The sequence below is a fragment of the Procambarus clarkii genome, chromosome 43, assembly GCF_040958095.1.
Source record: "Procambarus clarkii isolate CNS0578487 chromosome 43, FALCON_Pclarkii_2.0, whole genome shotgun sequence".
NCBI classification, from domain to species: Eukaryota; Metazoa; Arthropoda; class Malacostraca; order Decapoda; family Cambaridae; genus Procambarus; species Procambarus clarkii.
Window position 1 is genome coordinate 10,377,352 of NC_091192.1, and position 72,089 is coordinate 10,449,440.

A 72,089-nucleotide genomic window follows, 5' to 3' on the forward strand; every position below is an offset into this window, starting at 1 on the left:
ACAGCACTCCACGGGGCCTAACAGCAACCTCCTCTAACACAGCACTCCACGGGTCCTAACATCAACCTCTAACACAACACTCCACGGGTCCTAACATCATCCTCTAACACAGCACTCCACGGGTCCTAACATCAACCTCTAACACAACACTCCACGGGTCCTAACATCACCCTCTAACACAACACTCCACGGGTCCTAACATCACCCTCTAACACAGCACTCCACGGGGCCTAACAGCAACCTCCTCTAACACAACACTCCACGGGGCCTAACATCACCCTCTAACACAACACTCCACGGGTCCTAACATCACCCTCTAACACAGCACTCCACGGGGCCTAACATCACCCTCTAACACAACACTCCACGGGTCCTAACATCACCCTCTAACACAACACTCCACTGGTCCTAACATCACCCTCTAACACAGCACTCCACGGGGCCTAACAGCAACCTCCTCTAACACAACACTCCACGGGGCCTAACATCACCCTCTAACACAACACTCCACGGGTCCTAACATCACCCTCTAACACAGCACTCCACGGGGCCTAACAGCAACCTCCTCTAACACAACACTCCACGGGGCCTAACATCACCCTCTAACACAACACTCCACGGGTCCTAACATCACCCTCTAACACAACACTCCACTGGTCCTAACATCACCCTCTAACACAGCACTCCACGGGGCCTAACAGCAACCTCCTCTAACACAACACTCCACGGGGCCTAACATCACCTTCTAACACAACACTCCACGGGGCCTAACATCACCTTCTAACACAACACTCCACGGGGCCTAACATCACCTTCTAACACAGCACTCCACGGGGCCTAACATCACCCTCTAACACAACACTCCACGGGGCCTAACATCACCTTCTAACACAGCACTCCACGGGGCCTAACATCACCTTCTAACACAGCACTCCACGGGGCCTAACATCACCCTCTAACACAACACTCCACGGGGCCTAACATCACCTTCTAACACAGCACTCCACGGGGCCTAACATCACCTTCTAACACCACACTCCACGGGGCCTAACATCACCTTCTAACACAGCACTCCACGGGGCCTAACATCACCTTCTAACACCACACTCCACGGGGCCTAACATCACCTTCTAACACAACACTCCACGGGTCCTAACATCACCCTCTAACACAACACTCCACGGGTCCTAACATCACCTTCTAACACAACACTCCACGGGTCCTAACAGCAACCTCCTCTAACACAACACTCCACGGGTCCTAACATCACCTTCTAACACAACACTCCACGGGTCCTAACAGCAACCTCCTCTAACACAACACTCCACGGGTCCTAACATCACCTTCTAACACAACACTCCACGGGTCCTAACAGCAACCTCCTTTAACACAACACTCCACGGGTCCTAACATCACCTTCTAACACAGCACTCCACGGGGCCTAACATCACCCTCTAACACAACACTCCACGGGTCCTAACATCACCCTCTAACACAACACTCCACGGGTCCTAACATCACCCTCTAACACAGCACTCCACGGGTCCTAACATCACCCTCTAACACAACACTCCACGGGTCCTAACATCACCCTCTAACACAACACTCCACGGGTCCTAACATCACCCTCTAACACAGCACTCCACGGGTCCTAACATCACCCTCTAACACAACACTCCACGGGGCCTAACATCACCCTCTAACACAACACTCCACGGGGCCTAACATCACCCTCTAACACAGCACTCCACGGGTCCTAACATCACCCTCTAACACAACACTCCACGGGTCCTATCATCACCCTCTAACACAACACTCCACGGGGCCTAACATCACCCTCTAACACAACACTCCACGGGTCCTAACATCACCCTCTAACACAACACTCCACGGGTCCTAACATCACCCTCTAACACAACACTCCACGGGTCCTAACATCACCCTCTAACACAACACTCCACGGGTCCTAACATCACCCTCTAACACAACACTCCACGGGTCCTAACATCACCCTCTAACACAACACTCCACTGTTAAACCTTCACAACATCCCCAAGAGACGAGAACTTGGAATCCTCGTGAACTGTGATACAAGTCCAGGAGTGAGAACTGAACTTCATGGTGCTTAAAAAATAGAACCAGTGGAGACATAGTCACAACATACCAGATAATGTGAGAAGACCACAGTGGACAAGGACAGACTAGCTTATCACAGGTGGGAAGAGAACAAGAGGAATGGTGACCATTTAGAAAAGAGAAGAGCTAGAGAGATAAGGGAGTAGTGTGTGAGTACACTGTAGTGTGGAGCAGGAGGTATGTGGAGACAGTTACTGGAGGACATACTGCCCTCCACACCTGAACATACTCACATGTTAGACCAGGTTCCCTAGTGTAGGGCTGGAGGCCGCTCCCAACTATAGCCACTCACTCACTCATCACATACACTTTATCTTAGCTAAATGTATATCAAAATGTTCAATAAAACTTCGCCACTCTACTAGAAATGATGTTGGGAAGTATACAGAGGGAAAGGTACATATGTTAAGTTACCGGGGATGACTTTACCGTCTTAGCTCTAGCTCCGGTTCTATCAGTGCCTGTACACTATTGACCTCTTCCGTCCTGTCTTATGCGTCGTGTTCTGCCTCTTACAGGTGACTGATCATGTCTTGTCAATATTTCGTAATTAATCTGTGTGGAAATGCCCAGTCTTTGAGTGGATAATATATTTATTATGGACTAAAAGTAGAGTTTAGAATTAAATTTGGTATCAGCAGTTGGTGGGCGGAAAGTTATTAATATTTGATTTGATATTAATTATGTTTCATGTTATCTTTGAGGATTGTGTGAGGTCAGTCTTCCAATATTAACCTCAGGTTCTTCTCTTTTGTATACAAGTGATATAAAATATATATATATATAATATATATATATATATATATATATATATATATATATATATATATATATATATATATATATATATATATGTCGTACCTAGTAGCCAGAACGCACTTCTCAGCCTACTATGCAAGGCCCGATTTGCCTAATAAGCCAAGTTTTCCTGAATTAATATATTTTCTCTAATTTTTTTCTTATGAAATGATAAAGCTACCCATTTCATTATGTATGAGGTCAATATTTTTTTATTGGAGTTAAAAATAACGTAGATATATGACCGAACCTTACCAACCCTACCTAACCTATCTTTATAGGTTAGGTTAGGTTAGGTAGCCGAAAAAGTTAGGTTAGGTTAGGTTAGGTAGGTTAGGTAGTCGAAATGCAATTAATTCATTAAAACTTGGCTTTTTAGGCAAATCGGGCCTTGAATAGTAGGCTGAGAAGTGAGTTCTGGCTACTAGGTACGACATATATATATATATATATATATATATATATATATATATATATATATATATATATATATATATATATATATATATATCAGCTGGTGTTGCTGCAGTGGACTTGGTCATTGTGAAAAATATAATGAAATACAATGAATACAGATCAAACAAAGAGAATATTATAGCCATGAGTGGGTGTTGCCACACTGAGGTGTGAACACAGCCCGGGGGGGTCCCAGTAGGCCCGAGGGGTCCCAGTAGGCCCGGGGGGTCCCAGCAGGCCCGGGGGGGTCCCAGCAGGCCCGGGGGGGGGGTCCTAGCAGGCCCGGGGGGTCGGTCCTAGCAGGCCCGGGGGGTCGGTCCCAGCAGGCCCGGGGGGTCCCAGCAGGCCCCGGGGGGGGGGTCCCAGCAGGCCCGGGGGGGGTCCCAGCAGGCCCGGGGGGGGGTCCCAGCAGGCCCGGGGGGGGGGGGTCCCAGCAGGCCCGGGGGGGGGGTCCCAGCAGGCCCGGGGGGGGTCCCAACAGGCCCGGGGGGGGGTCCCAGCAGGCCCGGGGGGGGTCCCAACAGGCCCGGGGGGGTCCCAGCAGGCCCGGGGGGGGTCCCAGCAGGCCCGGGGGGGGTCCCAACAGGCCCGGGGGGGTCCCAGCAGGCCCGGGGGGGGTCCCAACAGGCCCGGGGGGGTCCCTGCAGGCCCGGGGGGGGGGTCCCAACAGGCCCGGGGGAGGGAGGTCCCAGCAGGCCCGGGAGGGGGGTCCCAGCAGGCCCGGGAGGGGGTCCCAGCAGGCCCGGGGGGGGTCCCAGCAGGCCCGGGGGGGGGTCCCAGCAGGCCCGGGGGGGGTCCCAACAGGCCCGGGGGGGGGTCCCAACAGGCCCGGGGGGGGTCCCAACAGGCCCGGGGGGGGTCCCAACAGGCCCGGGGGGGGTCCCAACAGGCCCGGGGGGGTCCCAGCAGGCCCGGGGGGGGTCCCAGCAGGCCCGGGGGGGGTCCCAGCAGGCCCGGGGGGGGTCCCAGCAGGCCCGGGGGGGGGTCCCAGCAGGCCCGGGGGGGGGTCCCAGCAGGCCCGGGGGGGTCCCAACTGGCCCGGGGGGGGTCCCAACAGGCCCGGGGGGTCGGTCCCAGCAGGCCCGGGGGGGGGTCCCAGCAGGCCCGGGGGGGGGTCCCAGCAGGCCCGGGGGGGGTCCCAGCAGGCCCGGGGGGGGGTCCCAGCAGGCCCGGGGGGGGGTCCCAGCAGGCCCGGGGGGGTCCCAACAGGCCCGGGGGGGGTCCCAACAGGCCCGGGGGGTCGGTCCCAGCAGGCCCGGGGGGTCCCAGCAGGCCCGGGGGGGGGTCCCAGCAGGCCCGGGGGGGTCCCAGCAGGCCCGGGGGGGGGGTCCCAGCAGGCCCGGGGGGGGGGGTCCCAGCAGGCCCGGGGGGGATCCCAGCAGGCCAAGATGGGGTCCTGGGGAGCGTGATGGGTATCATTAACAAGTAATAATCACCACGAAAGTTGGCTGCTCCGGTAAGGTTACTAAATATGATACTAATATTGTATATTCATAATATATTAAGATGGTTGGTGAGTAGTGGTTATTGAGGGGGAGAGTGGCATCACCGGAGCCCGGTACCATTGTCCTGGTTCTGGCACACCTCTCCTGTTGCTCCTGTTGCTCCTGTTGCATCACTGCACGCTGCAGTCGTGTGTGTGGAGGTGGAAGGCCTCTAGCCTGTGTCTCCATGGCTACGCCTTCTACCGGCAGTGTGTAGCATGTTCTCCCTATCACGCTACCGTTGCCTGCAGATATAACTACCAGAATTCACTCCATTTGTCTCTACTGTATATCAGTTCCCATATATCAGGTCATCCTCCTGTTGTGGTAGTACTTATAGTACCGATGAGGATCATAGTATATATTCCCACCTACAACGAAATTAGCACGTAGAAATCTGAACTATTGAGTTGGACAAACCGGAAAACTAGTTTTTACTTGTGTTGCTTTGACAAACTGAACTAACCTAACCTAACCTAACCTCCCTTCACGTTTCGTATTGTTTTCATCTTGTAGAGGGCAGTACCCGAACCTCTTTGTTAGCCTAGAATAGTTCCTATACTAAATCAGGCCTAAGATTGCGTATGTTAGGCCTAGGATTGCTTATTCTGTCCTAGGTGAGGCTGGGGTTAGGTTTATGATCGGTTTTCACTGTTATGCCTTTTGTCTGTACATTGTGTACAGTGTGCACAGTCCATTCACAGTAGGGACAGGTTGTCATACTTGCAGGCTGGGTTGGGAGTACTTGGTTACATGGTGCAAACTTTAGGTGTAGACTACGCACACTACTAAACTTGTTGCTTTTAAACACCAATTATAGGTCTATTATACACCTTTGTGTTTCACGTTTGGTGTTGTAGATCAGTCGAGGACTTTCACTGTGGCGGACAGTGTCTGGGAGCCCCGCACCTCACTTGTCTTCACTGTGGCGGACAGTGTCTGGGAGCCCCGCACCTCACTTGTCTTCACTGTGGCGGACAGTGTCTGGGAGCCCCGCACCTCACTTGTCTTCACTGTGGCGGACAGTGTCTGGGAGCCCCGCACCTCACTTGTCTTCACTGTGGCGGACAGTGTCTGGGAGCCCCGCACCTCACTTGTCTTCACTGTGGCGGACAGTGTCTGGGAGCCCCGCACCTCACTTGTCTTCACTGTGGCGGACAGTGTCTGGGAGCCCCGCACCTCACTTGTCTTCACTGTGGCGGACAGTGTCTGGGAGCCCCGCACCTCACTTGTCTTCACTGTGGCGGACAGTGTCTGGGAGCCCCGCACCTCACTTGTCTTCACTGTGGCGGACAGTGTCTGGGAGCCCCGCACCTCACTTGTCTTCACTGTGGCGGACAGTGTCTGGGAGCCCCGCACCTCACTTGTCTTCACTGTGGCGGACAGTGTCTGGGAGCCCCGCACCTCACTTGTCTTCACTGTGGCGGACAGTGTCTGGGAGCCCCGCACCTCACTTGTCTTCACTGTGGCGGACAGTGTCTGGGAGCCCCGCACCTCACTTGTCTTCTTCCTAATTGTTGTTTTCTTGTACTTATATTTTGTTAAACGTGTAAATGTTACCAGATATCCGGTTATATTACCTGAATTATGGAAAGAGAAAGTCACACTAACGAGACTGAAAAGTACAACCCGACTCATACATGTGAAAATCAAGGAATACTTTAATACTTGAGCTTATTCCCATACTTCTACCATATCCTATAATTCTTACTTTACTCCTATTCTTCAACTTATTGACCTATCCTCTCATCTCTCACCTTATATATTGACTTTCCCGTCCACTCTATTTCACATTACATGACCTGATGATAATCTACGGAGTAAAACGCTGCGAATTCCTTTATTTTCAGTTATCTGGGATGATTGTCTAAGTAACTGAGGGCCACCATTCTCTTTCTAGTACAGTACAAATAATAGTGTGTGAAGTTTGTTGACAGTTATGAAGTTATGTTATAAAGTGGTAGAGTACTGTGTAAGAGTACTAATGACTTGTGTGTTTATGCAGGATCACATCCAGGAGGTGCTGATGAAGTGGGAGCAGATAGATGACGAGATCTGGTCTAAAGTCATCGTCTTGGAGAGGAACCGACGTGTCGCTAAAGCCTACGCCAGGGCCCCTGTCTTGACCGTCAACGGCTCCGACGATGGCTTCGACGGCTACAGGTCAGTACAGGTCTACAGGTCATACAGGTCTACAGGTCTACAAGTCATACAGGTCTACAGGTCAGTACAGGTCATACAGGTCAGTACAGGTCTACAGGTCTACAGGTCTACAAGTCATACAGGTCTACAGGTCAGTACAGGTCATACAGGTCAGTACAGGTCATACGCTGGAGCCTGGTAGAGACCATTGGTGGAGTAAGTGAGCAAGTAACTAAGGTGAGTGGAGAAGTGTGAGAGGCATGACACGGTGCCAGTAAGCCGGATGTGTGGTGTACTGGTTACGGAATCTGGAGTGCACGTGCAGCGGCCGGTACAGCCCGGCGGTTACAGCAGTGTGTGTAATCCCTCAACCCGTTCTCACAAATTTAATAAGTCAATATTGACTTATTTAATAAGTGCATAGGTGACATACTTAACATAATAGTTTCCCTTGAAAAGCTTCATAGAAAACACCGACCTTACCTAACCTACTTAGTATGTTAAGATAAGCATCTTATTGCTTCGTAATTACAATTATTACCTAACCTATAATAGGTATAGGTTAAGTAATAATTGTAATTACGAAGCAATAAGATGCTTATCTTAAGATACTAACAAGGTTAGGTAAGGTGGGTGTTTTCTATGAATCTTTTTAAGGGTATCTATTATGTTTAGTATATCACCTATGCACGTAGTTAATAAGTCAATATTGACTTTACGATTTTGCGAGAACGGGTTGAATCCCTCCACCAAATGGGAGCCCAAGTTTATTTACTGCACTAACTGTACAGGTGGACTAGTTAGTGCGAGGTCACTCATCTCCCACTTACACCAACCCAACTGTGCACCCTGGCCCACCACTTGCGGCACTTTGTAATTGTGGATTAAATATTTGGACATTCTTTGTCCAAATATTTTTGGACATGACACCTAGTGTTGACACCTTTGACATTAGCTGAGATCTTCGTCAGCAGCTGGTTCAAACCACCTGAGATATTTAGAACAAAGAACTTTCGCAACACAAACATCGTAATCTCGATCTATTTTGGGTGAAGTTGTATAGCAGTAAAGGATATTATACTGGAGTGAGAGGTGAAGCAAGTGAGCCTGATTGTGAAAGGTTCAGTACTCATGCTGGATGAATATTGTTACTCGTCTACCACCATTGGGAAAGACTCTTGAGACTACAAATATTGCACGTAAGCCACCTAGATAAAGCAGTAATGACCATGGCCAGGTGAGGGACCTTGCTGACTGCTCACTTGATGGCCACGTGAGAGATACAAGCAGGATCACAGTGGTCGAGAACAATGATCTGATCAGCAAGAAGTGTAAAGAAACAATAAGAAAGACAGAGAGATGGGAGATTACGATAACTAGGGAATCCAAGTCACATTCTAAAAAGATTGGTTCTGTTTCATCAAACTAAATTTCGAGGGGAAAAACGGAAAATTAAAATAAATTCAAGTTTGATAACAAAGAACTCGGCAATATTGTGACTTCTTCATATAAGTCTACACCTGAGAAGACTCTACAACCGCACAGTTTACGTCGAGTATACCTCATTTGTAATACAGATGTAGAAAATATATTGTGCAAGTTCAAAAACCTAAGATTAGCAAACAAATACAAAATTAAACGCAAATAATTTGTGCCATTATCAGATATTTGCTGAGATCTTAAAGGAATGTGAGGAAGAGCTGTGCAGTTTGTAAATCTCCATGATATATCTATTGTTCAGCTGTGAGGGCAGCATCACTGAGGGTTGCTAATGTAGTGACAATTCTTGTGAGACACATCTCTGCACTCTAACTATCGTCAAATTAGTCTATTATCACTTAATGAGAAGTCACTTAATATATTTAGGAAATTAAATTCATATTCATCTTGAATGAATAACATGTAGTGACTCATAGCCCCTGGCCTACTTGGAGGCATTTATATTTAATATATTTACTTTCGTTCTCACGAGATTGGAGAATTTTGGAAGCTGTGGGTGTTAGTAAGAATAGTGATATTCTATCTTGTTCTTAGTGTGTCTCAAGAACATAGCATCTGAGGCCAAATACCAAAATGGTTAAGAGCACGGACAACACTAGAGAGACCATAGTAGGTACAAATGGTCGGCAGCCAGAAAGTGGAACAGTAACCCATCCTCTTTAAATGATAATACTTACAGTAACTATTGGATCCAAAGTATCAATAAGTAGTCTTGGACCACCAAAAACTTCATATTTTGTATTAATGAATAAGCCCAAATGGTATTCTCGTAAAAACGAAATGAAATGAAAGAACCTAATCTAACATGTCCCAGGAATCCTAGGCTTATTTATTACATGCTATCTTAGGCCTAATATAGCACATATATGTGCTATAGGAATGTTAAAGTTTGTTTTCAACTTGTTCTTAGACCCTATAACATTACAAGTACGAAACATTAACGTTTTGGTAGTCCAACCCTACATAATGGTACTTTTGTCCAAATACTTACCAATAGCTTACAGTTTCTATTGAAAATGAGTTTACAATTTGTTGCTGAAGACGACCACTCCCAGTCAGTTTGATAAGATTTACTGACAATTTAAAAAAATACATTTCAACTTAATTGCTTATATTCACGGTATTGGGAAAATTTGTTGATGATAAAAAATATATGAAACTGGATTGAAATTGCAATGCCTTAAAACATTCTTAGGCTCGTCGTTACAGCAGGCAGAACTCACTTGTGTCACCTTATTCTGATGGGCTAAACTCTTCAGAGTTTTTAAGATCTATAATGTCAATTTAATTTTCAAAAACAATAATACAATGAAATCCACTTTAACAAAGAACTCGCCTAATGGTTCAACAAGATGTATGTATTCGATCCCTTGTAAAGATTGTAATTTTAATACATTGGACAGACTGGCACACACCTCAACACCCGTATCACTCAGCATCATTATTCGATAAGAACTTTGCAACAATCGAGTACAATATTCTTTCTTTTGGCCTCGCCAATAATAACATTGATTGGAATGCCTCAAACGACATAGTCCATTGCAGTAGCTTTGTCAATGGTCTTTACTTCACCTTCATTCAAGCACTATAACATTGTAGTAAGTTTCTCCATTGCATGAATGTTCAAGTTTGCATAACCTTCCCTGTGGCCTGTACACTGTGGCATAACCTTCCCTGTGGCCTGTACACTGTGGCATAACCTTCCCTATGGCCTGTACACTGTGGCATAACCTTCCCTGTGTCCTGTACACTGTGGCATAACCTTCCCTATGGCCTGTACACTGTGGCATAACCTTCCCTGTGGCCTGTACACTGTGGCATAACCTTCCCTGTGGCCTGTACACTGTGGCATAACCTTCCCTATGGCCTGTACACTGTGGCATAACCTTCCCTGTGGCATGTACACTGTGGCACAACCTTCCCTGTGGCCTGTACACTGTGGCATAACCTTCCCTATGGCCTGTACACTGTGGCATAACCTTCCCTGTGGCCTGTACACTGTGGCATAACCTTCCCTATGGCCTGTACACTGTGGCATAACCTTCCCTGTGGCCTGTACACTGTGGCATAACCTTCCCTGTGGCCTGTACACTGTGGCATAACCTTCCCTATGGCCTGTACACTGTGGCATAACCTTCCCTGTGGCCTGTACACTGGCATAACCTTCCCTGTGGCCTGTACACTGTGGCATAACCTTCCCTGTGGCCTGTACACTGTGGGATAACCTTCCCTGTACACTGTGGCATAACCTTCCCTATGGCCTGTACACTGTGGCATAACCTTCCCTGTGGCCTGTACACTGTGGCATAACCTTCCCTGTACACTGTGGCATAACCTTCCCTATGGCCTGTACACTGTGGCATAACCTTCCCTGTGGCCTGTACACTGTGGCATAACCTTCCCTGTACACTGTGGCATAACCTTCCCTATGGCCTGTACACTGTGGCATAACCTTCCCTGTGGCCTGTACACTGTGGCATAACCTTCCCTATGCCCTGTACACTGTGGCATAACCTTCCCTGTGGCCTGTACACTGTGGGATAACCTTCCCTGTACACTGTGGCATAACCTTCCCTATGGCCTGTACACTGTGGCATAACCTTCCCTGTGACCTGTACACTGTGGCATAACCTTCCCTATGGCCTGTACACTGTGGCATAACCTTCCCTGTGGCCTGTACACTGTGGCATAACCTTCCCTATGGCCTGTACACCTGTGGCATAACCTTCCCTGTGGCCTGTACACTGTGGCATAACCTTCCCTATGGCCTGTACACTGTGGCATAACCTTCCCTGTGGCCTGTACACTGTGGCATAACCTTCCCTGAGGCCTGTACACTGTGGCATAACCTTCCCTGTGGCCTGTACACTGTGGGATAACCTTCCCTGTACACTGTGGCATAACCTTCCCTATGCCCTGTACACTGTGGCATAACCTTCCCTGTGGCATAACCTTCCCTATGCCCTGTACACTGTGGCATAACCTTCCCTGTGGCCTGTACACTGTGGGATAACCTTCCCTGTACACTGTGGCATAACCTTCCCTATGGCCTGTACACTGTGGCATAACCTTCCCTGTGGCCTGTACACTGTGGCATAACCTTCCCTGTACACTGTGGCATAACCTTCCCTATGGCCTGTACACTGTGGCATAACCTTCCCTGTGGCCTGTACACTGTGGCATAACCTTCCCTATGCCCTGTACACTGTGGCATAACCTTCCCTGTGGCCTGTACACTGTGGGATAACCTTCCCTGTACACTGTGGCATAACCTTCCCTATGGCCTGTACACTGTGGCATAACCTTCCCTGTGACCTGTACACTGTGGCATAACCTTCCCTATGGCCTGTACACTGTGGCATAACCTTCCCTGTGGCCTGTACACTGTGGCATAACCTTCCCTATGCCCTGTACACTGTGGCATAACCTTCCCTATGGCCTGTACACTGTGGCATAACCTTCCCGGTACACTGGCATAACCTTCCCTGTACACTGTGGCATAACCTTCCCTATGGCCTGTACACTGTGGCATAATCTTCCCTGTGGCCTGTACACTGTGGCATAACCTTCCCTATGGCCTGTACACTGTGGCATAACCTTCCCTGTGGCCTGTACACTGTGGCATAACCTTCCCTATGCCCTGTACACTGTGGCATAACCTTCCCTATGCCCTGTACACTGTGGCATAACCTTCCCTATGGCCTGTACACTGTGGCATAACCTTCCCTGTACACTGTGGCATAACCTTCCCTATGGCCTGTACACTGTGGCATAACCTTCCCTGTGGCCTGTACACTGTGGCATAACCTTCCCTATGCCCTGTACACTGTGGCATAACCTTCCCTATGGCCTGTACACTGTGGCATAACCTTCCCTATGGCCTGTACACTGTGGCATAACCTTCCCTGTACACTGTGGCATAACCTTCCCTGTACACTGTGGCATAACCTTCCCTGTACACTGTGGCATAACCTTCCCTGTACACTGTGGCATAACCTTCCCTGTACACTGTGGCATAACCTTCCCTGTACACTGTGGCATAACCTTCCCTGTACACTGTGGCATAACCTTCCCTGTACACTGTGGCATAACCTTCCCTGTACACAGTGGCATAACCTTCCCTGTACACTGTGGCATAACCTTCCCTGTACACTGTGGCATAACCTTCCCTGTACACTGTGGCATAACCTTCCCTGTACACTGTGGCATAACCTTCCCTGTACACTGTGGCATAACCTTCCCTGTACACTGTGGCATAACCTTCCCTGTACACTGTGGCATAACCTTCCCTGTACACTGTGGCATAAACTTCCCTGTACACTGTGGCATAACCTTCCCTGTACACTGTGGCATAACCTTCCCTGTACACTGTGGCATAACCTTCCCTGTACACTGTGGCATAACCTTCCCTGTACACTGTGGCATAACCTTCCCTGTACACTGTGGCATAACCTTCCCTATGGCCTGTACACTGTGGCATAACCTTCCCTGTACACTGTGGCATAACCTTCCCTGTACACTGTGGCATAACCTTCCCTGTGGCCTGTACACTGTGGCATAACCTTCCCTATGGCCTGTACACTGTGGCATAACCTTCCCTATGGCCTGTACACTGTGGCATAGCGTTTAGGTCACTAGATGTGTTGCTTGTCTCTAGCATGCACCTTGTGGCATCGGTATGGTTAGGTAATTATTGTATATTTTCTATGCCTTCGAATCTTGGGTTGTTATCAGTAATCTCAACCAGGGGAACAAAAAACTATTGTATTGCAATTCTCCTTCATGCTTTGAAGAAATAGACTAGTACACCATTAAAGGAATGTGGCGTGCTTTCTGTGCGAGTTTAGAGGGGGACTTGTATAGAGAAATAGAATAGGTATTGTATAAATAGAAATGGAATAGGTTCTTGTATAGAACCTCTTCCGTTTCCTTCGACTATGCTGTATTAATTTGTATTTTGTATTCCTGCGTATTTCCTTGTGGCCTGTTTACCGCCTTATCTCTCTAGCTGGTGTTCCGGCCGGTATCTTTGTGAGATTACCGGCCTGACCTTCATCCGGCCACCATCCCGTTCATCCGGCCACCATCCCGTTCATCCGGCCACCATCCCGTTCACCCGGCCACCATCCCGTTCACCCGGCCACCATCCCGTTCATCCGGCCACCATCCCGTTCATCCGGCCACCCTCCCGTTCATCCGACCACCCTCCCGTTCACCCGGCCACCATCCCGTTCATCCGGCCACCCTCCCGTTCACCCGGCCACCATCCCGTTCATCCGGCCACCATCCCGTTCATCCGGCCACCATCCCGTTCATCCGGCCACCATCCCGTTCATCCGACCACCCTCCCGTTCATCCGGCCACCATCCCGTTCATCCGGCCACCATCTCGTTCACCCGGCCACCATCCCGTTCACCCGGCCACCATCCCGTTCATCCGACCACCATCCCGTTCATCCGACCACCCTCCCGTTCACCCGGCCACCATCCCGTTCATCCGGCCACCCTCCCGTTCATCCGGCCACCCTCCCGTTCATCCGGCCACCATCCCGTTCACCCGGCCACCATCCCGTTCACCCGGCCACCCTCCCGTTCATCCGGCCACCATCCCGTTCATCCGGCCACCATCCCGTTCATCCGGCCACCATCCCGTTCATCCGACCACCCTCCCGTTCATCCGGCCACCATCCCGTTCATCCGGCCACCATCTCGTTCACCCGGCCACCATCCCGTTCACCCGGCCACCATCCCGTTCACCCGGCCACCATCCCGTTCATCCGACCACCCTCCCGTTCACCCGGCCACCATCCCGTTCATCCGGCCACCCTCCCGTTCATCCGGCCACCCTCCCGTTCATCCGGCCACCCTCCCGTTCATCCGGCCACCATCCCGTTCACCCGGCCACCATCCCGTTCACCCGGCCACCATCCCGTTCATCCGGCCACCATCCCGTTCATCCGGCCACCATCCCGTTCATCCGGCCACCATCCCGTTCATCCGACCACCCTCCCGTTCATCCGACCACCTTCCCCCCCCCCCCTTCATCTCTATGTCCGTTCACACGCTGGGGGGTTGGGGGGGGGGACATAAGCCCTCCATTGTCTGTCATTCATATCCTACTAACGACGGCTTAAGCCCAGTTGAAAGCGTTTTAACAGTTTTCACCGTTCAGTTGTGGTTTGTACGATATATTTATCGTGTGTGTGTGTACTCGCCTAGTTGAGCTTGCGGGGGTTGAGCTTCGGCTCTTTGGTCCCACGTCTCTTTAGGCCTGCATCTGTGTGTTTACTATTTGTCTGCAGAATAGTTATTAGCTCTTGGACCACGCCTTTCTAACCAATCTATGTTTCTTCTATTATATCAACTACATATATTTCTCTCTTAGTTTTTATTATTATTATATATATATATATATATATATATATATATATATATATATATATATATATATATATATATATATATATATATATATTCCTCAGAAAATATTCTGAGGAAACTACTCCAAGCTTGTACTAAAGAGGCACCCTTCTTGAGCCCGGATGGGCACATGTATAAGCAAGTAGATGGGGTCGCCATGGGTTCTCCCCTAGGTGTCTTGTTTGCAAACTTCTACATGGGTACCATCGAGCAAAAAGTCTTAGTCGACATGAACTTGAAACCGGCCATATACTGCAGGTATGTTGACGACATTTTTACACAGGTATCTGATGTCAGACATCTGCAGGAGCTGAAGGAGGCATTTGAGCAGAGTTCCGTGCTGCGTTTCACTTACGAGACAGAAAAGGATGGGAAGCTGCCCTTTCTAGATGTAACAGTCATGGAAAAGGGCGGAGGTTTCCACACTGCAGTCTACACTAAGGAAACAAACATAGGAATGTGCCTAAATGCCAACAGCGACTGCCCAGACAGGTACAAGAGGAGTGTTGTTAACGCATATGTCGACCGTGCTCTCAGCCACAGCTCAGAATGGAAGCAAGTCGACGAAGAACTCTGTAGGGTAAGGCAGGTCCTAGTCAATAACGGCTTCTCCAATGGTTTCGTCGAAGACATCATAAGAAGGAAAGCGAAAAGCCATGCAACCTCTGAAGAGACAACTAACACAACACCTATACCCCCTATTAGACTATTTTACAGGAACTTCTTTTCCACAGCTCATAAAACGGAGGAAAGGGTCCTGAAAGATATTGTTAATAGAAACGTTATCCCTACAGACAAAAATCAGAGGAAACAACTGACGATTTACTATAAAACCAGAAAAACGGCCAGCCTACTCATGAGAAACTCTCCAGACACAAAACAGAACGCTTTAAAAGAAACTAACGTCGTCTATGCCTTCAAATGCTCTCTTGGGGACTGTAAGCTCCAAAAAACCCAGTATATAGGCAAGACAACAACATCTCTTTCTAGGCGTTTAACGATGCATAAGCAACAGGGCTCCATTAAGGAACATATAGTCTCTTCCCACAACCAAACCATCGCCAGAGAAATCCTAGTAAACAACACAGAAATCATCGATAGATACAGTGATAGCAGGCGGCTTGACGTTTGCGAGGCACTACACATCAAGAAGTCAACACCAGCAATCAACAGCCAATTATTGCACAACTATATTCTACCCACCTCAAGACTCCGCTCCAATATAGAAGCATCAAGAAATATGGACCAATAGGCTTTCTACAAACACTTCTATTCAATATCCATTGTTTCGTGTTCTGTCTTGTGTTGATGAAATTAATACCCTATTAATACTCTTGTTCTGTCTTGTGTTGATGAAATTAATACCCTATTAATACTCTTGTTCTGTCTTGTGTTGATGAAATTAATACCCTATTAATGCCACATCTTGTTCTGTCTTGTGTTAATGCCACATCACCCCTTCCACCTCACTCAAATGTAGATATAAAATCGGAGATGCGTAAGTTCTATTCAGTTGTGTATTTGTGAACTAAAGTCTTTGAAAATGTAATAAGTTTTACGAAACGCGCTCGTGTCGCGTCAGACTAGAAATAAAAATGAATTTTGGAGAATTGATTTTTGATTTACCTCCAACAGTGAAAAGAAATGTACGAAAGATTTAAAAAATTCGTGTTAGAATTATTAATCTTACTTTTTCGGTCATATTTAATAATATATGTCTACAGGAAAGACTGCTACCAAAATATACTAATATATATATACACACACACACAAGAAGGTACATTGAGTTTATGAGAGTACATAGCATTGATGTTTTTACATTCTTGTAAAGCCACTAGCAAGCATAACGTTTCGGACAGGTCCGTAATCTAACAGATAATTTTAAGTAGGTAATTACTTGCAAAATTTGGAAATGCTAACAGGTACATTGTAAGAAAATTGGCGAAGATTAGTAGGTATATTATGGCATAAGTTGAGGATTATTTCTAGGTATAATGAAGTAAAGTACAGTATGCGGTCATTATATCAACCATGATATAAGATGATAGCAGTGATTACAATGGTGAAGTTGAATGACTTCGGCACACTTATATTGGGGAAGTGCGTAGTACAAGATACAGTGTCAGTTTGAAGCACAAGGTAGGAAACTATAAGAAGGAAATTAAGTACATTTTGGTTTTACATTTGAATAAGACATAGGTTGGACAGCTTTTCAATTCGTTAGGGAGAGAGTTCCATAGATTGGGTCCCTTTATTTGCATAGTGTGTTTACACAGATTAAGTATGACTCTGGGGATATCAAAGAGATATTTATTTCTGGTGTGGTGATAATGGGTTCTATTACATCTGTCAAAGAAAAGTTTCAGAACAGGGTTTGCATTCAGAACAGGGCTTTGTAAATGTAATTGACTCAAGAGAATGTGTGGAATGAGGTTATGTTTAGCATGTTTAGGGATTTAAACAAGGGGGCTGAGTGTTGTCTGAAAGCCGAGTTTGTTATTGTTCTGATAACAGATTTTTGCTGGGTGATGATGGACTTGTGGTGGTTTGCAGAGGTTGAGCCCCATGCACAGATACCATACGTAAGATAGGGGTAGATTAGTGCATAATATAGTGAGAGGAGAGCAGAGTTTGGAACATAATATTTGATTTTGGAAAGTATACCAACCGTTTTTATGACTTTTTTGGTTGTGTGTTGTATGTGGGTGCTGAAGTCGAGTCTCTTGTCTTAGGCCAAGGAACTTTTTATCATTTTTATTGCTGATGTTAACATTATCTGAAACTGAATTGCATTTGCTGATTTGCCTCCAAATAAGATGTAGTAGGTCTTTTCTATGTTTAGGGAGAGTTTGTTGGTTGACATCCATAAGGGACCTTTTTTTTATTTTATTGTTTACAACATTATTTAGTGTGTGTGTGTGTGGGTTGGAGTCTGAGTAGATGAGGGTAGTATCGTCAGCAAATAATATAGGTGTAAGAATGTTAGACACATTAGGCAGATCATTCATGTATATAAGAAATAGGAGAGGTCCTAGAATGCTTCCTTGTGGCACTCCTACGATTAATGGTAGAGTGGGAGAGGTTATATCATTGATCGCTACATATTGGTGTCTGTCACTAAGATAGGATTGGATATAGTCCAGGACAAGGCCTCGGATTCCATAATGGTGGAGTTTAAGTAAGAGGTAGTTATGATTGACAGTATCAAAGGCCTTCCTCAGGTCAATGAAGAGTCCAATCGGAAACTCATTGTTGTCAAGGGCTGAGTAGATTACGTCAAGGAGACTAATGATTGCATCATTGGTACTATTTTGGGATCGGAAGTCAAACTGACAGGGACTTAGTATGTTGAATTTTATGAGGTAGGAGTAGAGCTATTTGTAAATAATTTTTTCATTTTTTTGATAATATAGGTAGATTTGATATTGGTCTGTAATTGTTTGTCTGCCGGATTGCCTCCTTTATGAACTGGCGCTACTCTTGCTTTTTTAAGGATATCAGGGAAGGTATGACACTAGAGAGATTTGTCGAACAGCAAAGCTATGGGGTGGTGCAAGGCCATGGGAGACACTCTTGTATACCATAGATGGTATTTCACTAATATTCCCAGCTTTGGTTTTTAGTGAGTGAATGATGAACACATCATCAGTAGAGTTGACTGGTGAAAGGTGAAGAGTTTGAATAGCTGCCTGAAAGATATGTGGTAACATGTGTCTGAGTCTGTGGGATTTTTTCTAGCAAGGTTAGCACCAACCGATGAAAAGTAGCTATTAAATTCAGTTCCTGTTTCAAGATCTGTTGCAGGTGTATAACCATCCTTGGAGATTTTTATCTGGTTATGTGAATGTTGTTTAGCTCCTAGGATGTTAGAGATGGCTCTCCATGTGCTTTTCCTGTTGCCTTTTGCTTCTTTGAATCTATTCTCGTAATTGGAAAGTTTTTCTTTTCTTATTATACTGGTAAGCACTGACGAGTACCTCTTAACTTTTTCTTTTGTAACTAGGCCAATCCTAAGTTTTTTTAATATTCATGTTTCTTGTCGATAGCTTTGAGTATGCCATTTGTGAGCCAGTGATTGTTTAACCTTTCATTAGTTACTTGCTTGGTGAGGAGAGGACAATGAGTGTTGTAAAGGCTTAGAATTTTGGAAAGGAAGAGGCTAGTTAATGAATTTATATCCTGAGTATTATTAAATTCAGATTCCCAGTTTATATTGTGGAGTGCGTTTGTGAGATTGCCTATTGTTGCTTCACTGTGTAACCTAAAGGTAAGTTTCTTGTTGGCTGGTGGTGTTAGGGCCATGTTTGCTACAAGGAAGTTAGGCTAGTGGCTAGTTGTTCTGTCAGTGATTATACCAGATGTGAGGGGAGCTGTTATGTTGGTCCATAAGTGATCCAAGGTAGTAGCGGATGTTTGAGTGATTCGGGTGGGCCTGGTCATTGTAGGGATTACCATACTGGAGTTCATGCTGTTTAGGAAGTAGTCGACTTGGGAGTTATTTTGCTGACCCAGGTAATATTGAAGTCTCCTCCTAGAACGATGTGATAATGTTGAGATTGTTGTTTATGATAAGATTCCTTTGGTTATCTGAGAATGATGCTATGTTAGTATTGGGAAATCTATAGATAGCTCAAATAGTCAAGGAGGATTTCAGCGATTTAATCGAGAACTGAGCAAAGGTATATTCACAGTAGTCATCTCTTATCACTAATGACATTATTGCAGATAAGTTATCTTGGTAATATATAGCTGTCTCACCTCCCGTGTTATTAGGCCTACAGGCCTACAGATGTGAATGCTAAGTTGTAAAGTTGGGTATAGTCTTTACTTAGCCAGGTTTCTGTTAAAATAATGAACGATAGTTTAGTACCTAGTGCTGTGAGAAGTGCATTTATAGCATCCAAATATTTACCAAGTGATCTGACAGTTTTGGTTGAAAATTGATAAGCAAGTGATATTTTGGAGTTTGTGTTTTGTAAGGTGAGGTGAGTAATACCTGCAGTAGTGGTCATCAATATGTTGGTTATCATAGACTTGTCATACCAAATTTAGTTTGGGATCAATATCAGCTTGCATGTAGATGCAGCGGGCTCTAGATATAATAAAGATACAATGCTAGACACAATAGAAACAATTATATTCTAGATACAATACTAGAAACGTTTTACCTAAGGCCAAAAATTGTCGTACTAGAAAATGGAAGCGGCTCGCGAAATTAACATACTGTCCCGTTTTCAGTTTTGGGTCCTCTGGTAGGTTAGGATAAGGGCACTTAGTACGACAGTTTCTTGAGGTTGGGAACCTTAGGGTGGCCCGGTGAGGCGTGGCCCGGTGAGGCGGCCACCACCCACCGACACACAACCAGGCGACCACTGGGAAAGTTGAAACACAATGACAACAATCCTCCCAGAGTGAGTTTTAACTGTCGTACATGACAGGCTGAGAGTCGTATGATAATATTACTGAAAACACAGCACGACACAACTAATTGTAGTGAGGCAAAGTAATAAACAAGGTAAACTTTACATCGAGACCATTTCTTCAACAGGTGTAACGGACCCACACAAGAACCAACAGTTTGAAGCTTACCAAGCTTGTGTGTAGGTCAGACAACGGATGAGTGTTCAGCCATAGGGCAATAACTGTGGCACAGCGGTAAGATGGCACCGGGTCGAGCCCTGCGTACATGGCCACATTAGGCACCGTTCCTTCCCTGTTCAGCTCTGTGCACTCTCCAGTAATTAGGGACCTGCCTGTTAAATTAGTAACGGATCATGTTCTCCGTAAAACAGTAGATTAACGGTTTAAAAGCTGTGCCAATGGGAAGCTTAGCGTGCAGAACTGGAGCCACAGTTAAGCGTCTGCTCCAGCAGTCATAAGTGTAAAACTTCACACAATTAAATACGTGCACCTGCCAGGGCAATAGAGAGATGCCCTTTTCACTCAACCCATGTACTTGCCTACCCGCTGAACCTGTAAATGTCAAGACTTCAATCATAAATTAAGCTGGAAAAAAATTCTTAGTAATAATGAGGGGGGGACCTTTGAGAAGCCATCGGCTTCCTGTCCCCGTGGAGGCCACCAAAGATGGTGGCCCTCAGGTAAATTTCAGCCAGGTGCACCCTTTCTCCTAATACTATATTCGGTGTGCACGGGGCACTGTTCTCCTTTCCGACCAAGTACACAACATTGGTAAACACAATAGCCTCAATAACACACCATTGGAATAACATTAGAGGTTTGTGGTTATGAGACCACAAGTGTCCTCCTGACAGTGGGGTGTCAGGAGGAGTACTGACTGTGGCTATACAGTCAACATGTCCCTACACCTTATCACTGTTAATGATTGTCACAACTTGTCCTGCTATACCATTCTTGTTATACTGTTCCTTCTATACAATTCCACGAGAGGAAAGTTGATATTTTCAGTAAATACAATATGTTCGTATAAGATTAAAACTAAAACATTCTACAATCCTTTCAGTATGCTAGTCATCTCATCGTGTGACACCAGCGTTGAAGGCTCTATTTCCTTACTTTTAGGTTAGCCTCGTGATCCGAATTTGTTAATTATGGTGTTGAACTTCCAGGTTGTTCATTAACAGTGGGGAGCGATGCTACTTCTCCTTCACTGTCCATTGACAGTCGAGAGGGAAGTGTACTTGGCCCACTCCCTCCCTCACATCAATGATCTTCCTAACGTAACACCTGAAGCAAGTCTTCGCTGAGGACAGACAACCTTCATTTTCTCCCATGCTCACCCACTTGTTGTGACTGTGAATACTGCATTAAGACCATTTGTGGCTCGCTACTAACAAACTCGCCCCTAACATTTACACATTATATTTTTTAGGGGTCTCCTAGTACAGTTGGCTTCGTTTTGAGCCCATCCTCGTGTTTAGGCAGTAGTTACAGTAACGATGAAGACCACTCTACATATATTGACGTATATATGTTAACAAGTTAACAACAGTTAACAGTTAACGTTCAACAGTTAACAAGTTGAACTCGGTGCTATTGAATTTGCACAAACGGAAAAAGTTTGTGTTGATGTTGCAAAGAAAACTTACCCCTAACCTAACCTTCCTAGGCCTAATACACGTTATCTGAGGCCTATTATAGTACACATATGTGCTATAGTAGGCCTAGGAATATTTAACTTTGGGTTTTAGCTTGATTTTCTTCGGACTCTATAAAGTTAATAGTACCAAATTCTACTATCTAAACAGAAGGGTGGGTTATCTCTCTCGACTCCAAATCTGGGAGCCTGGGTTCGATTCCTGGGCGGAAAGACCTGGACTGTGTTACCATCACTAATAATTTTGTTGTATCTGTGTCTAGCAGCAGACACGAGCAGGTCACAGTTGTGTCTTAGAGAGTTGAGAACAGTTATATGTGGTAGAGGTTCCCGGCGGCTGGTGAGTGAGGGGTAGTCTATGATGACTGTGGTGAGGGTAGTCTATGATGACTGTGGTGAGGGTAGTCTATGATGACTGTGGTGAGGGTAGTCTATGATGACTGTGGTGAGGGTAGTCTATGATGACTGTGGTGAGGGTAGTCTATGATGACTGTGGTGAGGGTAGTCTATGATGACTGTGGTGAGGGTAGTCTATGATGACTGTGGTGAGGGTAGTCCATGATGACTGTGGTGAGGGTAGTCTATGATGACTGTGGTGAGGGTAGTCTATGATGACTGTGGTGAGGGTAGTCTATGATGACTGTGGTGAGGTAGTCTATGATGACTGTGGTGAGGGTAGTCCATGATGACTGTGGTGAGGGTAGTCTATGATGACTGGTGAGGGTAGTCTATGATGACTGTGGTGAGGGTAGTCTATGATGACTGTGGTGAGGGTAGTCTATGATGACTGTGGTGAGGGTAGTCTATGATGACTGTGGTGAGGGTAGTCTATGATGACTGTGGTGAGGTAGTCTATGATGACTGTGGTGAGGGTAGTCCATGATGACTGTGGTGAGGGTAGTCTATGATGACTGGTGAGGGTAGTCTATGATGACTGTGGTGAGGGTAGTCTATGATGACTGTGGTGAGGGTAGTCTATGATGACTGTGGTGAGGGTAGTCTATGATGACTGTGGTGAGGGTAGTCTATGATGACTGTGGTGAGGTAGTCTATGATGACTGTGGTGAGGGTAGTCTATGATGACTGGTGAGGGTAGTCTATGATGACTGTGGTGAGGGTAGTCTATGATGACTGTGGTGAGGGTAGTCTATGATGACTGTGGTGAGGGTAGTCTATGATGACTGTGGTGAGGGTAGTCTATGATGACTGTGGTGAGGGTAGTCCATGATGACTGTGGTGAGGGTAGTCTATGATGACTGGTGAGGGTAGTCTATGATGACTGTGGTGAGGGTAGTCTATGATGACTGTGGTGAGGGTAGTCCATGATTGTGGTGAGGGTAGTCTATGATGACTGTGGTGAGGGTAGTCTATGAGGGCTTCCTGATTTAACATATGTCAACCTTAAATATGCATATTGTGTATTTTTTCAGGATTGGGCTGTGCGGCTTCGAGAACCCCATGAGAGACCCCAGGACTGAAGAGTTCCGCCGACATATTGGCCACGTAAGTACTCACCTAGTTGTGCTTACCTAGTTGTGCTCACCTAGTTGTGCTCACCTAGTTGTGCTCACCTAGTTGTGCTCACCTAGTTGTTCTCACCTAGTTGTTCTCACCTAGTTGTTCTCACCTAGTTGAGCTTTGGCTCTTTGGTCTCGCCTCTCAGTGATCAATCTTCCGGTGTACAGATTCCTGAGCCTACTGGGCTATATCATATCTACATTTGAAACTGTGTATGGAGTCAGCCTCCACTACATCACTGCCTAATGCATTCCATTTACTAACTACTCTGACACTGAAAAAGTTCTTTATAATATCTCTGTGGTCTACTTGGGTACTCAGCTTCCACCTGTGTCCCCTTGTTCGTGTACCACCCGTGTTAAATAATCCATCCTTGTCCATCCTGTCAATTCCCTTGAGTATTTTGTATGTGGTGATCATGTCTCCCGGGGCTCTTTGTCTTCCAGCGACGTGAGATGCAGTTCCCTCAGCCTTTCCTCGTAACTGATGCCTTTTAGTTCTGGGACTAGCTTAGTGGCATACCTTTGAACTTGTTCCAGCTTCGTCTTGTGCTTGACAAGGTACGGGCTCCATGCTGGGGCCGTATACTCCAGGACTGGCCTTACATCGTGGTATACAAAGTTTTGAAAGATTCCTTACAGAGGTTTCTGAAAGCAGTTCTGTTGTTAGCCAGCCTCGTAATACCGCCGATGTTATTCTTTTGATGTGGGCTTCAGGAGACAGGTTTGGTGTGATATCAACTCCTAGATCTTTCTCTCTGTCCGTTTCGTGAAGGACTTCATCTCCCATTCGGTATCCTGTGTCTAGCCTTCTATTTCCTCCCACTAGTTTCATTACCTTACATTTACTTGGGTTGAACTTTAGTAGCCATTTGTTTGACCATTCCTTCAGTTCGTTTAGGTAATCTTGTAGATTCATACTATCTTCCTCTGTCTTAATCCTCCTCATAATTTTTGCATCATCAGCAAACATTGAGAGAAACGAGTCTGTTCCCTCAGGGAGATCATTTACATATATCAGGAACAGTATAGGTCCAAGAGCTAATCCCTGAGGGACTCCACTGGTGACGCTTCGCCACTCTGACACTTCACCCCTCACAGTGACTGTTGCTTAGGTATTCCCTTATCCAGTGGAATGCCTTCCCTTTCACTCCAGCCTGCATCTCCAGTTTGTGTCCTAGTCTCTTATTTGGTATTGTGTTAAAAGGCTTTCAGGCAATCCAAAAATATGCAGTCTGCCCAGCCCTCTCTTTCTTGCCTGATTTTTGTTGCCTGGTCATAGAATTCAATCAATCCCATGTTAGAATATGTGGAAATGAACGAGCAGATGTGCTGGCTGCCGAAGGCGCTGAAGGAGACTATATTGAATACTTCATACCCAAGACTCTTCTACATATTAGAGGTATCATCAGGCAACATCACTGTGACAAGGTAACTGAGAAAAGGAGGATAGAAGCACAAATCAGTGAATCTGAACGATGGTACAACATGGTTGCAGCTGGCAATCCCAATCATTATGGCCAAAGAGGATGAGGACGCGGAAGAGAATCAGTAATAGCGAGAATCCGTCTTGGATACAAATATCCATGGAGATTCGGAATGGAAACAACAGTTGATCAGCGAAGTTGCAGAATCTGTGATGAGAGTGACTGACACCGCCTTGACCACTATCTACGTGAATGTGGACACCTGAGGGACATTAGAAATATGTGTAGAATAATAAACCCCACATTGTTTGAGTTAGGAAAACACTATTTGTCATATATTGATACTGTTCTTAAAAGATTCTCCCATTTTGCCCACCCGCAAGATAACGTAAGCTTTTAAGGGTTGACAAATGTCAATCTTCTTGTTTGAGGAGCTGTTCACTTGAGACAGTTAAGCAAGTCCCAGCTGTGTCTGGGTACATGTGACAGGATGAACAACCCAGCGGGTTTTCTTCCTATTGGGGAGTGTTGTACATGCTGCTATGGCGGTGTGTCCACTCACAGGATGAGTGGCACTGCCCAATAAACTTGCCCCTCAGGGCAAAATTTGAATTTAAGAAAATCCTGTGAGGCATGATCTGCCATCCCTGAACCCATGCTGACGTTGTGATACAAAGTTCTTCCACTCCAGATGTTCCACTAGCCTTTTTCACACAATCCTCTACATTACCTTGCGTGGTATGCAAGTTAGTGACACTGGCCGGTAGTTCAGTGTCTCCTGTCTGTCACCCTTCTTGAATATCGGGACTACATTAGCCGTCTTCTAATTTTTGGCAGTTCACCTGTTACGAGTGATTTGTTATACACCATGGTAAGTGGTTGGCACAGAGCTTCTGTTCCTTCCTTCAGTTTCCAAGGTGAGATTCCATCCAGGTCTATAGTGTGTCACTTCCAACTCTAGCAGATGCTTCCTCGCCTCCCCACTGGTAATCACAAACTCAACTAGTGGTGATTTGTTAGATATCCCCTCTCCTATCTCTGGGACTTCGCCTTGCTCTACTGTGAAGACCTCGTGGAATTTCTTATCGAGTTCTTCACACAGTTGCTTGTCATTTGTAGTGAATCTGTCTGCTCCTATCCTCAGTTTCATTACCTGTTCCTTCACCGTTGTTTTTCTCCTGATGTGGTTGTGCAGCAATTTAGGCTGAATCTTTGCCTTGCTTGCTATGCCATTTTCATATTGTCTTTCTGCCTCTCTTCTCACCCATACGTATTCATTCTGGCGCTCTGGTACCTTTTCTCTGCTCACTTGTGTCCTATTATTTCTATAGTTTCTCCATGTCCTTGTACTTGGTTTGCTAGCCTACATACCTGATTAAACCATGGGTTTCTCATCTGCATTTAATTTTTTCCCTTTTGGACCGGGACAAACTTGTCTGCTGCCTCCTTACCTGTATGATGAAGTCCACCATGCCTTGGGCCGTCTTTCTTCTGAGCTCTGTTTCCCAAGTTATATCTGTTAGGATTTTTATTACCTCCTCATAGTTTCCCTTTGGGAATGCCATCCTTTTGTTTTCTGTGCCCTTCCTTGGGTACATTAACCCTTCTTCGACCAGATACTCAAATGTCAGTACACTGTGATCGCTCATTCCCACGGGGCTTCGAAACCGATTTTCCCTTATGTCGGAGTCATTCAGTGTGAAGACTGGGTCGAGTCTCGCTGGTTCATTGTTGCCTCTAATTCTTGTGGATCCCCTGACATGCTGACTTAAAATGTTTCTTGTCGCCACTTCCAACAATTTAGCTCTCCATGTTTACTCATCACCGTGTGGTTCCTTGTTTTCTCAGTCTATCCTTCCATGATTGAAGTCCCCCATGATGAGCAGATGGGATCTATTTCTACAGGCAGCAGTGACTGCTCTCTCGATTATAGTGTTGACTGCTATGTTGTTTGTCATACTCTTGCCAGGGTCTTCTGTCATTTGGTGGAGAGTTATATATCACTGCTACTACTACTACTCTTGGTCCTCCCATCGTCATGATGCCTGTAATTTAGTCTCTGAACCCCTCACAGCCTGGGATAACCTCCTCGAAACTCCATTCCTTTCTTATCAGTAGGGCCACTTCACCCCCTCTTCTAAGTCTCCGGTTGTTCCCATCAAATGTTATGATTTGAGCCTTTGTTGTGGATTTTTAAATGTAGGTCTGCAACATGACGCGTTACATCCACATTCTAAATAACCTCTTTTGACTTACATATTCAGATCATATTCAAATGATCTGATGTTCCCCATCACTGAAATATAAGGAAAACAATTAAAAAACGTAATGGAAAAACAATAAAAAAAATAGAAAAATAAAATATACTCACGAAATGAATGGTATAGTAAAAAAACACAGCTCAATTCCAATGCAGTGTCACACAAAATAAATAAATCAAAATGAAAATAAATCGAAATCTATGAAAATTCAATTTGTCAATGCAAACGGACACATTGAAATGGAATCGTAACATAATTAGTATAGCGTGTGTTGCTCTTACATGCAACAGATGGGGTTGTTTTTCAAGAAAAGCATGTTTTTTACCTGTCACAGGTGTGGCATCTATATAGTAGGTATATAAAACTGTTGCGTATTCGAATGGAACGTTGTCAAAATTTCAAAGCAATCGATGAAGAACGTTCGGAGATTATAGTGTGTGTTGCCCTTATGTCCAACAGATGGCGCTGTTTTTCAAAAAAGCATGTTTTTTCCTGTCACAGGTGAGGCATGTATATAGTAGGCATATAAAAACACGTGCCTATTCGAATGCAACGTGGTGTCAAAATTTCAAAGCAATCGGTAAAGAGGTTTCGAAGATTCCCTCACATGAAAAATACATGAAAAACACAGTTTTTAAAGAAAGTAGGTTTTTTCCTGTTACAGACATGACATCTATATAGTTTGTATATAAAAACCCGCTCAAATCAAATGGAATGTGTGAAAATTTCAAAGCCATCGGTGAAGAACTTTCGGAGATTAGTGATTTTGAAGAAACGAACATTTCCATTTTTATTTATATAGATTTGCCCTCAAAAAATTTAGTAGGCCTAATAATGGTGACAATTAATATGCAAAACTATTAAGATTAGATTATGCAAATATTCACAATTCTGACTGGAGTGAATGTGTACTTTTTTTTTTATTAACAAGTTTAGGTATACACAGCACATGCTGCTACCTTATTCTATATGAGATATTACACAGTGTAGATCCAAAACTAGCTATAAGTTTATCCAATATTCCCATCTCACAGGATGGTTAGTCATACATGGAATCAGGGGAGAAAATACCTGCCTCAATACAAAAATAAATGTGTACATCAGTGTAAATTAAGTTTATATTTTTAGATACATTGTAAAGCAATTAGTTTACAATTTGGGTTGTGATGTATACTGGTAAAACACATTGTAGTAGTAATGAGAAGAGTAGTAGCAAAAATAACAGCAGTAGTGAAACAATTACAAAAATAATTGTTTACAATGTGTTGACATTAATAGATACTTTTTTGCTTAACTTTGTTTATTATGCAAAAGATGTATTGTAATGCCAGACGGCCTTCATAGCTATACTGTATTTTAAATATCCTTATTTTCAAAACAACACTTTAATCACATTTGAGCTTTGGTGATGTATTTGTGACATGAAATTTATACATAAAGCAAAAAAGTAACCAATAACTAAATTTTCTAGGGAGTGAAAGTGAAGATGGACGATCAAGGCAACATCCTCATCAAGCGTGTGTCGAAGGCTGCTGTCTTTGTCAAGATGGGTAGTGATGATAATGCCATCAGTAATGAGATCCTCAAGCTGCCAAACTGCTCTCTTGAAACTGAGAAACCTGTTATGGTAAGTATATGGTCAAGAAAGATGAAGTATGTCTTGTGGGTTTTCACACTAGAATACTGCCAAGGAACATTCAACTTTGCTTCAACAGTTTTTATTTATTGTCGATTATTCAAATTGTCAGAAATTTGGTTTCCAGTGAGTTCATTTACATTTTTAATATATAAAATGCTATATGCACTGTAAATTTCTAGTCAGTTTTTTTACACCACAGCCATCAAGGAGCATTTTCACAGGTTTCCTGCCTGAATATTCATTCATTCACTAGCACTTTAGCAGGTTCATAGCTGAGATCACTAGCAGTAGACTGTCAAAAGTCCAAACTACAGCGCACTCCTTTTGAGGCTTGGCAATTTTTTTTTTATTTATTTAAAGTAACCCTGTAATCCTTTCAAATAATCTAGTGATAAGACATTAATTATTTTGTCAATAATTTGCACTTGTTATACCTGTACATACAACACTCAAAAAGCATTGGATGTAGAAGAAGGCTATGAATCATGAAAAATGAAGGATAAATAAACAAATGGATAAATAAATGGAAGAATAAATGATTGAAGGAAAGAAAACAAAGCAAAGGGTGGTGCTAAATGGAAATGAATCGGAATGGAAAAATGTGTTAAGTGGAGTGCCACAAGGGTCCATTTTGGGACCTACCCTTCTTGTCATGTACAATACATCAATGACATAGATGAGAATATTACAAACCACATCATCAAATTTGCAGATGACACAAAGATTTATGGTCAAGTGGGGAAATGATAATGATATTGAAGCCTTACAAAGACATCTACATGAACTCCACAAATGGTCAGAAGACTAGCAAATGCTTTTTAATATCGACAAATGAAAAACCATGCATGTGGGGCATAACAACCCACACCACGACAGCCAAATTAATAGCATTACATTACAGCAGACTGATGAAGAAGGGATCTTGGAGTCAAGATCCACCACTCATTAAAAGTTGCACAACAGAAGGGTGCAGCAGTCAGAAAAAGCTACCAAACTCTTGGGATAAACAAGTATACTTTTGACTGTAAGGAAAAGAAGGTAATGATTCAGCTGTATAAATTTCTTAGATTACTATATCCAAGCATACAAACCTCATTTTCAGAAGGTCATAGCTGCTCTGGAGAAGGTGCAACACCGGGCAACAAAAGCCATTCCAGAGCCAAGTCATCGCTCGTATCAGGAATGCTTGAAGACCACAGGGCTAAAAACACTGCAAACCAGGCATGACAGGGCAGATCTCCTTGAGACTTTTAAAATACTAAACAAGTTGGAGGATGTTGATCTGGATATTTTCTTCAAAAGGTCAAATGTAACACAAACAAGGAGCAATGGTTTCAAACTCAACAAGCCACAATGTAGGACTGAGAACAAGAGATGCTTTTTCACCCACAGGGTTATAAACCCATGAAACTGCCTACCTGCCAAAGCCATAACTGCCAAAACTGTGCTAAATTTCAAAATATACCTGGAAAAGATCATAAAGCAGATGGGAGGACCTTCGACAAGCCGCCAGCTTCATGCCCTCGTCGAGACCACTTGGGCTAGTAGCCCTCAGGTTAATAACCAAGGTTCTTTGTGAAAATATTACATAGTTTGACCTATAGTAACTTGTCTTGCTCACCACTCTGCTACAAGATGCTTGGGCATGTTTCCATACACCTGATGCCTTGTTTAACCTAGCAGTAAAAATGCACCTTGGCATTAGGCAGCTGTTGTAGATTGCATCCTGGGGAAGGTATTCATCAAGTGGGGCCTTGATACATCTAACAGGCATGCTGTCCATGACAATGGGAACCATTAGAACTGCTAGTACTGTACTGTACTGTATAAAGTAACACGAATTGTATAATGTATAAAGGAGGCGATACGGCTGATATAAATAATTACAGTACAGACCAATATCTAATCTACCTATATTATCAAAAATATTTGAAAAAATTATTTACAAACAGCTCTACTCCTATCTAGCAAAATTAAACATGTTAAGTCCATGTCAGTTTGGCTTCCGCTCTCAAAAGAGTACCAATGATGTAATTATTAGTCTGCTTGATATAATCTACTCTGCCCTTGACAAAAATGAGTTCCCAATTGGCCTCTTCATTGACCTGAGAAAGGCCTTTGATACTGTAAACCATAACTACCTCTTACTTAAACTTCACCAATATGGAATCTGAGGCCTTGCCCTGAACTGTATTCGATCCAATCTTAATGAGACACCAATATGTAGCCATCAATGAAATAACCTCCCCCTCATTCTTCCATTAACTGTATGAGTGCCACAGGGCAGCATCCTAGGACCTCTCCTAATTCTTATATACATAAATGATCTGCCAAATTGTCTCTTTCATAAACCTATATTATTTGATGAGGATACTATCCTCATCTATGACCCCAACCCCCACACATTAAATAATGTTGTAAATAATGAATTAAAAAAGTCCACTCATGGATGTCAACCAACAAACTCACACTAAACATAGAAAAGAACTACTACATTATATATAGAAGCAAATCATCAAATGAAATTCAACTTTAGGTAGAAAATGTTAACATCAACAGTAAAAATTATGGAAATTCCTTGGCCTATACATTGATAAGAGACTCAACTTCAGCACCCACATACAACACATAGCCAAAAAAATCTCAAAAGATATTATGTTTCTTACTCTGCTCTCCTTTCATTAATCTAATCGCTAACCTATCCCTATCTTGCATACGGTATCCGTGCTTGGGGTTCAACAACTGCAAATTACCTCAAACCCATCATCGCCCAGAAAAACTCTGCTATCAGAACAATAACAAACTCTATTTTCAGGCAACACACAGCCCTTCTGCTTAAATCCCTAAACATGCTAAACATAAAGTAACTTCATACATTCGCTTGTGCCATTTACATGTACTAAACCTTATTCTGAAACTCTTCTTTGACAGATATAACAACACCCATAATCACTACACCAGAAATAAATATCAGTTTGATATCCCCAGAGTCAAACTAAATCTGTGTAAACACTCTATGCAAATAAAGGGACCTGGTCTGTGGAACTCACTCCCTAATGAATTAAAAAGCTGTCCAACCTATGCCTTATTCAAAAGTAAACCCAAAAAGTACCTAATTTCATCCTCCTAGTTTCCTACCTTGTGCCTTAAACTTGTATTATGTCTTGTGCTACCCACTCCGCCAATGTGTGTGTGCCTAAGACATGCAACTTTACCATTGTAATCACTGCAATCAACTTATATCATAGTTGTTATGTTGAATGCAAATATTTTGCTGTAATGTACCTATTAATAGTCCTCAAATTATGGTACAATGCACCTGTTGATAATCCTCAAATTTTGCTGCAATATACCTATTAATATTCTTTACATTTTACTACAAAATAAATACTGTACTTCAAATTATCTTTTAAATTAAGGACCTGCCCGAAATGCTATGCATGTTAGTGGCTTTGCCAGAATGTAAAAACATCAATGCTATGTACTCTCACAAACCCAATGTACCTTCTTGTATATATAAATGAATAAAAAAAAAAAATAATAACACGTACACCATTAATATAAAAAGGGGGGACCTCGATAAAAGCCAAAACGTGTACACTCTGGCTTCCTGTCCCCCGACACAATGAATTTAATTATATACAATAGAGTATATGCTTCCTCCTCCCTCACACTTTCATCTCAACAGTATACTTTTCATACCTTTGTTATCCTGCAGGTCTCAGAGCTTCTATCTGCTCTGCATGTTCTCTTCTCTTACAATATCACTCAAACCCATCATTGTATAATAATAATATTTTGTTTATAAAATATACAAAGGAACATATTAGTGGTAGGTACAATAATAATTGTATATTATGTCAAGTCACTAATTATGAATAGCATTTTGAGCATACTGTAATTTAAAATTAATTTATTATACAGTATTTAGTTTTAAACTTATTGGCATCTTCACCAATAAATCACATTCTCAACCTTCATCCTACTCTGCACCACAACTCATCTTTCTATACCTATATGTAAAACTTAATACAATTAAGTTCCATCTTTACTTGCAGCTATTCGACATGAACAAGTTCCAGCAGAATGTGAAGAGAGAGATGCGCCGGCAGTACCCAGACCGCTCCAAACTGGAGACTCAGTGTGTGTGTGTAATGGCCTTTGTAAAGAATGAACCAGACCTCCTTGACTGTCCCATCTGGGTTATGATCATCAATATTGTGGCTATGGACATGCTCAAGAGTAAATTCCCTCCAGGTAATTACAAAACTCTTGTAATAATACACACAATGAGGAAATAGATAGTGGGATAACTCATAGTGCAAAACTGTAAATGTCTGTATTAGTTAATTTACCAAATAGCCACTATCCCTAGTAGCCATAGTGGTATTGGTCTGAGTTCAAGCTCTGAGCAAGGAAGAATGATTGTGCACCAACCTTAGCTATTTGCACTTGTTCATCCAGCAGTAATTTTGGACTTGGTTGTAAACCAAGTAAACCATTCCTGCAAATGGTTTGTGTGCACCAGTGTGTGCTCCAGAGAAAACTAATAGAGTAAAGCCTAAGATGAGCTTTGTAAAAGGAGAGCTCTAAGCTGGCTAACAAATCACATCATCTACTCCTGTACTTTCAAGTTTAAAATTAAAAAAGTACCATAACATAAACATCTGAACAGGAATAGCCACAATATACTGTACAATAATTTTCAATTCCTTATATCTTGGGACAGAGATTCTTCAACATCTATGCTAAATTTGTATATATGCTGAATTGGATTTATTTTAGCTAACATTAGCCACACCAGGCTTGATAACATTGTAAAAGCTGCTTATTAGACTTCAGCATTTATATTATTGTATGTGAATAGAGCTCTGTCCATATATAGTTATTTTTAAACATTGCTGCAAATAGAAATTCTGCCAAGGCTCAGCCAAGCAAGGAGGTATTCAGTTGAATGTATATTAAGACATGATTTCTACTTTAATTTCTACTTTACTTTATTTCTACTTTAGTAAGATTAATAAGTATTGTTTGCATCAGTGTTGCTGCTCTTGACATCCAAGTAGATATGTTGTAATATTGCATACAGTACAGTATTATAATGATTAATACACTTTACACCAAAATACTAATGTTTTGCTAACATTTTCTCTCTGACAGTCAAGGTAGTACCCAACATTAGGAACCGCCCACGTATTCCCCTCCCAGACGAGGACCCATACAGTGTAGCAGGCTCAGGTGCGTCCTCCGGGTCTTCGGGTAAAGACCGCTCGGGTAAGGATAAGCCTCCCAAGCTACCCCCACGAGATAACCCCAACTACCCGAACCCTGGACCCCGATCTAATGGCAAGGTAAGTCACTTTTCACGTTGTCCTGCTCTCTAAATGAGTTAAAGTTATATTATAGTGATGCAACTTTGACCACTATAAAAAGGTAGATAAAAAATACAGTACAGTATATATAAATTGTAAATTCAGGTGATGTATAAAAATTAGATACCTGTACACAAAATGGTTATAATTAAGCTAATAGAAAATCAATTTCTTGGTAGTCAAATTTTATTTTATTTCATCATTTTTACTGTAGCTAGCTTTCCACTGGCAAGTGGAGGAACACACACCACAAAAGTATGGTAAGCATTATAAGAAAAGGGAAGGGGGGCGGATTGAAAAGATCTGTAAAGAACATATTGAGTGAAAATGGGGAGATAAGCAAAAATATTCCGGGTGTGTATTAAAGGTATACAATGATTGTTTGCAGAAAGTATTTACATTACAGCTTTTAGATGTTTATGGGTGATTAGAAAACAAATAAACTGGCATGTAAATATTGTATCTGACTCAGGAAGTTAGTGTGAAATGTGCTGCTTATTTTATGTTTGTGTTTCTCTTCAGAAAGTTTTTTGACCTCACCAAAACATTGAGCAAAAGAAAGGTAGAAAAGTGCCCTGAGCAAAACATTTTTTTCCATATTGTTCGATCTCTGTGATTTAACGAGGGGCAGGCAGTAACATCATGTATGGGATACCCAAGATGTTGGTACTGTAAAAACATTCATTACAACACTAAAATCAGTGATAATTTGATGAGTGGATGGGATAATTGTTCTCAAGATATTAAAAGGTGGTAGTCGCACAAGGGACTTGCTGGTCGTGCCACGAGGGGTGTATGCAAGTGTTCTGACTGCATGGCAGGAAAGTGTTGAGCAGAATTCAGATAAATTTAGAATATAAATGAGGAATAATGCTCTGGGATTCAGGTATGGTATTCTAGTGGATGTGTTGATCAGACATTTGCTGTCAAATTTGTAGTGGAAAATTGTATAAGAGGAAGTACTATGCAAACATAAGTGAACAGAGAAATGAATAAGGGAGAGTATTGTGCAAGGAAAAACAACATTGGATCCCCCCAGAAGGCTTACAAAAGGTGGAAAAGTTACTATGGATGTTAAGAAAGATTGCATCACAGTGTGCTCTTAATTCTCATCTCTGGGAGTGAAATAGATGAGATGAGACAGACAAATCAGATATTCAAGTCACTGATATAACTAGTTAAACAATATATGTGCCACAGTTAGAGAGGAAGGAATAAGTACAATGGAGAAATGTATGCATGTTATTGCATGCCAGACATGTGAGTTGTAGGGCAGTTGAGTGGGTAAAGAGAAATGCTTGTGTAGCACAGAGGGCAGCACTATAATCCAATGGTCCCAAGTTCTATTCCCATGCAAGACATATGATGTTAGGAAAATTTCTAAGAAATTCACTAAGTTCACAACCATTACCAATACTTTTGCCTTGGCTTCTCTGATTACTCTGTACTGTAATGTATATATATTCTGCAGCCACAGAAACATTACACAATCAAGTAATGCATTTATATCATACCTGACACTCACTCTTACACAACCTCTGCTTCCTTCATAACTGTTTTTTATTGTATTTAACAAATACAATAAAATCAACATCAGACAATCTCAACATCTTTCACGGCTTTTCTCTGTTCATTGTATACTATTTTCATCTGCTCTATAGTGGCCCATGAATACCTTAGTCTCTCTTAAAATGCAAATATAAGGTCTATACAAATTTGTTGACCTCAAAACTCTCCTTAATTTTCAATCAACAATTTCTCCTATTCTCTGTAGTCCAACATGCTGTGCTCTCTCCTCCAAACTGGAGGTATTTTCAAATGATATCCATGGTGTTACTGCCCTGGTGGATGGGCAGAAATATTGCGTGTACAATTTTTTGTCAAAGTACAACATTAACTTTTGTTATAAAAGTACTTCACAAAAAGTAAATTTCTTTAATTTAAATTTAAATTATTTGATTTATACTTACAGGTATTTAGAATAATTTTATTTTGTTTATACATTTATCATAAATTTTCTTGATATGCATTGATATTGAAAGTAATGAGTATAACTTTATGGTTTTATCAGTCTGACTACGATGCCTTGGATGAAAACGCCTTCCGTAAACTTCATGCTCGCAACAACAATAATAATAAGACAAAGGATCGCAAGTATGGTAAGTTGTTCTACAATAATACAAACAGCGTGCTTAGTAATTAGTATAATATCTAGCTATCTGGCATGAGCTAATTTATTAACATTGCTATTTTATGCATTGCAAGGTTAATATTATCAACACTCTGGGTGAAAGTCTGTGGCACGTGTCTTGAATGGTGCCTAAATGCTTCACCATCTTGAGGTTATCTTGAGAGGATTTCGGGGCTTAGCGTCCCCGCGGCCCGTTCCTCGACCAGGCCTCCTTTTTGTTACACATCCCCAGGAAGCAGCCCGTAGCAGCTGTCTATAAATCCCAGGTACCTATTTACTGCTAGGTGAACAGGAGCATCAGGGTGAAAGAAATTGCCCATTTGTTTCTGCCGCCACTGGGGATCGAACCTGGAATCTTAGGACCACGAATCCCAAGCGCTGTCCAATCAGCTGTCATGCCCCCCTACCATCAACAGCATCTTTTTAATTTTTTATTTTATATATTTATTTATACAACAGTTCTTACATTCTTGTAGAGCTACTAGTATGCATAGCATTTCGGGCAAGTCCTTAATCCTAATTTTCCCTAGAATATGACCCGTCGAATCATTTAACAGTCGGGTACCCATTCACTGCTGGGTGAATAGAGGCTACAGTTAAGGATTGATGCCCAGTCAATCCTCCCCAGCCAGGATACGTACTCAGGTCAAAGCGCTCGCAGAATGCCAGGCGAGTGTGTTACCACTTTGCTACAACCACACATCTGAACATGTGTGTTCAGATGTACTGTATAGAGATATGTCACCATCTTGAGTGCCCTTGTTGAGAATATGAAACGTGTGGCAAATTCATACATGCTAATATCATGGTCATGGAAGATATAATACCCAGCATTCAAACAGTGAGCCATTATAATAGTAAGAGATATCAACACTAATTTTTGCTCATTGGAATGGATACTGAAATTTATGAATGAATTCATATAAATGGAAAATTTATGTAATACTGTAGACACAGATGGGATAAATACAGTACTGTACATGCTTTAGCATTCATTCAGGACATAATTGAGTGAAATATTTATAATTTTCTTAATGAGCATCTATCTGCATCTTAGCTTGAGTAAAGTCAAGGCCTTGGTGCATTTAATGAGCAAGTAATGAACATGAAACGTTTGGTAAATGCAGGCATTTACCAAACATCAATACTGAGACTTTTGCATTATGTTTATATATTGTACCAGTTAACTTTCTTAAATGGTTAAGGACAGATGGTGGACATTATGTTTCGTAGTAAAGTCACTGCACAAGTTTTTATAACAGAACTTTAGCCATAATTGGTAGCCAGGACAAGACACTTTTGATTGCAAATTACAGCCACTGCTAAATAAGGGTCAAAATGGTACCACAACAACAATACAGTAGTGAGGTCAACATAAATTGTGGAATAAACCACAGGTGGGAGAAGGCAATTATGAAGAGTAAAGTACATACTTCACACTTTGCTTTATGGAACAATTTTTTTTTTTAAAGAGCGCTGTTTGTCGACAGAATTGTATTTGTGCTGCTTTTTCAGCCGTGTTTTCATTCCATGTTTTCATTTTACCCTTTATGCTCAATTAGTATTAAGCTTTAGTCATTTAAGTTTTTCATGCCCAAAACGCTTTGCGTAATAGTGGCTTTAGGCATTGTATGTACTAGCCCTATCTATAAATCCATCACTCTTTGTAAAATCTCTTGTATGTATGTACCTTACCTAAATAAACATTTGATTTGATTTGATTAATGTTATTTTGGCAAAATGAAATGGAAAAACGTAACTGAGTCAGTGTATTTCCAGGCAATTTCACACAATTTCTCAGGGTCAAAAGTGACAGCCACTAAAGTACCAATTTACCTGTAGAAAAATTATGGAAAATGTAAATCTACAAAACTCTTAGTAATTACCAATGTTCCTCATTTGAGTGGGCTTGTCGTGTTGTTTACCTTGTTCCGAAGATCAGTGTCTCCACGGCCCATTCTCTGACCAGGCCTGGTTGGTGGTCTGGTCAACCAGGCTGTTAGACATGGCTGCTGAAGATATTTTCTATAGTGCCAAATGTTTCAGTTAGACGGTAGATCCTCACCTTTATTTATTTATTTATTTATTTATATATATACAAGAAGGTACATTGGGTTTGTGAGAATACATAGCATAGTACAGTAATTGCACTCTTGTAAAGCCACTAGTATGTGCAGCGTTTCGGGCAGGTCCTTAATCTAACAGATAATTTTAAGTAAGTAAATTCTATCAGAATTAATAAAATGATAACAAATACATTGCAAGAAAAAAAAAATGAGATGAGAGAGATTAGTAAGTATATTAAAGCACATTGGTATATTAAAGCTCTGATTGATTACATTGACAGCTTGATTGGTAATTTAAACAAGATTAATAGACACCATACAGCAGATTGACAGTACATATAAGAAGACAGCAATGATCGCAATGATAAAGATGTTCAGATTGGGTACATAAAGATTGGGAGATTGGGTAGCAATAGATACAGTGCAGTTTTAAAGCAAAAGGTAAAAAACTATGAAGATGAAATTAGGTACTTTTTAATATTGTTTTTGAATGATGCAAAAGTTGGACAGCTTTTCAATTCAATAGGAAGTGAGTTCCATAGCCTGGGTCCCTTTATTTGCATAGAATGTTTACACAAATTAAGTTTGACTCTGGGGATATCAAAGAGATATTTATTTCTGGTGTGGTGATAATGGGTCCTATTACATCTGTCCAGGGAGAGTTTCAGAGCATGGTTTGCATTTAAGAACAGGGTTTTGTAAATGTAGTTGACACAAGAGAATTTGTGGAGTGAGATTATGTTTAGCATTTTTAGGGAGTTAAACAAGGGAGCTGAGTGTTGTCTGAAAGCAGAATTTGTTATTATTCTGATAGCAGATTTTTGCTGGGTAATGATGGACTTGAGGTGGTTTGCAGTGGTTGAACCCCATGCACAGATACCATAATTAAGATAGAGATAGATTAGTGCATAATATAGAGAAATGAGAGCAGAGTTAGGTACATAATATCTGATTTTGGAGAGTATACCAACTGTTTTCGAGACTTTCTTAGTTATGTGTTGTATGTGGGTACTGAAGTTGAGCTCTTGTCTAGGAATAGGCCAAGAAACTTTCCATCATTTTTATTCCTAATGTTTACATTGTCTATCTGAAGCTGAATTGCATTTGTAGATTTGCTTCCAAATAAGATGTAGTAGGTCTTTTCTATGTTAAGTGTTAGTTTGTTGGTTGACATCCATAAGTGGACTTTTTTTAGTTCATTATTAACAACATTATTTAGTGTATGTGGGCCTCCACCACTAGTGACCTTGAGGGAGAATATACCCGGTGTCAAGTCCCTCCATTCTTCAGGCTCTAATTTTTCTCAATTATTTTTTAGAATCAGTTGATAACAAATTAAGCAAATACCCATTATATTCAGCAATGCTTTTTTTTTTTGTTTAAACTGAATTCTTAACTGGAGTTTTGTCTTTGTATTTATTATATGGCTTTGGCAGGTAGGCTAATCCATGGATTTATTGCCCTATGGGTTAAAAACCATCAGTTTTTCTTCTACATTATACAGTAGTGTGTTTCTTCTGAGAAAATAAGTGCTCACTTTGTATACCCCATGGAACACAGTGTTCATTTTGTATACTCTATGGAACATGGTGTTCATTTTGTATACTCTATGGAACATGGTGTTCATTTTGTATACTCTATGGAACATGGTGTTCATTTTGTATACCCCATGGAACATGGTGTTCATTTTGTATACCCCATGGAACACAGTGCTCATTTTGTATACTCCATGGAACACAGTAATATTAGCTGAAGTAATATTAGCTCATGGGTATTGCAAAGTATTTTATCATAAAAATTATCAAGCATATGCCATAACATTTAATTTTTCTAGTCTCTTCTTCTGTGTGACTTAATCATCTAATTATTGCTCTATTATGCAGATGATCCATACTACTGTGGCCTCCGCGCTCGCATCCCCAACTTCGCTATGTCCAAGTCAAAGGATAAGCAAGAGCCTGGCCGTGCCCAGTACCCTAACGGGCCACCTATTCCTGCCCATCCTATGTGGCACACTCGCAGCTTCGATTCGGGCATGGGTAAGACCCCCACCCCCCCACCCCCTCACCTGCACAACAACCTGCGACGCCCCCAAAATCACCTTCGACAACAGAATGCCAGCCAGCGACAACCTCATCCATATCCTTCGTCCTCCCTCTCGCCATCACCCATATATATGCCTCTCCCAAACTCATCTCCAATACCATGGTGGATATCCCAGCCAATACTTCCACACACTGACTCTTCCTCTCCCTCACCTCAATCAACATCCATGTGGAATAATGATGCATCTGTAATGTCAGAGGATGATGAATAGTTCTTGAACATTTGCATATTATTAATTATACATTCTTTTACTGTACTGTACAGCACCTTCATTACCATATTTAATTCCTCAGTCCATTCTGACTTGTACACATTGTATTCTGCATACCTTTTGAGCATATTCTCCCTTAACATTCCACCACTGTCCCTGTTCTCCCTTAAGCAATTTTTTTATTTATACAGTAACCACAATTAAACATTTTCGTACAACACCCTCCCCCCTCTTCTGCACAATGTCCTGTCCTTGGTGGCTTCCACCCTGACAATGTCCTGTCCTTGGTGGCTTCCACCCTGACAATGTCCTGTCCTTGGTGGCTTCCACCCTGACAATGTCCTGTCCTTGGTGGCTTCCACCCTGACAATGTCCTGTCCTTGGTGGCTTCCACCCTGACAATGTCCTGTCCTTGGTGGCTTCCACCCTGACAATGACCTTCACCCATTACTGAGTCTCAGCGACCCCTTCACCTTGCACTGCGAGGTAAACACAAGGGTAAGACAACTATATCATCTTTGGATGGACCAATACCAACATTTGTGTCGTTTCAATATGAAGTCTTAAATGCTGTAATAAAAAAAGTTTCTTGTTTAGTAGTAGAATATCTGTAAATGAAATAAATACATTTGCGTTTCAAAAGTTCAGTTTGGCAAAATTACCGTATTTTATAAGAAAATTCATTTTGAGACCACATAAAATGTTTGTGTGATATTTCTGACAAATGAATTTTTTGGTAATGTTCTTATTTTCTGACTGGTGACTTAAGACTTTATGCTTTGGTATGCTGTACTGCATGACTGATCTCATGACTGCATGACAACACATCTCCCCAGGTTTTAATGTATTCTACTCGTGGCTTTTGTTTTCTTGTTAAGTGTATCATAGACAATCAGAATACTGCTATACAAGTGTTTGGAGTGATGGGAAATTAGATGTGTTCATGCTTAACATAAAAACTAAAATCATATTGTTATGTGACACAAAAATTTAGCAACATTGAGCTTGAGTAGTGATTAAAGCAGCTGCATAAACATTTAATTCAAAAAAGCATTTGTTGAAAGTTAGTATTTTGGGGTTCTACAGTTATAATTATAAATCTTGGTAATGTCATGAAGATTTGTGTTGTTCATTATGTAATTATTTATATTATTATCTCGGGCTCATGTACTAATGCTGTACAACAGCTACGTAATGAGTTCATTACTGATGAGTTTATAAAATATACCACACATATTCAGTAGATATGTTGTGTGGTTCTTCGTAGCATTACCTTTAATCAAAGCATAATATGTTGAGTGTAAGGATGCAGTTCATGACTACCTTATGGGAATGAGAGCCATGTCACCAGAGAGGGTGTAAGATGTGTTTCTGAGGGTATACGATTCATATCACTTGGGATGCAAGTCATGTCACTAGTTGGTATGTGAGTCATACCGATCATGGAGATAGAAAACATGACAATGCTCATGGGAATGTGAATAATGCTTTCTCGTTCTTATTCACAAGAACTTTGATCTGACCTAGCTTCATTTGCTATTTTATGTTTTCATTACTCTGTAGATAAGACTCTGCAATGCCACTTGAGTTCACAGTTCATTGGAGAACATTGAGTGGTGTTAGATAAATAATTTATTAAAATATTTAAATATTCTTTACCAAGTTGGTATTCCAGAGTCATGGGCTAGATTTTACCTCCTCTCCCTTTCTCTCTGGCTCATGGTAAAAGCAAGGTGGTTTAAAGGTCACATTTCAGGAGATGCCTCTCACTTGACCGTCATGTTAATGGTGGACTCAATTTGATATTGTGGGTTGTGTTTGCTCTCACTGCATAGAGCTTTTATGCACTCTAGTCTTGAATTTACAGAAAATATAAAAAGTATATTTGTACATGAGCACACAAGAATCACAATGAGCTGTAAAAATCAGTTGACCTTAATCCATCTCTTGAATGTAGTCCTTAATATCACCTCACACTGTTGATGATGGGGGTTGTAGAAGCCAGGGAACACTGCGCTTCATCTAGCACCTCTCTAAGCATGTTTGTTCTTTTTTTGTCTTTTCTAGCTCTTTTGCAACAGAATCAAGTGCAAAATATTCACAGACTAGAGCGGAACCCCTGCTCGTGGGTGCCATCAATACCAGTCAGGAATGGTGAGTGGTCCAGAGCAAACCAACTGCAACTCTTTGAATGCCTTTCCTTCAATAGTGCCATATCTTCCTCTATTTTTTAAAATGACATTGATATACAATATGGTTGTAATTTTCTTTATTCATAATGATTTTACATTAACTTTCACATGGATAAAAAATTGTCTCATGCATGATGTATCTGACCTTGGCTACTAAGTGTTAAATAAAATCGGCATGGAGTGAGGCGAGTGTCAGCACGTATGTCACCCTAGCCTTCGATCTCTATCAGATTCCTTCCGTAGTTATATCCACAACTTGTGCATGTTTCGACATTAGACACTTCGACAAGTAATCCATATATTGTACAATACCTTCTATTCAGAGCTTCAAGCACATCTCGTAATTCGAGCATGGCTGTGGTTCACATCAAGTACAGTGTTATCCAGTATAACTAAGGCTTGCCATAAAAGTTAAGCAACTTCAACATTAATGAACTGGCTGCTTCATAATGCCTTTTAAATAACATTACAAATATTTTTACTAGGATGAGAAAATAATTTTTTGTATACCAGTCATAAGACAGTTCATGACCAATTGACTATAAATTACAAAACTTTGGGAGTACAGTAACTCATTTTCACACTGTTCATATATTATAGTGATATACTGTAATCTTATATCAACAGATTTCTGCATTAAGACCTTAAATTACCTTCTTACTAGCCTTTTTATGGTATGATTTAAAAAGAAAGGCACCACAAAATATTACTTAGCAGGTGAAGTTCTAAAATTACAAACGTGTTCTTCGTGTTGAGGATGTTTTGGAATTTTCAAGATTCTGACGACAGGATGATCCAGCTTGAAATTGTGAATAGCCTTTCCACCCAAGCTCCTGGTCAAGTGCCTGCATCATGTCACAAGCATAAAAAAATGCAATTTCAAAATCCTTATACTGTAGTCAGTTCTACAAAATATTTCCTGGCAAAATGCAACAGTTTTTACTCTTACAAAATACCCCATAGATGGTATTTACACATGAAAAACTTTTTGACAAATGACTTACATTGCCTTCATTGTTCCTCAAGTCTTTGTATATCTTAACTGGTGAAGGAGACAAAACCTAATAATAGTTATTTAATAATGAATAAAAACAATACAAAAGTATAAGGCTTCATCATTTATATTTTAGAAGTTGTTCTCTAAATGTCACCAGTCTAGGACTTGTAGGGCATCTCTTAATATTGAAAATTACAACACACAGGCTTGAAAATGGCACTGCAATACTAAGGCCCTACCTAAATTTTTAGGTAAATAAAGTTTACAATTGACAATTAAAAGAAAGAGAATGTTTAGAGTAATAACTCTTATTTTAATTATACAGTTCAAAAAAATTTACAAAGGTTTTGATAAGGACTGTTCCGTTACTTGACTCTGGACGATGTTTACGATCATCTACATCATTCAGTTCATTAACGGATCCTTACGCTCTCTCCTAGAAACTGAATGGGAATCCTACTGGGACTCATGAACTGACAGTAAATCAAAACAGTGGAAGCGTAAGACAACCATCCCGAGGCTCTTAGGTAAGGTCCTCCCGTCCCACACCCTGGGGTAGACTTTCGTTTGAGTCTCTATCATCGTGAATCCTTGTGTCGCTTTCACATTCTCAGGGGCCCAGTTATTGCTGGCCAGTTGGATTTTACAAGTTGATTGAGAGCTCGCATTAGCTCCATCAACGTTTCTCCAAGTTGGAGATTGTGAAACTGACCATGGATAATATACCTGATAATATGCTTGGGTGAAATAGTGGTGGGGATTGTTTGGGGGGACTGACTGCTGGTGGAGTCAACTCTGAATCTGTGGCTGTAAATAAGCCTGTGTCCTGTTCTAATGACGTCTTACATGTGCATGGTACGCAAATTCAAAAGGACATTCCTTCTGAAATTTTGGAAAAATTACTGTTATGAGAAAGGAAATTTTCAAAAAGGTTATATTTAATACTATACTTACACTTACCCATTCATCTAAAAATCCAGCACCTAACTCATTTCCAATTTGTTTACGACACCTGGGAATCATCTCATGTGCATGGGTTCTCCTGTAGTAAACCTGTTCGTCTCTTTCACTGTATTTAGTTATAGACTTTTCTAATCCAACAGGTCATCCAGCCTAGAATCCACAATTGAATAATGCATGCTCTCTTATTCTCAGCATTGTCCTGTAGGATGTTGTATTATTTGCACTTACTTTTCCAGCATTTTTTGCACATTTATATATTTTGTATTATCTCTTTGTATCTTTAGCAGGCTACTACATGCACAACCGGTAATTATATATTATATATATATATATATTATATATATATATATATATATATATATATATATATATATATACTGATATATACTTGGGAACTTCCTTAATAATGCTAGCTGACTAATCTTTCTTGAAATTAATGGCATCCCTAAACATCTAAGTATTATTTAAGGCATAGCATCTTTTTCTAAATTAAATGATTCTATAATTTTTGTTTTTTGTTTTTTACCTTGCAGACTCCGACTTCACTGAGTCCGCCTACTCCCACATCTATGGTCGTCTGCCCTTGCCAAACAGGGGCTACTTACCACCCCCATTACCCCACCCACGCACCATGTATGTAGGGGAGTGGGACTGAGGCAGCTCTTCCAGGCATCTCTTGGGCATAAAGTGGGGCTCTGGGATCCCTACTCCAGAGATGGTGCTTAGAATGCCATGGCTATGATGAACTGACCTTCCCAAAAGGCTTCATTATGATGAGAAATGTCACAACATTTGCTCATGTTCTTGTCTGTCTGATTTTCCCATTGAAAATTAAACTGACTTGAAAAATGTGGTGTGTGGGGGTAAGAAGAGCAGTATAAGAGGGGATCATTGCACAAGAACTTGTTTTATGAGCTTGCACCAGTAACTTGACCACAGTTCACCAGTGACCCAATGACCTGTTATGACCTTCTAGTACTCAGCAAGTCTTATTTTCTGTGCTGTAAGAAGGAAAATGAGCCTTGAAAGCATAAAGAAAATAGGCTTACATTACTCAGTGTTGTCACATTGTAGGTAGAATTATATTTACTTCCCTGAACTGGATTGACCTATGCTCATGTTAAATCCAGTTGAGGGAACTTTGTGAAAGCCATCACAAGCGTTTGACATTACTTCAGTCATCAAGTGATTAAGAGGATATGACTTCTCAGTGAACTAAATCTTTCAGTGTGCTTAGGCTCCTTCTGGGTTATTTGATTTTAATACTGTTATTCTATACATGCAAAGGTGATGTATACTTTCAGGTTTCTTGCTGAAGAACACTGTCTCTTTAATTAATATTTTCGAGTGTAACTGAAATAACGTTTACTTAGCTATTCATTAGATAAAATGTTTTCTTAAAAGCAAATGGAATAACTTGTACTTAACTGTTCATCCTGCTAAATTGTTCTCCGACTCTGATCATAACGATTTGATTAGAATATCTCTTAGTTTTAAATATTGTGCCCCCTTTGGCAGCCATATTGGCCAGCCTTCATTGTACATAAATGAGATGACGATTGTATGAATGATGTCTGACATCACACCTCTGAGACAGTCGCACTTGAGCATGCCTTGGGTTGACACTGTCAAAGAAATGTACTTGAATGAATTATTCATTTTATGTGAGATATTAGAATTACAGCAGCACCTTCATCTATAGAGTCTGAATTGTTTCAAATGCGGTGGGAAGATTTTTCCCCTCAAATCTCCCCAACTGTTACTCTGTAACAAAAGTAAGTGTTATGAAGTGAATTCAGGTCATTTACTCTGACAGCAGATGTGAACAGTGAAATGGGGCATCATGCCATTACTTCCTAGACCATTATTTCTGACAACTTTTCTCACAACCTGAAATGGCTCATTATTGAGGGAAGTATCTTATTAATATTACCTAAACCATGCTTTATATATTATCATCGAAGACTACCAAATAAGGTTCTAAAAAATATTCATCAGTTTCTTAAATGTTCTACTACTCATGACAGGGAGGAAGTCTGAGAATAACATAAGGGAATCCTTCCGATCTTCAGTAACGTGTATATAGACGACTCTTGTGCGTTGAAGAGTGTTAACCGAGACTTCCACCCAGCGCCTCTCCTCATTTTTGAGGAAACCTGTTGTGTTTTATATATATTTTGAAATTGTTTTCTTTATACATTGTTAGATCATCCTTTTCATACTGATTTAAATAGTTCACATGCACAATTTTGATTATTAAATGAAAATTGTGTTTGCAATATTTATGTTTAATTGTCACTAAATTTGTGTAAATTTTTGATAATTTTGTATATTTACTCTGAACTTTTTATGAAATTCCATTTACTCAAGTGTAACTATTGTATATGTGATTAAATAATTGATATCATACATAGCTGTATATCAAGTTATATTTACCTAAATTTACCCAAGGGCTACTAATTGAATTTTGAAGTGGAGTATTATTATCTTGGCATTTATGTCAATGATCTTACCCTTTGCTGTCAGGGTAATGATTCGCCTCTCCTTCAACGCCGGCTTCAACTTGCGATTGATGCCATGTCGCCTTGGGCCACCAATCATGGCTTCAAGTTCTCTACTACTAAGACTTGTGCCATGACTTACTCGGAAACGGGTTGTTCTTCGTCCCTCTTTGTCACTTTATGGTCATCCCCTTGAGTACAAAGATTCTGCAAAGCTTTTGGGGTTATTCCTTGACACTTGTTTGTCTTGGTCTCCCCATATCTCTTACCTCCGTGTTGAGTGCTCTGAGGCCCTTACCCTCCTTCGGGTATTGTCCCATACTTCTTGGGGAGTGGATACGCACACTCTCCTTGCTTTATATTCCTGTCTAAGCTCGATTATGGTTGCCCTGCTTCTCCTTCTCTTCGCCGTCTTGATGCTTTGCACCATACTGGGTTGCAAAGCAACCTAGTATGGTGCCGGGTTTGGGACCAGCCCCTCTACTATTTTCCAAGTGTAAATTATTATGTATCTCTCCCGCCTGCGTTCAAGAGAATACAGATTTAGGCTCTTTAGTCGGTCCCAATAGTTTAGATGTTTTACCAAGTAGATTCTAGCAGTAAAGGATCTCTGCACGTTCTCCAGGTCAGTAATTTCTCCAGCTTTGAAAGGGGCTGTCATTGTGCAGCAGTACTCCACTCTAGAGAGCACTAGCGTCTTGAAAAGTATCGTCAGTTTAGCATTTCTAGTGTGAAAGGTTCTTGTTATCCAACCTGTTATTTTTCTTGCAGTTGTGACAGCTAATTTATTGTGTTCTTTAAAGGTAAGGTCTGATCGATTTATTGCATTCTTTAAAGGTAAGGGGTGATTGACGTTACAAGTCTCCAGCTTCAGCCATCCTCGAAATATGAAGAGGCACAGCTTGGAGCATTCAGATGATAAAGCTGAATGATATTCAGATTGTGCGAATCTTAAACATGTGAAGATTCATGTTTTATATATTTTTGTATTTATATATAAACAAGAAGGTACATTGGATTGAAAAAGTAAATTATTAAATAAATATAATCCTCTCTTAAAACAAAGTCAGGTTCTCTGGCTATGTAAGTAATTATCAATAGAAGGCACCAAATCAGGAAGGCTATGTAGCACCATCAGATGTGCAGGATAATCAGGGGGCGCTAAATATCACCAAGGATGCCAATACGAGAACAAAAACGCACAAGGCAAACGATATCAAAAGTATCAAGAGTCGCCAAGAATTCTATCGAGGGACAAGCGACCGCGGGGGATGGCCGGAAAACAAGTAAGTAATTAATTATCAATAGAAGGCACCAAAACGGGAAGGCTATGTAGCACCATCAAATGTGCGGGATAATCAGAGGGCACTAAATATCACCAAGGATGCCAATATGAGAACAGAAATGCATAAGGCAAATGATATCAAAAGTATCCGAGTCACCAAGAATTCTATCGAGGGACAAGCGACTGCAGAGGACGGTCGGAAAACTATAGACACACGCTCGTCCTGGAAGTCAGGATATGCACGACCATAAGAGGGACAATGCAATGTGGACAATAAGGAGCAGGGCGGCGCTCCATTAAGTGACCGTGAGCTAAACGGGTATGGCCAATACATAACCTAGCCAGAGCCGTTTCTCACCGCCGGTTACGGTGGCAGGAGGAAGGCCACTGGGACACACGACTCTTAAGAGTACGCAGTTTGTTACCAATAACAGAAGACCAACAACTCTGCCAGCGGGCAAGGATGGAGGCATGAATAACTGGGTAAAAGTCGGAATAAGGAATACTTTTATGGGAGATGGGACAAGTGCGGATAGCTTCCTTAGCGGCAGTATCCGCACGCTCATTTAAAGAGACACCAACATGGCTGGGAACCCAGCAAAATGCAACCGACTTAAATTTACTGGAGATAAGAAACACCCAATGTTGAATCTCGACAACCACCACCGAGTGGACCGGATTAAAGGACCCTAACGCCATGAGGGCACTACGAGAGTCAACTACTACCACAAAGGAGGATTGACACCGGGAAAGCAGGAGACGAAGAGCATAGAGAATAGCATTAAGTTCTGCTGTGAAGATGCTAGCCTCCAGAGGAAGGTGACACATATAAGTGTGGTCAGGAAAAACAACAGAGTAGCCCACACCGTCAGCAGACTTAGTCCCATCGGTGAAGATAGGAACGGAGTGGGAGTGAGAAGAAAAGTGCTCAAGGAAGAGGCGTTTCAGAACTGTAGGAGGGGTATAAACTTTAGTGATGCGGGTCAGAGAAGTACAAAATTTGGGAAGAGGGACCCTCCATGGGGACAAGGATGGAACAATACAAGGAGAAACATTGGTAAGATGAACCAAAAGAGAATTTTCTAAGCGAGACAAACGGACAGAAAGAGGAAGGCGGTGAAGAGGAACAGGAACCACAGGAGGGGTAAAAGTCAAAGCACAATAGAGGCGAGAGTGAAGATGCTGTAAGGATCGCACAAGATAGCGAAGACTGTAGCGATCACTGCGATCTTGGAGAGACAGAAAGCCAGTGTCAGCGTACAAGCTGAGGGTAGGAGTTGAACGAAAAGCACCAGAGCTGAAGCGCAACCCAGTATGGTGCAAAGGATCAAGACGGCGAAGAGTAGAAGGAGAAGCAGAAGAGTATGCAGGGCAACCATAATCGAGCTTAGACAGGACGAGAGAGGAATGCAAATAGAGGAGCGTGCGCCTATCCGCTCCCCAAGAAGTATGGGACAAAAACCTTAAGTAGGTTAAGGGCCTTAAAGCATTCAACACGGAGGTAAGAGACATGGGGCGACCAAGACAAACGAGTGTCAAAGAATAACCCCAAAAACTTCGTGGAATCTTTATACTCAAGGGGATGACCATAAAGTGATGAAGAGGGACGAAGAACGACTCGCTTCCCAGTAAAAGTCATGGCACAAGTCTTAGTACTAGAGAACTTGAAGCCATGATTGGTGGCCCAAGATGACACGGCATCAATCGCAAACTGAAGCCACCGTTGAAGGAGAGGCGAATCATCACCTTGACAGCAAAGAGTAAGATCATAAACATAAAGAGCAGAGAAGATGCCAAAAGGAAGGGAGGAAAGGAAACCATTGAGGGCAACCAGAAAAAGAGTAGTACTCAGAACACTACCTTGGGGCACACCTTCATACTGCCGAAAAGAAGCAGAGAGAGTGGCACCAAGCCTGACTCGAAAGGTACAACGAGAGAGAAAGCTTTGAAGGAAGAGAGGGAGATTACCACGAAGGCCAAAAGAACGAAGTTGGGACAGAATATGGTATCTCCAAGTCGTGTCATAAGCCTTTTCCAGGTCAAAAAGGACAGCAACAACGGAGGTCTTCGCAGCAAAAGGGTTACGAATATAGACCAAGTTCACCAGGACATCAGTCGTGCTGCGGCACTTGCGAAAACCAAATTGAGAAGGAGCAGCCCGTCCGTCCGTCCTCCGTATTAGAACGTTGTTACAACTTGCTATATTGGTTGTTATAACTGGTTAGGAGGTGTTAAAACTTGTTCGAACGTTGTACCAACGTCGTAGTTTCGGTGTGTGTTTGGAGGGCAGTCAGCCTTGGCAAACTGCCACCTAGGGAAGGAAAGGGGAGGGTGAAAAAAGAGAAAAAGGAAACGAGGATGGGGAAATGATCACTGTTATGGAGGTCCTCAAGAACACGCCACGTGAAATCTAAGTAAAGGGACGACGAGCAGAGAGAAAGATCAAGACAGGAAAGGGTGCGAGTGCGAGAGTCCACATGAGTGGGCTCACCAGAATTCAGAAGAGATAGAGAAGAAGCGAGGACGAACGGTTCGAGAAGATGGCCTTGGGTGTTTGTCAGAACATCAGTCCAGAGGGAATGTCGACAGTTGAAATCACCCAAAAGGAGCACCGGCTCCGGCAAGGAGTCTAGGAGGTGCTTAAGATCAGGAAGGGAAAGAAGGACATTTGGAGGGAGATAAATGGAACAGACTGTATACCATTTACCCACAAAAACACGGGCAGCAGAACAATGGATAGGGGACGGAAGAAGTAGGGGGACGAAGGGAATATCAGAACGAATTAAGAGAGCAGTAGAGTTATGGGCCCCAGCAAGAGCTGACAAACTTTGTTTGTCAGTTTGACAAACTGGCAAACAAACAGTTTGTCTCCAGGAACTGTTTGGTTCCTGGAAACAAACACAAAGTGGTGTAAACTGTGTAATTAGAAGTTGGAGTTCATGGAAGTTGGCATAAAATCCACGAATATTCCACTGAAGAATAGACATTATCAAAGAGAAAGGACAGTAACAGAGAACAAGAAAGAAATAAAGGTAAAGAGGAACACAGTTTATTAAAGAATCTCAGGATCAGGGTCAGGAGCAGGGTCGGCAAAATCAGGGTTAGGGGGCATGGGTAAACTTAGTAAGGAGAGAGGGAAGGGAGCGAGAGAACAGACCAGAGGCGGACTGACGGGGTCCGGAGGAGGATGAGACAACTGAGAGGGGCAGGCAAGGGCAGTTGGAGGAGGAGGGGGGGGGGGGGCAGAAATCAGGGAGTGCACCTCAGGAAGGGCAGCAACAGAGAGGGAATCGGGGGCGGAAGAAACCTCCATATCAGAGACGGGGTTTGACTACTGAAATGGGAGGGGATGTAGTGACAGAGTCAGAGGGAGGGGGTGAGGAAGAAAGCGAAACCTTCTTACCTGCTGGAGAGGAAGGAGAGGAGCCAGGCTTACATTTCTGACTCGAAGAGACAGGCGTTCCCAGTAACAACGTACCGGGCGACAGACTCAATGGTCTCAGCAGGAGAAGAGGAACGAGAGCGAACAGCACAAAGATTGCTGGGAGGATGATGGATATCAGCCTGGACAGTCAGGTGGCATGGAGGGTCAAGAGACTGGGGGGAGGTCGGGAAGAAAGAGTGAGGGGAGATGGGGAAGAAGATAAAGGAGATATGGCAGACTGGGTAGGAAGGGGGGAAATCTCAGATGGAGAACCGGGAGGGAGACCATCTGGGACAGGAGACAAAGGAATAGGGGAGGAGGTGGTGGGTGTGGTGGGGTTTAAGACCTGAAAACGGTTGTGAGACTGAGGAAGACGGGAAGGACGAGGAGAGGTAGAACGCAACACGCGAGTGTAGGAGACGCCCGCGAAAGGGGTGAGACGACGAACTTGGCGTCTCGCTTCAGGAAAAGACAGACGATCACGGTGCTTCAAGTTGAGGACGGCTTCCTCGAGTTTGTAGTGTATACACGAGCGTGAGAAGGTAGGGTGGGCTTCACCGCAATTGAGGCAGCGAGCCTGGGGAGAAGTGCACTCGGACTTAGAATGACTATCGTCCCCACACAAGGGGCACAGATACACAGTACTGGTGCATTTGAGGACACCGTGCCCGAACTTCCAACACTTATTGCATAGTCTAGGAGAGGGAATGTACTCCTGAATGGAGCATCTGGCACCAGCAAGAATAATGGAGGGCGGAAGGGCCCTACTATCAAAGGTGATTTTTACAACTCAAAGGGGCTGACGGCGATGACCACGAGGGGGTCGAGTAAACGTGTCCACCTGGAGGACAGAATGGCCTTGGGCTTCGAGGATATGTTTAATATCCTCATGGCAATCTCTGAGGTTCCGAACACTACTTGCAACATGGTGTGGGAGGAAAACAGTGCCAATACTGGCATTTAACCGAGCGTTCTTGGAGACCCGAACAGGGGTCTCTCCAATGCAGGACAAAGCGGCTAAGCGAGTAGCTGCATCCTGAGAAGGAGCAGCGACGACACGAGTACCGTAACTGGTGGAGTTAAAAGTAACAGAAGCATCTACTGAATCAACAAGGTGTTTATGGAGGAAGAAATCGTCAGGAGTAGAATCCAGATGGTGGAGATCAAAATATTTAGCCCACGTAGCGGAACCAAACAATTCGTAAGTATTATTACGGGAAGGGATCTTGCGAGTGCGGCCGTGGCGGGGACGGCGTTGAGAACCCCCAGAGAGAGGGGGTAAAAGGCGCAGTAGTCACAATGAGAGACGAAGCCGTGCCAGGGGACGAGATGGTCACCACTGTGGGCTGGGGACTCGACCCTACCGCAGAGGAGGCAGGGGAGCTGAGGGGAGTAGTTAGGTCGTTGGGGCCCAATGCAGCGGGGGCTACAGGGGCCTGGTCTTCCAACACAGTCTGACTCAGGGGCTTGGTCGCCCACCCCACGAGCCTGAGAAGGTATACGGGAAACATTATCTGCCATGAAAACGAGGAAAAACTTTCATTCACGAATGTGCCCCCACACCCACCATGGAGCCACAATTAGAGGCAGGACACCCAACAAGAAGCTATCGCCGATCTTGCCGGGGCCCCCAGGGGTGCGTTGTGAGTATACGCCACACAAACACCACCTTAAGAACCGTGAGTCCGTCCAGAGCGGGTTCGGTAACGAAAGGAGGATTGACAATAAAAAAAAAAAAAAGAGTCCCCTCGCTCAAGACGTTGGGTACTACAGTTCTACGGGTGCAAGAGTATGCCTCCTCAAACACCCGGGCGTCAACACAAAAGAAAGTCAAAAGAATAATCAAAACAGGCAAAAGGTCGGCAGGAAATGACAATTTGATAGAAGAGGGGGGAGAACTATGAAACATGAGGACAAGGAAAAGGGGTCTTGCAAAATTGGTAAAGGCAGCAGCAGGAGCATAAGGCTGCAAAAGGACAGAGGACCGACCCATGGAGCATCATACTCCGGCAGCTGCCCACCAAGCCCCCTGATGGCGGCAACGGGCCAGACAGTGAGGGGGGTTCTCTGGCTAAGATACCAACGCTAATTTACAAAAAAAAAAAAAAAAAGCCTCCAGATTTTTTGTTATGGCCATTGCATTGCGCTACAACAAATCACTTGAACTCCAAACCTTTCCTGATAAAATATATATTCCTTGAAATGTATAGGTGAAAGCAAAGATGTGATTAATGAAGCAAATTATAAATTATTAATAAAATATTTGGAAACAATTGTTATTAAGCAAAATTCCTTTTTTTCTTATTAAATACCTTTTATGGTATAGGCACTAGGTATTTTTTTTCCCACGGAGATGAATGTACTGTGTCGGGCCATGTGTCCCCATTGTTTACTGTGGACTCCCAGGCTAGCTTCAATTTTGAAGGACAGTACTGTCTCAGCAAGTTAGCCCAGAGATAGTCAGATTTAAACAAAAATTGGTCAATTCATGATTTCAACGGTCCGTGAAAAATCTGTCTACAAATCATGCTGCACCCGCTGATACTGAATTCATCAAGTCGTGCAGCAACCGCCGGCAACGAATGCCCTACAAGTCATGCTGCACCCGCCGACTCCAAATTCCCATCAACAAGTTGTTCAGCATCCGCTAATCTATATAAATAAAAATGGAAATGTTCGTTTGTTCATAATCTATAATCTCCGAAAGTTCACCAATTGCTTTGAAATTTTCACACAATGTTCCATTCGCATCAGAGCGGGGTTTTACATACATTTTATATAGACGTCACGTCTGACGGGAAAAAACGTGCTTTTTTTTTTAAACTGTGTTTTTCATGTGAGGGGAAATCTTCGAAACCTCTTTACTGATTGCTTTGAAATTTTGACACAAAGTTGCATTCGAACAGGCGTGTCTTTTTTTTATATACCTACTATATACATGCCTCACCTGTGACGGAAAAAACGTGCTTTTTTTCAAAGGGTGCCATCTGTTGGACGTAAGAGCAACACCCGCTGAAATCTCCGAAAGTTCTCCGATTGCTTTGAGATTTTGACAACATTCCATTCGAATAGGCACGTTTTTATGTACCTACTATATAGATGCCACCCCTGTGACAGGTAAAAACATGCGTTTTTTAAAAACAACGCTATCTGTTGCACTTGAAACCAACACAGGCTATACTAAATATGTTATGATTTCATTTCAATGTTTCCGATTTCATTGATAAATTGAATTTTCATAGATTTTGATTTATTTTCATTTTGATTTAATTGTTTTGTGACATTGCGTTTGAAGTGAGCTTTGTTGTTTACCATACCGTTCATTTTGTGAGTATAGTTTATTTTTTATTTTTTATTCGTTTTTCATTTCGTTTTTTGAACTTTTTCATATATTTCAGCGATAGGAACATATGGGGCGAGACTCACAAAGCAGTTACGGAAGCACTTACGAACGTGTACATCTTACCTCGATCTTTGATGACTTTGGTTACATTTATTAGACAGTTTACAAGCATGAAAACTTGCCAATCAACTGTTGTTATAAACAGCCTCCTGGTGCTTCAGAGCTCATTAATTTAATTGATTTGAGCCGTTTAATAATTGTAAACAAAGCCGACAAGGATTGAGAAAAGATGTAATTACCTAAGTGTAATTACCTAAGTGTAGTTACAGGATGAGAGCTACGCTCGTGGTGTCCCGTCTTCCCAGCACTCTTTGTCATATAACGCTTTGAAACTACTGACGGTCTTGGCCTCCACCACCTTCTCACTTAACTTGTTCCAACCGTCTACCACTCTATTTGCGAAGGTGAATTTTCTTATATTTCTTCGGCATCTGTGTTTAGCTAGTTTAAATCTATGACCTCTTGTTCTTGAAGTTCCAGGTCTCAGGAAGTCTTCCCTGTCGATTTTGTCAATTCCTGTTACTATTTTGTATGTAGTGATCATATCACCTCTTTTTCTTCTGTCTTCTAGTTTTGGCATATTTAATGCTTCTAACCTCTCCTCGTAGCTCTTGCCCTTCAGTTCTGGGAGCCACTTAGTAGCATGTCTTTGCACCTTTTCCAGTTTGTTGATGTGCTTCTTAAGATATGGGCACCACACAACAGCTGCATATTCTAGCTTTGGCCTAACAAAAGTCATGAACAATTTCTTTAGTATATCGCCATCCATGTATTTAAATGCAATTCTGAAGTTAGAAAGCATAGCATAGGCTCCTTGCACAATATTCTTTATGTGGTCCTCAGGTGATAGTTTTCTATCTAGAACCACTCCTAGATCTCTTTCTTTATCAGAATTCTTTAAAGATTTCTCACATAATATATAGGTTGTGTGGGGTCTATGTTCTCCTATTCCACATTCCATAACATGACATTTATTAACATTAAATTCCATTTGCCAAGTGGTGCTCCATATACTTATTTTGTCCAGGTCTTTTTGAAGGGCATGACAGTCATCTAAATTTCTTATCCTTCCTATTATCTTAGCATCATCAGCAAACATGTTCATATAATTCTGTATACCAACTGGTAGATCATTTATGTACACAATAAACATCACTGGTGCAAGAACTGAACCCTGTGGTACTCCACTTGTGACATTTCTCCATTCTGATACATTGCCTCTGATTACTGCCCTCATTTTTCTATCAGTCAGAAAATTTTTCATCCATGATAGAAGCTTACCTGTCACCCCTCCAATATTTTCCAGTTTCCAGAACAACCTCTTATGTGGAACTCTGTCGAAAGCCTTTTTTAGGTCCAGATAGATGCAGTCAACCCAACCATCTCTTTCCTGTAATATCTCTGTGGCTCGATCATAGAAACTGAGTAAATTCGATACACAGGATCTTCCAGATCGAAAACCATACTGTCTGTCTGATATTATATCATTTCTCTCTAGGTGTTCTACCCATTTAGTTTTGATTAGTTTTTCCAATACTTTCACTATTACACTTGTTAATGATACAGGTCTATAATTGAGGGGGTCTTCCCTGCTGCCACTTTTGTAGATTGGAACTATGTTAGCCTGTTTCCACCCGTCTGCTACGATTCCTGTACACAGGGATGCCTGAAAGATCAGGTGAAGTGGAATGCTGAGCTCAGATGCACATTCTCTCAGAACCCATGGTGAAACGCCATCTGGGCCAGCTGCTTTGTTCTTACCGAGCTCCTTGAGCATTTTTTCCACTTCGTCTCTAGACACCTCTATGTGTTCTATGTTGTTCTCTGGAATTCTTATTGTATCTGGTTCCCTAAAGATTTCATTTTGTACAAACACACTTTGGAACTTTTCGTTTAGTGTTTCACACATTTCCTTTTCATCTTCCGTGAATCTATTTCCCATTTTCAACCTCTGAATATTATCCTTTACCTGCAATTTGTTGTTTATGAATTTATAGAATAGACCTGGTTCTGTTTTACATTTGTCCGCAATCCCTTTTTCAAAATTTCTTTCAGAATGTACAGATTCCTAAGTGTTTGCGTAACTTTGTGAATCTAGCCCCAGATCATTTGATGTTCCCAATATTCTGATGGGAACATCAGATCATTTGATCATCAGATGAGGGAGTGGGGAATGGTGTGAAGGATGAGGGGACGGGAGTGGGGGATGGTAGTGGGGACGAGGGGACAGGGGAGGGGCAAATGGTGGGGGAGGACGAGGATACAGGGGAGTTGGGGATGGTGGGGACGAGGGAAAGGGGAATGGAGATGGTGGGGAGGACAAGGGGACAGGGGAGGGGGGATAGTGGGGAGGACGAGGGGATGGGGAAGGGGGGAATAGTAGGAGGACGAGGGGGACAGAGAAGTGGGAAATAGTGGGGAGGACGAGGGGACAGTGGAGTGAGGAATGGTTAGGAGGGAAAGGGGATGCTGGAGTGGGGGATGATGGGGAGGAAAAAGGGATGAGGGAGTGAGGAATGGTTGGGAGGACGAGGAGATGGAGGAGGGGAGGAGGGGGGGGGGGGAATGATGGGGAGGACTGGGAGACAGGGAAAAGTTGCTGTGGGTCAGCAATGCACATGCGTTGCCGAGCCACAGCAATGCGTGGCTGGGTACGGCTAGTGACAATATAAAATATGATTGAAATGCATATAAATTAGTGTAAAAAACCAGCGTTGAATGCAATGAAACGCCATTTTCTGGGTGAGACCCGGAGGCTCCCCAGGCTGATATGCTAATGTCAGACTTTGGCATCAGTCATGTGTATGGAGTTCTTAGGGCGTACCAGGGACCACAGCAAGAACCTGGCCCCCTCAGAGAGGCAAGGGAAGCAATGGCCTATAGAAGCCCCCATGTGGTTGGAAGCATTCTATGTCTGCCATCGACCGGATCAGGCATCCAGAAAGGTAAGCATCCCAAAACAACCCACTATTCTGGTGAAAATATTGCTACCAAAAGTCAAACAAGTGCATAGAACTCCCCAAACAAAAACGAGCAAACTAGTGTGACGTCACCCGTTGCTGCGCCGCCGTCTGTGCTACTCCCCACCTCCCCGGGAGGAGGAAAGGGGAGCCCCAGACCTACCGCTCTGGTGATCCACACCCCAGTTCTGAGGCTGGATGTCTAAACACGCGATAAAAACGCCGACCAAACCAGGGAGGGAGGGATGCCGGGGAGCCTCCGGGTCTCACCCAGAAATGGCATTTCATTACATTCAACACTGGTTTTCTGGGGGAGCTCCTACGGCTCCCCGGAGCTAACTACACTACGCAGTGTGGTGTAGTGTGCACACCACACACTAACTACACAGACGAAAAAAAGAGGGACTTACCCGGGAGGCAGTCGCTGCTCACTCCTCAACCCAAAGTCAAGACAACTGGCTGCATCCGCCGACCCAAAGCGACACAGACCCGACTGGGCCCAGGGGATGTCAACAAGGTAACGAGCAGCCAGGACCCTGTTTGACCGCCAAAATCCACGCGGCCGAATGTCAGCCCAAGACATATTGCCAAAGACGGTGGCAAGAGCTGCGAACTTGCAAACGTCATGGGCAGTAGGATAGACCACAGGCTGGCTAGCCTTGATAACCCTGCGGACGACCTGGGAGACTTGCACCCACGAACAGGGAAGAAGGGAAACCGGATCAACCCAAAGCTTGTCAGCGAACACAGAAGCCATGGAGTGCAAATAACGGCTGAGAGCCGCAACCGGACACAAAACATGATGCACCCCCGGCCTAACCAGCTAAGCATCAACAACTCGGGGACCCCTCCGGAAAGCAGCAGTCTCATTCTTCGCCAGAAAAGGAGAAGGCTGCAGACGAACAAACTGATCGCCCCGACCGAAAGAGCAGAAACCCCTGCGCCGGAGGAGAGCATGAAGCTCACCAACCCGATCCCCAGAGGCTAAAGCCAACAGAAAAAGAACCTTGGAGAAACAATCCTAAACCGAAGGGGCCACAACAAACCGAGGAGAAGAAAGTTAAGAGAGCACTCTGTTCAATGACCAGGACGGCTCAGGCGACACATGAGCAGGCCAGAGGTGAAACAACGCCCGAGACAGCTCGCGAAATGGCGCAGACATAACATCAATAATGAAAGCAAGCTGAAGCGGCTCTGCCAGCACTGCACGATACGAGGCGACAGTGTTAGGCATAAGGAGACAGTCCTGGAACAACCAAGAGAGAAAAGACAACAACACCCTAACCGACAGCGAAGTACAACAACGAAGACGTAAGAAGAACCGGAAGGACCGCCAGGAAACTTTATACAGTACTGCCGCCGAGACGAAGCCCGCAGGTGGGACACTAACAAGGAAGCCACCTGATCACCATAGAGATGATAAACTCGAGTAAAAAATACCATATGCGAAGACTCGAGGAGAAGATTGAACCAGCCATGTGACGCATAGGTCTGTTCTGCTGGAAAAGATGGAGCTGGGGGAAAACCTCCGGGTTAGGACACTGAGCAAGCAGCACCTGAAACCACGGCTGGGCCGGCCACCATGGGGCCAAGAGGACAACTCCCCCCTGGCAAGTCTCCAAGCGAGTCAGGATGCGGAGCAACAGCGGATCTGGGGAAAAGAGGTAAAGGAACCCCCACCTCGACCAGTCCTGCTGGAAGGCATCGACCCTGACGGCCTCGCAGTCGGGGAAGGGCGCCACATACTGGCGACGGAGCCACGACCAAGCCGACGCGAAGAGGTCCACCTCGGGGCGTCTGAATAATGACTGGCAAAGCCAATGGAAAGAGTCGGCATCTACCGTCCATTCTGTGGACAGGGGAACGAAATGAGGCAGGCCGTTGGCCAAGACGTTGGACACTCCCCGCACATGAACTACCAGGAGAGCCAAACCCCGAGAACTCAGCAGACGAGTCACCCAAAGCAACCAGCGCCAAAGAGCCAAGGATAGCATCGAATTATCCTGGTTCAGACAATGAACCACCGGGGAGTAGTCCGAATGGAGCCAGATCGTCAACCCGAAGCCCCCGAAGAGCAAACCACACCGCCGCGAACTCCCGTACCGTGCTAAGGGCTCAATAGAAAGACGGACCCCACCGACCCTGGCTGGCCTGGTGAGCACTGGTCACAATGCCCCAGCTGAGAGATGATGCGTCCGTGAACACATGGAGTGAGGGCTCGAGTAGGCGCCAAGGCATTGAACCCCGAAAAACTCGAAGAGGAAGCCGGCGACACAGCAACCGACGCAAGGCCCCCCAAGATCCGAACCCAGCAATCACGAGAGAGGCGGAAGGAACGTCAACAAAGGAACCAGAACAGCCGATGAAGCCAAACCCGATTCGGTGGGTAGACCAGCATCGCGAAGTTCAGACTCCTGCACAGACCCTTGAGCAACCGCTGGGTGACCCGGGAGCCCCCAGAAACAGGCACATGTGGGACCGCAGTCACAGGAGAGACTTCGGAGGAAGAGACAAGGAAACAGTCCGAGAATCCCAGACAAGGCCCAGCCATGTCCGAACCTAGGAGGGAACCAGATGGGACTTCCTCCAGTTCACCAAGAACCTAAATCCGGCAAGCTGAGAGAACCAAATCCCTAGTCAGCTGACAAGAGGACCAGCTGGGAGCCCAAACCAGCCTGTCGTCTAGGTAGGCCATCACCCGAACACCTATCAAACGCAGACGGGCCACCACGACCTGTGTAAGGCGCGTGATTACGCGAGGTGCCAGGTTCAACCCGAACGGGAGCCAACGAAAACGATAACCTTGACGCCCCACAACAAAACCGAGGCAGTCCCTGAACCCTGAATGAATCGGGACATGCCAATAAGCATCCCGGAGGTCCAGGGACACCATTCAAGTGCCTGGCTCCAACAGGAGCCGAACCTGGGACAGTGTAGTAATCCGAAAGGAGGGGCAGTGAACCCAGGGGTTCAGACAGGACAAGTCCAGAATGAACCGTAGGTCCGCGCAGTCCTGTTTCGGTACCGAAAACAGACGGGAAACCCATCTGAGAGACGTCGTCATTTCGACCACGCCCAAGCGAACCCACTCCAACATGACCCGACAGAGCGCAGGGAAAGAGGCCGCGCGAAACGACCCGAAACGCCAACGAATCATGGGACCAGGCGTGAGCGAACAGTGCAAGCTTCCCCCCCCCCCCCATCGCCCCGTCAATGGGGCGAACCGCGAAAGGGCTGGCGCCCCTTACGAGACCCAGAACCTCGCACAGAGCGAACACCGCGCCGACCAGACTAAGGCAGGTCCGAAGGAGCCGAACCCGAACCCGACACCAGTGGCCTACCACGATGAGAGGAACCCCGAGCCTTGGCACGACCCTTTCGGGAAGGCCCACCACGGGACCCCCGGAGAACCAGCAAGTTCGACATAGGACAGCAAGAAGCCGAAGCAGCCTGAATATACTGCACAATGGCCGAAGCCTCAAACAGGAGAGGACAAAAGGGTGATGACATCCTAAAAGCCAAGGCCCAAGCAGATTCCATAGAAAAGGCAAGCACTGAATGCTGACACGCGAGCCAGGAAGCATAAAACAGCGCAACCGCATCCCGTAAGATCGGCACGAAAAGCTCCAGCAAGGCAGCCGTCAAGCGAGCCGATGAGGCCAAGGTGCCAGAACCAGGAACAGCCCCAAGCGCCCTCACATCCTCCATGAGCCAGTCCGAAGACAGCTCGAGGAGGGAAGAAAAACGCAAGGCCGAAGCCAAAAGGCCCCGGGTGCGCAAGTCCTCAGCCACCAGCGCCGCCAAAAGGGAGGGAACCTGCACATGAAGCTGAACAACACCAACATCTCGGGAAAGGGCAGGCACAAACAAGCACTCATTGAGATGCTCTAGGTCGCCCCCAAAGAAAACCTGCAGCACCGTCGAAGCCTCCCGCCACTCAAGCGTGCGGGAACGGCAGAAGGAGTGCTAGGCCTTCTTTCTCCTTCTGGGAAAAGAAAACCCCACTCCTTGTAACAGTAAGCCCCGCTCAGAGGGCAGAAAAACCCAGGCGGGGGTACAACGGGGCCCAAGTCAGCCCCTCCCCAGCCCCAAGGTCCTCCTCCGCAAGACCTGGGGCCGAGTCCTCCCCCAAGCACCGACCCCACCAGACAAGGCCGGCGCAGCCGTAGAAGCTGGACAGAAGGGGGCCCACTGGTCAGACCCAGAGGCTTCGGCCAGGGGAGTAGACTCGAATGCCTTTTCGCCACACCGAAAGGGGCATCCCGAGAGGCTGCCCAGTCTCAAGACCAAATAACCCCCTGCCCCAACTCCGAAACCCTCAGACGTTTCAGAGCCGGAAGTAGGAGAGGGGGACCAGAACGAACAACAGGAGGGGAAGAACAAGGTGCGGACTGAATTAGGGTTGAGGCGACCCCCACCCATAATTCCGGGTACCTATAAGCAAAACAGGGCAGCCGTGGGGCATCCGGATGAGCAACCAACCTAGCGCGTTGCAATAAACGAAACCTAGAATGCAACGCTTGCGCAGCCTGTACCCGAAGATGATCATCCACAGATTGGGTAAATTGAGTCACAAGCAAGCAGCAAAACTCACAGGGTCAAAAGTGTCACCGACCCAACAGGCACCACGACGGAGGCAAAAACCGTGAGGGTCGCCCTGAGACAAGGGGACCGAACAACCCTCAAACTCGCATGAAGCGAGGGGAGACTCCGGGGTCGCATCCATCGGACCCACACGTCCCCTAGGGGATTCCCAGGATCCTGAGCGTTTACTGTAAGAGGACTCGTGCACAGGTAAACCCAGGCAGGGTACTGCTAACCGACATCCAAAACTACCAAACAAACAGTCTACTGCTGAACCCCAGGGACATGTATGCTCATGGGGACCTAGCGGGGGGAGGGGGGGTGGGCACTACCAAGTATCAGGATGAGGCCAAACACCAGTGGCAAGAAGGGCAGAACCCCCTACCAAGGCAAGAACAAAAAGAAAAACAAAACCCCGCAATAGGACAACGTAACCCAAGGAACACAGCCGGCTGCTGTGATTGGTGATAAGCTGCACAGCACCCTGCACCCCTTACTGGTGCAAAACTGCCTCCTACCCTAAGGTAAACTAGGGAGACAAAACACCCAAGTTCCCAAAGGGCAGCCGAAAAACCAAGCAGTTAAACGGACCCACAGAGGCAGATCCCAAGGAACCTGTGGAAGGTAACCTCAAGCTCCAAGGGCAGTACTTACTGGGCACCTAGAGAAGGGAACCTAGACACATGCAGCCCGAGTACTGAAGAGTAACTCCTGGCTCTCGCACCCCCGGAGAACAGCCGCCACACACAAGGCACAGCTCCATAAAAGTCTGGAGCCAGAGCACACAACCGCTGCCTATAGCATCAGCCTCAAGAACTGGGGTGTGGCTCAACGGCGCGGTAGGTCTGGGGCTCCCCCTTCCCCCTCCTGGAGAGTGGGAGCTGCGCAGACGGCGGCGCGGCAACGGGTAACTTCTCACTAGTTTGCTCATTTTTGTTTGGGGAGTTCTATCCACTTGTTCGACTTTAGGTAGCAATATTTTCACCAAAATAGGTGTTTGTTTTGGGATGCTTACCTTTCTGGGCACCTGACCCGGTCGATGGCAGACATAGAATGCTTCCAAGCACACAGGGGCTTCTATAGGCCATTGCTCCCCTTGCCTCTCTGAGGGGGGCCAGGTTCTGACCGTGGTCCCCGGTAGGCCCAAATAACTCAATACACATGACTGATGCCAAAGTCTGACATTAGCATATCAGCCTGGAAAGCTCCGGGAAGCCGTAGGGGCTCCCCCCAGAAAGTGTTGATAGAATTCAGTATTTTAACTTAATGAATAATTAAACCTTGACAAAAAGATATACTGTACACAGTGTAAATACAGAAATAAGTTTCAATTATACAAGTGCATTACAGTTGTTAGTCAACATTTTTTGTTTATTAAAGTGCAGTGCATTACTCACATGTGAATTAGTAGTAGGCGCAGCTGTTATGTGAAGTGAATGCCTGAAGTAAGTGTACATACTGTATACATGCATACTGAATGTATACTGAATAATACAAAATAAGCGCCAGAGAATGACACGATCTTCACAGATTCGTAATCTTCAGATTCATAAAAATATTAAGTCAGTTTATCAATTTTATTACAGTATTAAAACTTTTTTTTTCAACAATAGCTACATATTAGTCTTTGTAAATGTATCTTCTATCTTTAGCAGAGAAAAGGTAAACATACAAGAGTTGATCTTGGCTAGCTCTGGGTTAGTGATGAGGCTCAGTCTTCATGGCCTGGCCGCCACAGCCTCTCTTGTAACATACAAGAGTTCATCTTGGCTAGCTCTGGGTTAGTGATGAGGCTCAGTCTTCATGGCCTGGCCGCCACAGCCTCTCTTGTAACATACAAGAGTTCATCTTGGCTAGCTCTGGGTTAGTGATGAGGCTCAGTCTTCATGGCCTGGCCGCCACAGCCTCTCTTGTAACATACAAGAGTTCATCTTGGCTAGCTCTGGGTTAGTGATGAGGCTCAGTCTTTATGGCCTGGCCGCCACAGCCTCTCTTGTAACATACAAGAGTTCATCTTGGCTAGCTCTGGGTTAGTGATGAGGCTCAGTCTTTATGGCCTGGCCGCCACAGCCTCTCTTGTAACATACAAGAGTTGATCTTGGCTAGCTCTGGGTTAGTGATGAGGCTCAGTCTTTATGGCCTGGCCGCCACAGCCTCTCTTGTAACATACAAGAGTTGATCTTGGCTAGCTCTGGGTTAGTGATGAGGCTCAGTCTTTATGGCCTGGCCGCCACAGCCTCTCTTGTAACATACAAGAGTTCATCTTGGCTAGCTCTGGGTTAGTGATGAGGCTCAGTCTTTATGGCCTGGCCGCCACAGCCTCTCTTGTAACATACAAGAGTTGATCTTGGCTAGCTCTGGGTTAGTGATGAGGCTCAGTCTTTATGGCCTGGCCGCCACAGCCTCTCTTGTAACATACAAGAGTTGATCTTGGCTAGCTCTGGGTTAGTGATGAGGCTCAGTCTTTATGGCCTGGCCGCCACAGCCTCTCTTGTAACATACAAGAGTTGATCTTGGCTAGCTCTGGGTTAGTGATGAGGCTCAGTCTTTATGGCCTGGCCGCCACAGCCTCTCTTGTAACATACAAGAGTTGATCTTGGCTAGCTCTGGGTTAGTGATGAGGCTCAGTCTTTATGGCCTGGCCGCCACAGCCTCTCTTGTAACATACAAGAGTTCATCTTGGCTAGCTCTGGGTTAGTGATGAGGCTCAGTCTTTATGGCCTGGCCGCCACAGCCTCTCTTGTAACATACAAGAGTTCATCTTGGCTAGCTCTGGGTTAGTGATGAGGCTCAGTCTTCATGGCCTGGCCGCCACAGCCTCTCTTGTAACATTAAAAATAACAAGCACACATTACCTGTACTGTAGAGAGTAAAACAAAACATCTCTAAAATTTTATTGAGAAAACATTAGCAATCATCAATTGATACACAAAATATTTTGCAATACAAATGAATTATTCAATTTTTTCCCACCCCTCTAGATTTGATCAGAGCGTGTTCACGCATCATCCATGCAGCAGCCACTAGCTGGCTTAATCGTTGGTGCGGCACTAACTTTGAATGCAATTACACAATGACCTTTATTTTATTTGCATTATATAACATACCTTACCGGAATGTTACTCAAAATATTACCGACACTTCATCAACGTCGGATGTAGCGGAGCCCCCGCATTTAACGACCTGGGTACTGCCCCATATAGGTCGTTAAATTGGGTGGAAACTAACTCTGGTATGGAATAACAAGATATTTAAGCAAATATTTTACTCAAATTCAATCATTATTTTTACATCATTAAACATTACAGTACATACAATAAGACCGACTATTTGTCAACATCTTGCATACAAAACCTGCTATGTTAATAAGTTGGTGACTATCAATCACGAAGATGTATTTGCCCGGCCAGATATTTTCTGCCTTTCAACTAGCTCTAAAATCTGATCTGTTCCAGTTTTCTCAGTTTTAATAGCGGCAGACAGCTCCTCCTAGAAACAAACAAAAACCAGGTTATTATTCTGGATACTATCTGGTATAATCATTTAATCCACCAAGTGAAAACTATGCCATGTAATAGCCATAAGAATATTATCTTATGGCATTCTTAATAAGGTGGGGAAGGTGGGGGGGGGGAAGAGAAAGAGATTGAGAGAGAGAGAGAGATTGAGAGAGAGAGAGAGATTGAGAGACCAAAATACACTTATTGGCTAGCTTATCTGTCTTTTAAAGCTATACATTGGTAAACATAGGAGGTAATAATATTAAAATTAAGGGGTGTATAAATTGTCAGTGGCTCAAATCTGCAGGGAAAATTGGCATAAAATGTGGGATGCTTTGAAAAATGGAGGGCTTCTTGTTTGCAAGTCTAATTCAATTACAGGTACATGATAAACCATATTTAAATGCCAAAACGTTTACATTCAAAACTGCAGAGTCGTTTATGTTCAGTGCAAATTGTTGGCAAATGCAAAGCTTAACACTTTTGCACAGGGACGACGCAGTATGGCATAAAAAATTTATTAGACTAATGTGTGGAAATGACGCGTCAGTGCGTCAAAAATTACAAAATCTAGACCTGCTTTCAGCTTGGCTGCGGGTGGTGCGCACTGCAGTTTTGGACATTATATGCATATACTCCTGTAGGGAATTCTATTGCGAACACATTGATCACAAAATGAAAGACCTAGGAGGAGAATTGAGGTGACAAAATTGAAAAAGAGTACACTCTTTTCAGTACAGTATTACCGCGCACTCACATGGAATGGCCGGCCCACCTTGGGGTGTCTGGCGCTCGCTCGCCCAAAGTATGAAAGTATTAAGGGCCTGCCTTCTGTCTCTTACACAGGCGACCAAATACTAAAACTAGAAAGTACATAGTGTAAACAAAGATCGGCAGAGCACCTCAAACTACTTCTATAGTTCATCTCCCCAATTATCTTGAAAGAGGGACTGGGGGAGGTGGGAGGAGGGGGAGGGGGCCCTCCAAGTGGGCCAAAACACCAAAATGCAATTAGACGAGATAAATAAAATTGGCAAGAACACTGACCGCAATCCAAGCAAAATATGACAAGTGTCACATTCTGTCGAAAGCCAACGAGACTGGCTGATACACCCATACGTGAATCACATTGAAGACTAAGTTTCGAGAAGCCCTACAGGAAACAAAGCAAACCTTCCTTCCCTTGTAGAGGTCATAGACCATTGGGGAAGCAACAGGAGTAACGATGGAGTGCAGAACCAAGTGGGAGATGTATGCATACCACATTATGCATGTACTGCAGAAGAGGAGTTTCCTGACTGGCAAGCAAAGTCAAAGTCTCAGCTGAGGTCAATGCATCCATGAACCCTGAAAAACCTGAAGAGGAAAATGATAGACGAGAATCCACCCAAGTCAAGCCGGGATCTGCACAACACATTTCCTATAGCATGATGGCAAAAGAATACCCAATGGCAAAAATGGATAAGGATTTTGAGCCAAATGTGATCCAAAGGGTATGCTACACAGGCAATGTTCAGGCTGCCAAAAAGGCATCCGAGGTTCTGCCAAGAAAGAGGAGACTTGTTTATTTGATAATTACCTGATGGCTATTTTGAGAGTTCATTTACTTCCATAGCCTGGCCTATAGTCAACCTTCCCTGGTGATTGCCTCATCTGTGAGGCTGTGTGTCTTCGTAACCTGAAGGAACACAGCCAGGTTGATCCAATAAAATACAGAATAGAACCAGTATCCAATACAGAACGACTACCACAATAGTCGTCGAGGTAAGCCAACAACCGAACACCTAACAGACGCAGACAGGCCATAACGACCCGGATAAGATGTGTGAACACACGAGGTGCCAGGTTCAACCCGAACAAGAGACAACAAAAGCAGTAACTCTGACACCGCACAACAAAACCGAGCCAGCCCTTGAACTTCGGATGAATTGGGATGTGCCAATCCACGTCCTTGAGGTCCAGGGACATCAGCCAAGAGCCTGGCTCCAAAAGAAGCCGGATCTGGGACAGAGTTGTCATCCAAAAGGAACCGAATGTCTGCACAATCCCGTTTCGGAACTGGAAACAGGCAGGAAACCCACCCGAGGGATGTCGTCGTTTCGACCACGCCCAAACGCACCCCCACCCAAGATGACCTGACAGAGTGCAGGAGAAGAAGCCTGCCCCACCATCACCGAACCCGCCGGAGGAGGAGGAGCCACCAAAGGCCGCGAGAAACGACCCATAAAGCCCACGAATTGTGGGACGAGGCATGAGCGAACAGAGCAAGCCTGTACCCCCCGTCAATGGGGCGAACCGCAAAAGGGGCTGTTGCCCCTTACGAGAACCCGATCTACACACAGAGCGACCACCGCGCTGACCTGACGCAGCCGGGACCAAAGGCTGCATCGGCTCCGCGACTTGTCGACGGGCGGAACCGCGGGCCCTGGCACGACCTCTCCGGGAGGAACCCACCCTGGCCCCCCGGAGAACCAAAAGGTCAGACATCAGGCGGTAGCTAGAAGAAGCCGCCTGCGTATACTGTTCGACCACAAAAGCAGCAAACAGCAAAGGACAAAAGGGCGAAGACAATCTAAGAACCAGGGCGCCGCAGATTCCAAGGAGGAAGTGAGAACCACCTGCCAACACGTGAGGCACGCAGCGAAAAACTGTAACAGCACATCCCGCAGGATCGGTGCAAACGGCTTCAAAAGGGAAGACGACACACGAGCAGCAAAGGCCAAGGCGCTAAACCCAGGAACAGCCCCAAGCACCTTTACATCCTCCGTAAGCCAATCTGAAGACAGCTCAAGGAGAGAAAAGAGGCGCAGGACTGGAGCCAACGAACTCCATGCGCGCAAGTCCTCGGCCACCAGCGCTGCCGACAAGGAGAGAACCTGCACATGAAGCTGAACCGCACCAACATACCACAGAAGAGCTGGAGCGAAAAGGCACTCATTAAGGTGCGCAAAGTCGCCCTAACAGGTAAACCTGGACCACAGTCAACGCCTCGCGCCACTCCAGCATGCAGGTACAACAGAAGGTGTCCTAAGCATCCAGTGAAAACAAAGGGCAGTCCGCTAGTAAGGACAACTCCGGAACCTCATAACAAACCCCGTATGGAGACGAAGACCCAAACCTGAAGGAAGACGGATTCGTTATAGAGGCATAATCCAGGACGCACAGGAAGTAAGCCGCAATTGCCGCCCGCACCTCAGGCGGAGAGATGCGGAAAGCCGAAAACCTCCGGAAGGACGGAACCGAAGGACCCGCAGGGACACTGAACCGAACTCAAATCAAAGTCGTACGATGAGGTGGGGGGGGGGGGGAGAAATCAAACTCTTTGTAACAGCAAGCCCCGCTCGGAGGGTCAGAAAACCCAGGCAGGGTCCAACGGGGCCCAAGGCCTTCAAGTCAGCTCCTCCCCAACCACTGGAACCTCCACGTCAGGCCCACGGGGCCGAGTTGTCCTCCAAAGCCCCGGCCTTACAAGAAAATGCCGGAGAAGTCGGAATAGCAAGAAGAGGATAGGCTCACTGGCGAGACCCCGGAGCTACGGCAGGAGGTATCGACTCGAATGCCTCCGGAGCCACCTCGGAAAGGGGCAACCCCCAAAACCTCCCGAGTCTCACACACCTCTAAACCCTGCCCTTACCCCGAAACCCTCAGATGCTTAGGAGCCGGAAGCAGGGAAGGGGAAACCGAATGAACAACAGCAGAAGAATTAGGGGGCGCGGATGGAACCAAGGCCATAGCGACCAACAACCCCAAGTCCGGGTCCCTATAAACAAAAAGGGGCAGCCTCGGGGCATCCGGGGAAGCAACCTAAACCTATCCTGCAACACGCGAGCTGCATGCACCCGAATAATGTCATCATCACATTGGGTGAACCGAATCACAAACAAGCAACAAAGCTCGCAGGACTCTGGGTTGAACGTGTCACCGACCCAACAGGCAGCATGACAGAGGCAAAAACAATGAGCGCCACCCTGAGACAAGGGGACAGAGCAACCCTCAAACTCGCAAAAAGCGGGAGGAGACCCAGGGGTCACATCCATTGGACCCGAGCGCCCCGCGGGGTTTTCCAGGGCCCCTAGGCTGAGTCTCCTAAGGGTTATCCCAGGCAGGGTACTGCTAACCGGCACCCACGTTACCAACCAACACTGCTAAAGCTGATCCATTGGGATGTGTTCACTCACGAGGAAGAAGCAGGGGGCACTACCAAACACAAACAACCCTAATATAAAAGGGAAGGGACACCAAGGCAGAACCCCCAACCCCCACCATGCAAAAACAAAAAGAAAAGGAAACCTTGCAAGAGGACAGCGTACCCAGAGGGAACAGAGCCGGCCGCTGTTATAGGTGAATACTAGCTGTGCAGTATCCCGCACCCCTGCCAGTGCAAAAACTACCACTTACCCCAAGGCAAACAAGGGAGGAATCCCCCAAACACTCGGGGCGGTCAATTGCCAAGCAGCGAAAGACCAACAGAGATAGACCCAAGGTGACTTGTGGAAGGTAACCCCAAGCCCCTAGGGCAGTACTTACAGGGAACTTGGCGAAGTTAGCCCTAAGCACACGCAGTCCGAGTACCCTGGAATATGTCTCAAAGCTCGCACGCCACCTTAGAGAAGTACTGAACCCAGGCAAAGCACAAAGAATCTAGAGCCACAATGACTTAGCCTTATCCCAACAGCCGAGGAACTAAAGGTGTGGACTGCCGGCATGAGAGTCCCCCTTCCCCCTCCCGGGGAGAGGGGAGCTGCGCAAACATGCGACGTCATACTTGTTTGCTCTTTTTCCCTTGGGGAAGTACTGTCCATTTGTTTCATTATTTTCATTGGTTTTACCAGAATAGGGGTTTGTTTTGAGGCGCTTACCTTTCTGGGTGGCTGTTCCGGTCGATGGCATATAGAATGCCAAAATTACACGTGCATTTCTATGGGCCATTGCTCCTCGTGCCTCTCTGAGGGGGCCAGGTTCTGGCCGTGGTCCCCGGTAGGCCTTGAACTCCACCCACATCGACTGATGCCAAAATTAAGGACTATCCCTATCAGCCTGAATAGCTCTGGGGAGCCGTAGGGGCTTTCCCCAGAAAAACACATTGATTTCATTGTCAACAGAAAGGAGATGATTCCTGTCTTTGATCTTTATGTAGGTTAGAGAAGAAAAATTAAACACAAAACTGACTCAGAAAATACATTTACATGTGTTTAGAATTAGCCTATTTATTACTATCTCTTGTGGAACCCGAGTTACCTTAGGAGGTCCACGGACCCCAGGATAAGAACCCCTGCTCTAGATGGATGGAGACAAACCAATAAAAATCCTGGATCCAGGGGAAACAAGCCAATAGCCAAGACAACCTGGCAAACCTGGAATTCCAGAATGTTCCAGGTTCACAAGAATGTAGGACAAAGCACGAACCCATTGAGAAAGGAGAGGATCTAGAGAAAAACCACATTGAAATAAGGAAAGGCAAGTTGGCTGTAATAAGG

At 44.3% G+C, this 72,089-nt stretch overlaps 2 protein-coding genes across 4 annotated transcripts in view; one reads left to right on the forward strand and one right to left on the reverse strand.

Annotated features, from left to right (window-relative positions):
- Positions 1–6,843: 6,843 nt before the first annotated feature.
- On the forward strand, positions 6,844–47,374 carry exp (expansion). 3 transcript variants are annotated; one of them, XR_006772560.2, is made up of 10 exons: positions 6,844–7,037; positions 23,444–23,516; positions 28,690–28,845; positions 32,916–33,114; positions 34,018–34,208; positions 36,301–36,388; positions 40,370–40,525; positions 42,871–42,957; positions 44,433–44,519; positions 45,489–47,374. XR_006772560.2 is itself a non-coding variant. In XM_045738462.2 (9 exons), the coding sequence occupies exons 1-9, from the start codon at positions 6,859–6,861 to the stop codon at positions 45,608–45,610; spliced, it is 1,251 nt and encodes a 416-aa protein (XP_045594418.1). In that variant the 5' UTR covers positions 6,844–6,858; the 3' UTR covers positions 45,611–47,374. The 3 variants fall into 3 exon arrangements, 2 of the variants coding, with proteins under 2 accessions (XP_045594418.1, XP_045594419.1); XM_045738462.2 differs by lacking the exon at positions 44,433–44,519; XM_045738463.2 differs by lacking the exons at positions 42,871–42,957; positions 44,433–44,519.
- An 18,620-nt stretch (positions 47,375–65,994) lies between these two features.
- mRpL43 (mitochondrial ribosomal protein L43) overlaps positions 65,995–72,089 on the reverse strand; it is a 44,744-nt gene continuing 38,649 nt past the window's right edge. The window contains exon 4 of the mRNA XM_045738461.2: positions 65,995–66,601. Coding sequence (XP_045594417.1) covers positions 66,497–66,601 — 105 coding nt within the window. The 3' untranslated portion in view covers positions 65,995–66,496. The remainder of the gene's footprint in view (positions 66,602–72,089) is intronic.

Excerpts from the sequence above, each read along its gene's own strand:
- exp (XM_045738462.2), top strand. The coding sequence starts at position 6,859 with ATGACTTGTGTGTTTATGCAGGATCACATCCAGGAGGTGCTGATGAAG. Across the intron at positions 28,846-32,915 it reads AAACTGAGAAACCTGTTATG|CTATTCGACATGAACAAGTT; the intron begins GTAAGTATATGG and ends CTTTACTTGCAG. Across the intron at positions 42,958-45,488 it reads ATCAATACCAGTCAGGAATG|ACTCCGACTTCACTGAGTCC; the intron begins GTGAGTGGTCCA and ends TTTACCTTGCAG.